The sequence below is a fragment of the Ctenocephalides felis genome, unplaced genomic scaffold, assembly GCF_003426905.1.
Source record: "Ctenocephalides felis isolate EL2017-DRISC unplaced genomic scaffold, ASM342690v1 CF-g0.4_SCAFFOLD_01604, whole genome shotgun sequence".
NCBI lineage: Eukaryota > Metazoa > Arthropoda > Insecta > Siphonaptera > Pulicidae > Ctenocephalides > Ctenocephalides felis.
In genome coordinates this window covers 32,806,093-32,878,181 of record NW_020537758.1, presented here as the reverse complement: position 1 = coordinate 32,878,181, position 72,089 = coordinate 32,806,093, and positions in this window count along the sequence as shown.

Here is a 72,089-nt window from a genome sequence, read left to right as displayed (position 1 = left end):
ATGGCCTTCGCACCACTCTTTAAGGGGTAGTAAATTAATTATTCCTTTTTTATTGGCGGTCTTCCTTTCCGCGATAAATTTAATGTCTTACCATCTTTCAACATAAACTACACCGCGATATATAGGGTAGGCCAGGGCACAAAGGTCCGCATCAATTATATTATCACAACAAATGAAGCAAAATAGTGGTACATGATAGTGGAAGGTTTTTGGTCCATCTCTAAGTCGTGGGCGGAAGAAAAAACAACCGTTTCGACAGAAATTAGACCATAAGTTTTGAGGCTAACATAAAGAAAAAACTTAAACACCATCATATATTGTGCAATTAATTTTATCACCAAAGTCATATTATTTAACCAAAAGTATTATTTTATATTACTTAATTATCATAGTTTCTTATAAAGTCTACGTGAATGTATGCGTACGTATTTATGTACTTATATGTAAATGTGCATATATGTGTATGTATGTATATGTATGAGTATTATATGAGTATATATGTATGTATATCTGTATGTAAGTAGATGTGTATGTATATATGTATGTATGTGTATATACATATAAATATACAAGTTATAAATTAGCATACTATATTATAAAACTGTATAAAGCCGATTGGCTTATAAATAAATAAATAAATAAATAAATAACGCAGCTTCTGAGGAACCCTCAGGAAAAAACAAACACCAATTAATTGTTAAGTCTGAGAAAAAACCTAAAGCAAAGAAAGAATAATGAAAAATATTTTTTCTGTCACTTAATTGCAATATGTACTAAAATTCAAAATTATGAGTGAATATAAAAACTAGTGGGGCGCATGGCATTGTGCCTTAAGGCAAATTGCTGGAACTTCCCGTACCAAACATTATTATTTTTGAAAAAAAATTACTTCGAAGAAATTAGATTTTTGAGAAACAATAAATTTGACAAAAAATTACATTTTTTTGAAAAAAAATGTTATCTTTATTTTGACATATTATGGAAATTCTGAACTTTTTCAAAGTAATCGTACTGCTTCAACCGCATAGAGACGATATGTCAAAGCGCGTAAGCGCCGCGTCGACGTCTAACGGATAAACATTGGTACGGAACCCATAGGAATGTAAACAAAATTTGTACTTATTGTTAAAATCTCTATAAAATATCTGAATTTGATGCGCATATGTTTAATGATCATTTTTGCCCGCCAAATGGCACTTTTTTTAACTTTTTTGAAAGTTTTATCAATTCTTCATCTTTCCAATACAAGTAAAATATTTATTGAATTATTAAAATCAGACGCTCTAGAGCGTCTAGAGAACAGCTGTTCTCTTAAAAACTGTGTTACCGTTTTTGGCACTTTTTGCCCCGTATCTTCAGAACAGCTAGGCTTGCCTACGCCAAAATCTAATCAGCACGTCTCCTTGTTAATACGAATCGAATGTTTTTCGAATTATTCAAATTGCTTCATGCATCTTCCCGAAATCGTCGACGAAAATTTATATCCGCACACACATACATACACGCACACGCACACATATATCCATTTGTTCTAAGGTATGTCAAAATGTTCAGAAGGTTTTGAAACGTAAAGATATATAAAATTTTTCGTTTTCGATTTTTTTGCGATTACTATAACTTGCCCTACGGGAAGTTGAAAATATCATACAAAAAACTATCTGACTATGTTCAGTAAAACTCCCAATTTTTATCATAAAAATGTGCTTTTGCAGTTTTTCAAAAAAAAATTTGTGATCTTTTTTACCCCATAAGTGGGTAAAAGGGACAGCCTGGCGGTAAAAAGATCTATCATTATATTTTTAATTTTAAAAACACTGGAATATAATATAGCATTCAAAGCCAATCTTGATTACAACTTACTCGTGCAAAAACATTTTGTAATCTATCTAAATTAGGGTAAACTAAATCCATCTAAATTATTGTATCAAAAACAAGTGAAGATACGAGTTTTTTCAAAACAATATTTGAAAGTAGAGGGAAAATGATGTATAACCAACCTTCACTTTGATTTTTACCACGTTGCTATCTGTAGATAAATGACAATGTTTGAAAATTCGTAACAAAAGTTTTTTCTTTTATTGTTAGTTTTTTTGGTTGTGAGCACAGTTGTTTAGTTTGCCAGACCTTAATGTAACTTTTAAGTATATGTTATTTAATGGTGTATTGTTACTTTTAAGTTAGATTCAATATTTCTTTTATATTATGGGGCGTGCATTATCCTCGAGAAGGTTTTTGGGGGTGGAGGGTGTCTTTGACAAAAAATCACAAACTATCTAGTGCGAGGCTGTGAGAGATCTGGTAAAATTTCATTTGTTTTTTATAAGAATTTAAATAAAAATCTAAACATTTTTAATAAAAATCCATACATTAATAAAAACAAATAATTGCAATATTTTCTCCTAACCAAAAATACTTGTGATGTTTGGTGAGAGAGGGAGGTTAATTTTAAATATCACCAGGAATCACCAAAGGGGAGGCAAGAATCTCTGAAAAAAATAAGTCGCGTGATTAATAGATGCCCCCCTAACCTGTAAAAAACTTACACGTGGGTGGGGTTAAAAAAAAAACGCCGAACGTTTGGCAAAGGTGTGAGCATTAAAAAAATACTAAAAAAACGTAACTTAATTAAAAAAAAACAATTCTAACTGCTGCTAACCAAATTCGGAAAGTCCATCTTCACCAAATAAACTCTGTAATGCTGATCAGTGATAGACAAAAAAAGATCTTTTATATGATTATATATTTCAATATTGCTTTTATATATTACAACTGACTGAAAACTGTACTATTACAAAAGTGAATTAAAACTAACTGACACACTCAACTGATTACATGATTAAACTTTACTAAAAACTCAAATACGACTAACTGTAACTGCAGGGCTTTATATATTATTTCCTAATTATTATGTTGACTTAAGTATTTTAGATAACTTATATTTAATTGTAAGTGCAAATACATTGTAAGAAATAAAAAATGAATAACATAATATATTGCATTGTTTCTTGTGAAAAAACTGAAGGCTATTGCCAAACGCGTGCGCGAGCAAGGATATATTACAATGTTGTAGGAATGAATAATCGAACATATTACATAGTTTATATATTAACCGTTGTGATTTATAATTATTATAACAAATACGAATGAGCTACATATGTCTGTCAAACAATACTTATTCAAAATCTGCTAATGATTATTTCGACGAAACCAGATAAAGATTATAGAGTGTTATTTTCGTAAAAAATGTGTTCATAAAAAATATATTTTGAATTTTGCAATAATGTAGCTATTATTTAGAAAAATCGCTTTAAAATTAAAAATAAGACATTAAAAATAGGGGAAAAAGTACCAAATGACAAATTTTAGATTTAAAAAACTTATTTCTATAATTAATAATTACCTGGAAAGTTTACTGAACATAGTACGATTACATAAATTCAAATTGGATCTCCGTGCTTTTATTCATTTACACTATTTAAAACATAAAAATTTTCTTTGCGAAAGACAAAAAATAGTATATAAATAGTAATGCCAAATTATGTGCCCACATCTACTAATGTAAAACACCACCATATCCCTATACTTGATGATGACAAAACCTTATGTCGAAACGTATGGTATCATGAAAGATTAATTTTCAAATCGATTTTCTTTGATTTCCAATCCCTACTAGATGAACTATAAATTCTACTTGTTTCTCGAACACGATTTCTTATATTATCTATTATGATGTAAATTAACATTTTCTCCACTTTATTTTTAGGAATTATTTTATTAATTTGTATAATTTGAGAATTTGTTGTTTTAAATTGAATTAAATTATTTCCAATTAATATACATTCATCAATTAGATGTTTTTTATTTATATCATCTCCAACATCGGAATATAGATATTCTAGATTTACCACTTTTTTCGTGAATACCTAAATAAATTTTAATTTACATTAATTTTTTTTTCTTTAATAGGACAATTAATATTTTTTTAGAATCAATTTTGCATTTTACATTAGTTATTTCAACTCTTAAATTGTAACACACTGAAATATAGATTATTAATTAAAATTAGATTGTGAAATTTATACAATGCTAAAATATCACATCATCAAAAAACAAAATACAAAATATGCAATATATAAAAAATGATATAAATAAAATTAAAATATAGAATACGCTTAGCTAGGGGAAAAACTGCATTTTCCACTTAATAAAGGTTAAGACAATTTAGGAATGTATGTATATCAAATAATTTTATATAAATTCATACAATCATATATATATATATATATATATATATATATATATATATATATATATATATATATAATATATGTACATATATCAGATAATATGTACATGTATGTCATGATAATATATCATTTATATATGATAATAAAAAATATGATAATTTTGAATGTGCGTTGATTGCGGTGTAGTTGTCTAGCTCAAAAGTGAGCAATAAATTATAAATACTAAAATATCTACATATTTGTTTAAAATAAATAATTTCGATTTAAAATAAATGAATCAATTTTTGGAAGACATTAAATCAAATTAAAAAAAATGCACAGTTAAATTAGTCTTAATCAGCAGATATGAGCAAAACAGAGCATAAGCATTTTAAAATATATCAGTAATTTAACTACGTATTCAAAAATAGTGGACTACTGAACTAGCAATTGTGTATTAAATAATGATTGGAGCTGTAATAAACTTGAAATTTTTGATGAAATACTGACTTGTGCAAAATCCGAGCGACAAAATAGTTATGAGCTGACTAATGTTTTATTACAGCACTATAAAAGACTGATTGTGATAAATCTGTGCTATATCCTTGGACATTTATTTTGTATAAAAAATAAATTTAAATAACACTTATGTTTACTAAACTTACCAAATTAGCTTAATATGAAAATTAACTAATAATATATAATAGAAGATCATAATCAAACAATATTGGTATATGACATTTAATTTGGAGGATATTCCAAAATTTTAAAACGTGGTCTTATTACATACCAATTGATCATTCTCAAAAAAGGCGACATCAACCCCCAAAAAGGGTCCATAAGGAAAATATATGATAGAAGACCAAAAAATCAAATGATCAGGAAATTATGACATTCAACTTGGAGATTTCCAAAATTGTATAACATGATATCAGTTCATACGAATCATTCCCAAGATTGTCAATATTTATATATATTATATATATATATATATATATATATATAATAATAATAACTTAATATAATAGACCATAATATAATCAATATGCCAATAGGCCAATATCGACGCCCAAGAGCCTATAAGAACACAATAATAATATCCTTTTTACATCAAGAAAAAAATTATGATACATAGATAATCGTTAATACCAAAACATCAGATTCATGCTTTTTATTAAAATTTTCATTCATTTAACTAATTTCTTATCTCAATGCACAGATAGATTTAAAAAAAAGGAAAATAGGAGATCTCAAAGGAAAAATCATTGCAAATGCTAATCACACAAAATATTGAAAGTATTCATTGATCTAACTTATCACAAATGGGATTTTTTTAATATAATGAAGTCATATAACGACATCAACAATTTCCAGTCAATTAGATGTAATTAAGAAGTACAGTGCTAACCAACATCATATGCATTAATAGACTTTTATTTAAACCCAAAAATTTGATTGATTTAAGAAATACTGGAATCCATAAGAAAATTTTAGTTCCGTTTTCTTTACTTTAATAATTTAAGTTACTATCTAATTTGATTTACTAATTTGATTGAAAGGCAGATTCTGAAAGAGTTTATTACAAGGTTTTATTAATATTTTTTAATATTTTAATTTCATTTTAATTATTTTTTAATATTCGAATTTAAGATTATTATCTGAATATTATATTATTTCTAATATGTTTACTATGTACGAATTAGAACCAGAAGAAATTATTGGTATGCTGAAACTTCAGTACTTAATTCCAAAAATAAGTAATTTGGTTTAATAGAAAGCTTTTGCATTTAATTTTGGAAAGAGGATATTTATAAAAAAATAGAAAAAAAATTAACTTTCAAACCCAAAAATTTGATTGATTTAAGAAATACTGGAATCCATAAGAAAATTTTAGTTCCGTTTTCTTTACTTTAATAATTTAAGTTACTATCTAATTTGATTTACTAATTTGATTGAAAGGCAGATTCTGAAAGAGTTTATTACAAGGTTTTATTAATATTTTTTAATATTTTAATTTCATTTTAATTATTTTTTAAAATTCGAATTTAAAATTATTATCTGAATATTATATTATTTCTAATATGTTTACTATGTACGAATTAGAACAAGAAGAAATTATTGGTGTGCTGAAACTTCAGTACTTAATTCCAAAAATAAGTAATTTGGTTTAATAGAAAGCTTTTGCATTTAACTTTGGGAAGATGCTATTCATGAAAAAATAGAAAAGAAATCAGAATTGAATATAAAATATTAATTATTATAAAATATTATAAAATTATAAAATATTATTAATTCCTTAATGATTTTTGTATGTAAAATATTAAATTATTAAGTGCATTTGATAATAGTAAGGAATTAAAAATTATATCTTGTGTTAGATGGTACAATCTATTAAAATTAATTATGTATTTATATATATATATATATATATATATATATATACAAATATACATATTTGTTTATAGAAATAATAAATGTTTATAGAAAAAATAAATAAATTAAGTGCATTTGATAATAGTAAGAGATTAAAAAATTATATCTAGTGTTATATGGTAGAATCCGTTAAAATTATATATATTTATATATATATATATATATATATATATATATATATATATATGTATATATATATACATATTTGTTTATAGATCTAATATATATATATTAAAAAAATACTAGGTCAAAATATTCTTATGGCCCAAATACAATTTAAAAGTACAGATTTTTTTTAAAAAAAATTTAATAAATTTTATATTATATCATTTCATATAAGCACCGAAAAATAATTATTTGTAAATAATAGTCATATTAATAAATTCAGATTAATGCATTCAAAAACAAGTTGCTGAAAATTAAAACATATTGTTTCAAATAATATTTTTAGACGTATCAAAACTAGATATGAAATTATTATTTACAGGTTTTCTTTTCATTCATAGTGAATTTTAAAAATTATAAATAGAATAAATTTAAACATGATGAAAATAGAATACAAAAAAATGTAAAAAATATGGAATATATACTTCTATATTAGTGTAAGAGATATCAATTTTAAAAAAAAATTCTTACTTTTTGTAATTATTGATGATTCAATAATTTTCTTACAAATATATTGTTTTTAAAAAAATTATTCTTGTATGGCACGTGCAGTTAGACTGAAGGGTGTAAGAACATTTTTTTATTTCTGATTTCCTAATATGAGAATAAATAGGAATAAAAATAATTTCTACTAATTTGATGCAAAAAACAGTATAAAAAGTAAAGACAGTAAAAGTATATTCAATAATATTTTTATCAAAAATTGATAGATTTTAATCAGGATTATGAAGATTGTAGCGGAATTCAGAATTTTGATAATTTTACAAATAACTACAATTTAAATAAAACATGTAAAAACAACATTTATTAAATTGTTTTTCAATATAAGTAATTTCAATTCTTTTCAAGAATAAATTCAATTTTTCAAGAAATTTCTTAAAGAATAAGAATTATGAAGCTTGTAGCAAAAATCAGACTCTTTAAAAAAAATTATTTGAAATTTTTTATTCGTATCTAACTTTTAAAAACATTTTATTATTATAGATTATATTATTGCAATGGTACAAGATAGATATGACATATATTATGCAACAATTATTTCTGAATAAAAGTGGGAAAACAAGTAAACAGTAAAAGTATATTAATTTTTTTTTATTAATAAATTTTATTATTGAGGATAGTCAGAACTATTATAGTAGTATCAGGCTTTTTGGAAATTTTATTTGAATTTTTCACAAAAGGTAGAGAAGAATAAATTTTAAAGAAGATTTTATTATGCATATAGATAGATTTCAAAACTATTATTTTCAATCAATTATATTTGTCAGAATATATTCAGTAATACGTATTCAAGAATCTTCAAAAAAGATTTAAAAAAAAAATCAAAGAAAATACAGTAAAAATATATTCCTTTTCTTATATTAATACGGATTGTGAAGATTGTAGTGATTTGAAATATTCATAAAAGTTAAACAAGAATAAAATATAAAAACACTAACATTTTAATATGGACAAAATGGATATTAAATATACTAAAACTATTATTGTCAATCAATTATATTGTCATAATATATTCAGTAATACATATTCAAGAATCTTTTTAATAAATTTTATAAATTCAAATATAGATTATGAAGGTTGTATTGATCTTCGGGGCTGTTTAAAGTGCCATTCGAAATGTTCATATAAGTTGAATAGAAATATTTGTTTTACAACAATTTTAAAAATAATAATATTCTATTATGAATATAGATATTAAAGCTATTATTATAACAAACTTTTATCAAAAAAGTAAGGAAAACACAGTAACAATATATCTCTTTTCTTATATTAATACGGATTGTGAAGATTGTTGTGATTTGAAATGTTCATAAAAGTTATAAAGGAATAAAATATTTTAAAAACACTATCATTTTAATATGGACAAAATAGATATTAGATAGACCATTATAATTCAATTATACCAAAAATAAATATAGAATAGAGTGACAACATCAATCAGTTTTTCAATAAATTTAATAATTTGAAAAAGAATAATAAAAATTCTAGTGGTAATAATTTACAGAAAAACATGAAGCAAAAAATATCAAAGATTTTCATATGCATATAGATAAATTTTATATCGATTATTATCATAAAAAAGTGAGGAAACAAATCAACAGAGTAAATTTATATTCAATCAATTGTGAACAAAAAATGTATTCAACAAATTTTGATGAAAGTGTTAGTAGTAATCACGATTCTTGCAAATTCTATTTGACAAAAGTAGGAAAAAGTTTTAAGAATACTATTTTAAAAATGGATACTAAAGGTTTTTGTAGTGATAATTAGAAATTTTCAAAATTCACAAGAGTAGGAGCAAATCTTTTAATGGATATACATAGATATTAAATCTTTATATCGGAAACAAGTGACAACAAACGAATTAACACATTAAAAACAACATTCAATTTAAAAAAAAATTAATGATTTTAAAATCAAGTTATAAGGAGACTGTAGTTGTGATCAGGTTTTTTGAACTTGGATTTGTTCAAAAATATTAGACAGGAATAAAAAGTCTTATAGCTACATGTCATATAGATTGGTATATATCACATATTAATATAAATATAGATAGAATTTATTTATAATTATATTAAATCAAAACATCGTTTTACATCTATCGTTTTTTTTTCGGCAAGGTTGAGAGAAAATCGTTTCCCCTGCAGTAAAAGTATATAACAACCTATTATTTTGTTCTTCTAATCTGCAATTTGTCTCTCCTAATTTCCAAAAGCTTAGTCCAACACCTGCTCTAATGACAACGGCGAATCCTTATTGCGTAACGTCGGCCCCAAGATATAATATCTTTTGAGAGTTAATCCTTAAGGCTGCGAATGATGAAATTCTGACGAGGAATTGAGATTGTTAAATGATTTAGATATTTGTGATACAGTGATAATTAAATAATTTAAAATAAATTATTATGCGGTACAAGTCTGCCTTGAATATGAGTTGAAAAGCATATACAAGAGTCATAGCACCTGGTGACTTATGGTTAGTCATTTTTTCATTATTGTGAAAAGCTTATTTTTAATTAATACATTTTAATTTTAAGTTAAAAAAATATGATAAAATTCGAACATGTGGTAACCAAAAGCTTAGCAATTTTCTCAATGTGCTAAGAAAAGTGTATCTTACCATATAAATCAAGTTGGCTTCATTGTAGTAGTTGTAGAAGTAGAATACTTTAAAACTATTAAAAAAAAAACAAAATTTAATATTGTTAAAATTGCACCATCTGCAATAGTAATTTGGTATTGAGCTAGTTGTCTGAACTTTCGTCAGGCTTGATATCAAGCAGTATAATATCAAATGTCGTTGGAGTGTAGAAGATGGGAAAATGGTTGGCAAGAACTATTGAGGGAAGTAATAAGACAAAAAGTCCATGATATTGTTGACTGGAAAAATAATATATGGTGGTGCCCTATATATCTATAAAATTTTAATAAAGTGAAAGTATTATTAGTGTAATTGTGATTAGACTTGAATATTCTGTCCATGACTAATAACTGAAAAACAACAAATAAAAAAAATCGTAAGTTATAGATTCAAATATATTCTCAACTAAAATTGTCTTTCGTAGACATTGCTGCATCAAATACAAGCCAAGACGACTATTAAAAACACATACAAAATTTTTATTACATAGTAAAATCAGAAAAAAATGTGTTATCATAAGGTTGTCTTCTCGAAAAAAAAAGCAGTTTAGGAAAAAAGTTAGAAAACACAAACTCGAAAATTAAAAAACTGCAAAGAAAACTATATGCCATGCGTTATAATGGGCATAAACAAAATAAAAATTGTCATTACGTCAATTTGATTTTAGGTTTCTCAACCTTGGTCAGACTTGATATCAAGCAGTATAAATATCTTCGTAAGTTGAAGTGTAAAAAATATGGGAAAAGGATAGGCAAGAACTATGAAAGGTGGCAATAAGGCAAAAAATCTCCCTTTCAACTAATTTGTTTATTTATTGAATTGTTTATATTAAATTATTTTCAATAATTTATTTATTTATTGTTTTATTGTCTAAAAAATAATATATGGTGCCCCTATATATAAAATTCCAACAATATAAAAGTATAAGTAGGGACGATTAATGATTGATGTACTCATATACAAAATCAATAAAGCAATGAATAATTAAAATCTTAAGTTATAGATTCAAATATATTCTCAACTAGAAAATTGTCTTTCGTAGGCATTGCTGCATCACATACAAACCAAGACGACTATTAAAAACACATACAAAATTTATATTACATAGTAAAAGCCGCAAAAAATATTTTACCATAAGGTTGCTCTTTCGAAAAAAGCAGTAGGAAAGTAAGTTAGGAAACACAAACTCGAAAATTTAAAAAAATGCAAAGAAAACTATATGCCATGTGTTATGTCATATTTGGTTGGAATGTTATAATGGACATAAACAAAATAAAAATTGTCATTACGTCATAAGTTATTTCTAATTTTAAATTATTCAAATGTTGGCATATCGAAATAGTAATTATGAGAAAAATTTAATATATCTATCGATTAAATTTCAATGCATTTTTTTGCAGATTTTGCATGAGCGACACTTGTATTTGCTGAGGAGTCGACTAAAGGTAATTTTTATTTATTTATTTATTTTTATACGTATATATTATTACGTATTTAATATGAAATATATATATATATATATATATATATATATATTTCGGTCTCTCAACCTTGGTCAGACTTTATATCAAGCAGTAATAAATATATTCTTAAGTTGAAGTGTGAAAAAGATGGGAAAAGGATAGGCAAGAACTACGAAAGATGGCAATAAGGCAAAAAATTTCCCTTTCAACTAGTTTGTTTATTTATTGAATTGTTTATATTAAATTATTTCCAATAATTTATTTATTTATTGTTTTATTGTCTAAAAAATAATACATGGTGCCCCTATATATAAAATTCCAACAAGATAAGTACAAGTAGAGACGATTAATGATTGATGTACTCATATACAACATCAATAAAATAATGAATAATCAATAAAATCTTAAGTTATAGATTCAAATATATGAACTAAAAATTATCTTTCGTGGGCATTGCTGCATCACATATAAGCCAATACTATTAAAAACAAATTCAAAATTCATATTACATAGTGAAAGCAAAAAAAAAGTTTTACCATAAGGTTGCCCTCTCGAAAAAAGCAGTTTAGGAAAGTAAGTTAGGAAACACAAACTCGAAAATTTAAAAAAATGTAAAGAAAACTATATGCCATATGTTATGTCATATTTGATTGCCAATTGGATATAAACCAAATAAAAATTGTCATTACGTCAATTTGATTTTAGGTTTAATTAATTCTCAAATCAATTTTATATTGAATTTTGTGATAAAGGTTTTACAGTTGGTTAATACAGCATTCATTAAGATTTGTCCTAAAAAATCGAAAATGAAAATTTTACTATATCTTTACGTTTAAAAGTTTTCTGAATATTTCGGAAGACCTTAGGAAAATTTGATATGTTTGATGTATTTGCCAAAAACACCGAAACAACTTTAGGCATTTCAGACTCGGTCTTTTGTCTGGTTATGCTAAAATCTTCTGAACATTTTTTTGGCATACCTTAGAGAAAATAGAAGTTTATTGTGTGTGTGTTTTTGTATAGCAAAAAAAATGCACTCAGGCCAGTCAAACTAGGTCTTTTGTCTGGGTATGTTCAGCTTATTATAAATATTACTAACAAACACCTTTGCTTAGCCTTTGCCTCTTATCACAACGTAAATTGTCATTAGGCATTACTTCATGGGGGGATACTCTAGAATTCTATAATGGATCGATGTGTGTATGTGCGGATACAATTTTTTGTCGAGACTTATTTATAGATGGATCGACAAATTTCAATGATTCAAAAAACAGTATTATATAGTGCAATCAGATGTTTTAAAAACGTTAAAGGAATCATTGTAAATTATCTGTGAACTGAATTAATTATCGCAGATAAATATAGAACCGTTTATCAAAAAATTGAAGCTATAGAATTGCAATGTAAATTAAAAGTGGTGTTTGGCTGCAGAAACCTATATAATTCTCGAAGGCACAAAGTACCCAGGTAGAACTTATGAAAAAACAACAAGCGCTTATTATAAAAGAACCAGAGCCAAATTTATGGCTACCATCTACCATTGTATATATGTGTACATCAAAATTTAATATCATCAAATAAATTAAAATATAGGAAAGTGCTACAAATCGTGGGCGATAACTTTATTGGATACAATACGGAAGAAAAAAGAAACTGTATTGGACTTATACTTCTTGCACTTGTGTTAGACCATGATGATTAAAAATCTGCTCTAAAGGATAAATAAGAAGGAACAGGCAAATGGGTCCCAAAAGTCATTGGAAACGAAATAAAATTTTGAAAACTAGACTATGTAAAATCATATGGCCAAACAAAATTTAGTAAAAACTTAGTGTTCTCTCACATACTAGGAAAATCAAATAATTTGCTTTAGACGTGTATATAAAAATTAATGGTAAAGATAGAAGTATCAAAAAATATCATGATAAATACAAGGTTAGCTATAAATATTAGAACAAAATCCGATTTGCTGAAAGATTTTAGTTAGAAATAATTGATTCTCTTATTTAAAAAAAGAGGGATAGAAAATTTTGCTTAAGATTTGGTATTCCATAATGAGTATATAATAAATATTGCATAAACAAATTACAATAAAAATGGCGCTAAATTAATATTTGATATACAGGGTAATATATATATATATATATATATATATATATATATATATATTACCGTCAACAAAATTAAAAACGATTAAATACAAGACAAAATAGTTTAGATTAATTGTTTATCTGAATAATTTCAACTTAGTTCATATATAAATTTAATCAGTGAAATTGTATTTTACTACATCAATCAATTTCGATGAACTTATGATTGATATAATAATAATTAAAATATTTTTTTATAAACCGTTTGGCGATGACACAGAAATTTGCAAATTTACTTATTTAATTTATCATATCTGAATAATATGGCTCCAGAAAATTAAATTACTTATATTTATTTATTTATTATTCCGACAAAAAATTGCGATCTATTATATATTAAGCAAGCTGGATAATTTACTAAATCTGTTTTAAAATATCAAGTAAAAAAATAAGATTAAATCTTCAGTACTTTACTGTTCAGAAATCAGGATTGTTCTTCATAGATATTCAATTGATTCAAAATATCAAATACAATAATAGTAAGTATTCAACATATCATCAAATGCATTTTCTTTCATTGTCGAGCTTTGAAAATTGAAATTGAAAATAAAATTTATTTTTACTGGAAGAAGTCATATGAAACATTAATAACAAATACTATCACGATTTTCATATTTGTATATTGCAACTAATTTTACGTATTTATATATTTTTTAAATTTAAATTACAATAAATATATCAATATACAGATCCTTGTGATTCTTCTATTTTGACACACTTGAAAAAGCACTGTATATGATGTTTTCAACATTAAAACACATTCAGTTTAAAAAACTGATTCTGATTGATTTTTTTTTTTAAATAATTGAGAAAATTAGTAGAATATATTTAGCATCAAAAGGGTGTTGTATAAGAGCACATAAAACCACCACAAAAATATCGTTCGATTTTATTAAATTAAATATCATATTATATGCAGATCTATTATAAATCTATTATAATATCTATCATTATATCACGATCATGAAGCGAATTAACTTAAAACAACATTTTGCTATGTTTTCAACATGAAAAATAATAGAAAGTTGAAACTGAAGCTTCTACATAGTTCTACATGCAATAACTGATTATTGTCGAAATAATTTTATTTGAGAAAACCTCTGTATAAATAAAGAAAAATTGTAAAAAATTATTTCACGCAAAGTTTAAAAGGGAACATTTAATTGCTATTGCTTTTGTTAAGAACTCATAAAAAACTATGATAAAAATCAATTTGTTTCAATATTTTTATATTATTTTATTTCCATATGGAAGTGCTTGACTGGAAACAAAATTGTGAACTGCAGATGCTGCAAGATACAGAAGAAAGCTTTGATCCATCTATAAATTTTTATTAAAATAACTTATCCAGAAAAATATTTGAAAATGATTGACAAAAATTGTAAAATATATATATTTAGCTCCAATAAAAAGCAGCTCAAAAAGTATAATAATTTCTATTGTCGCCAAAGAGCGGATAAAACTACCACAAAAACCTATACCGATTATTTTAATACAGTTAATGTAACTATATTTCAACGGGTTTACGGTAATAAAGCATTCAAAATCATTTTGGGAAAAGTCCATTATTGCGAATAAACCCACAGCCATTAAAAGAATGCACATTCAGGAGTCAACTTTTTTATCTAACTCTAACAATATTTAGCACAAAAGGTTACAAGATGATATATATATATTTTTCATTATCTTTATGGGATAAAATTATCATTAAAATTTGTTTATTTTGTTTTATATAATATATTTATATGCAAAATCTATATATGGGGGGTTACCATTACAAAAGACCTTAGACACCATTTTATGTGACTTTTCAAAATGGAAGGGCTTTACAGCAAATAAACTCACAAACAGCAGAAACAGCGAAATTCAGGAGTAAATTTAACCATCGAACTTTTAATTGTTGAATTATTCTTATTAAAAAAAAATTAAAATAATGAAGGAAAATGGTAAAATATATTTATCACAAAATGTCAAAAGGTGGCATATTTTCTATTGTTTCGATCAAGAGCTGATCATAGTGACACAGAAAATCTATATCATTTTGTTAAGTTAAATTTATATGAATATTTCCATTTGCAGTATCTATATAAAAATACATTAAACTTAAATTTATATGATGATTTATTACGAAAGTGTATGAAGCTTGTAAACTGCAGATACTGCAAAATTCTGGAATCAACTTCTCCGTCTAATAACTAATCTTTGTTAAAATAATTTTAAATGAGAAAAAATTCTTAAATTGGTATTAATATATTCATATGCAGCATCTATATGGGCTTTACTATAATAAAACACCTAATCATTAACCACTATCACTATTAAGTGATAATTTCAATATGGAAGTGCACCACGAAAAAAGCCCTTAGGCAACAGACAATTAATTATAGGAGTCAAAATCGAACTCATAATTGTTTATTATTGCAATTGAGGAAAAATACATGGAAGTAATTAAGAAAAATAGTAAAATATGTTTAGCGCAGAAGGTCAAAAGATGACATATTTTTATTGTCTCGATCAAGAGCTGATAAAACTAACACAAAAAACTATATCATTTTGTTAAATTAAATTCATATAAATATATACATATGTAAGGTCGATACAGAAGCACATTAAACATCAATATATATGATTATTCCGTCCCGCATTAATTTATACGAAGCATACATAAGCTGCAAAATTCTGGAATCAACTTCTTCGACAGCAACTAATTTTTGTCAAAATAATTCTAAGTGAGAAAAAATAGTTGAATTTATATAAATATATTTATGTGCAATATCAATATGGGCTCATTATTATGAAACACCTAAAACACTACCTTAGTAGTTTTTTCGATATGAAAGTTAACCATGAAAAAAGCTCTCGGGCAATAGAGAGAAATGACAAAATTCAGGAGTCAACTTTTCCATCGAACTGATCATTGTCGAATTATTCTATTTAAGAAACAATACATGAAAATAATGAAGGCAAATAGTAAAATATGCTTAGCACATTTTAAAATGTTTGTCAAAAGATTCGTATATTTTTTTTGTCTATCAAGAGACGATAGAACTAGCACAAAAAAAGTTTGTATCGTTTTTTTTTTCAAAAAAATTAATATAAATATATTCATATGCAGTATTTATATAGACTGACAATAATGAAGCACAAGAAACACCATCTTATGTGACAACCTCAATATGGTTGAGGTTGTCACATAACCACCACCTCTTCCAGTAGACTAGCAAACTGCAGATGCAGAAAAATTCAGGAATCAACTTTTTCGTCAGCAACTAATTTTTGTCAAAATAATTCTAAGTGAGAAAAAATCGATTGATATAAATATATTCATATGCAAGCATATATATGGCCTTCACTATTATGAAGCATCTAATCATTAAAAGTTATTACAAGTGATTATTTCAATATGGAAGTGCACCACGAAAAAACATAACCATCGAACTCATAATTTTTGAATTATTCAAATTGAGAAAAATACATGAAAATAACTAAGGATAATAGAAAAATATATTTATTTAATACAATAGGTCAAAAAATTATATTTATTTGAATTGATTTTATCAAGAGCAGATAAAACTAACATAAAACTATTACAAAACACCTTAAACACCTTTTTATTTGATTTTTCAATATGGAAGTGCATCTACTGGAAACAAACTTCGGGATACAACTTCTTCATCTATAAGAACTTATTCTTGTCAGATGTCAGGCTAACTTTAATTGGAAAAAAATACTTGAAAATAATTGGAATTTGATATAGTAAAATATATTTGGCGGAAAACGTCAAAATAGCACACATATTTTCTATTGCTGGCAAGAGCGGTAAAAGATACAGCAAAAAACTTATTTATATAATTGTATTTTAATTAAATTCATTTCAAAATATACTTTAAGGCTTTACCATAATGAAAAATGAAACATATCAAAAACACTTCTTTATATTTATATTGCAATGATTATTCATTTGTACAACCGTCTGATATTATCATTATGTTTAAGACATGTAAAACAAATTATGAGAGTCACTTTATAAAAATAAAAATATATACTAAAATATGTTCAAGGAAACTGAAAAAGAATATATTTTTTTAATAATAAAATTAGATCGATACGATTAAATGATGATAATCACTGGAACATCCAAAAGTTGTATTCCAGATAGATTTCAAGTAAGCTGGATAGTGCATTTATTAACAATGGATGTCAACGTGGACTTCGAAAAAAATATTTTAATCAAATCACATCTATAGTTATCAATCAATTAAATATTAATTAACTTATATCTCGAACCCATAAACTGTGGATAATGCACAGATTAAAAACTTCGAGTGCAAAAGCTAATGTGTTTGCAATTTTGTTTGCTTGTGAAATTATGTATTTCAATTTCTGAAAAATAAATGCTTATTGGGTTTGATTGATTTTTCAAAGGCCCAATAATTTGTAAAACACTTTAATTGTGATATGAGTTTATTTTAAATTAACTACAAATATTATTTGTGTTTACAATATATTCATAGTTCAATTGTATTGTATTGATTAATTGATTTTTATGTATGATTTTTGATTAGATATCTTTTGTTTTTATATCAATATAGGGCATATGCTTGGATTTTGGTGTGAACAATAAAATATAAAGAATATGTTCAGCAAACTGAAAGAAAATATAAAAAAATTAAAATAAAATTAGATCTACAGGAATTAAATATGGCATTTTCTGCACTTGCACAAGTTGTAGTATTCCAGACAGTTTTCAAGTAAGTTGGAAGTGTATTTATTAACAATGGAAGGTACATCTGAGACAAGGTAGACTTTAAAAAAAATATTTCAAACACTTCACATCTATAGTTCGTAATTAAAAAAAAAACAATTAATTAAATATTAATTAAACTGTGGAAATTGAGCAGCATAAAAACTTTTAGGCTTCGAACTAATGTTACTGAAAACACAATTTATTTTTATATAAGAAATAATATTAATAATTACTTTGATCGCATTTTTATAGGCAATGATAAAATTAAAACTGAATTTGACAGTGGAGTTGAAGAAATCTTAATTAGAAAAATGGAGAGATTAGTTTGATAGATAAAAATTGATTCTTGTAATAAATACTTGTGCGTTTGATAATTTCTTTCAATAATTTTTGCAGCACTTTTTGAACATTAGAAATTGCCAAATTATGTAAAAAATCACTATGATAATTCATTTTTCAAAAAGATAAGTTCAAATATAAATTTCTAACTAAGATGTAATAATATACTCGTACATATCATAATATCTTACATACAACAGAGTAAAAATTTAGCTATGTAAAACAATTTTTGTATTTCACTTCATAAGGAATAAAATATAAATAAATATGTTCAGCAAACTGAAACAGAATATAAAAAAATTTGAAGTAAAATAAGCTTTAACCTTGTTTATTACATGCACTTGGAAAAATTGTATTTCATATAGTTTTCAAGTTGGAACTTGGAAACTTATTAAACTTGGAACTTATCAAACGTGGAAGGTGCACATGAGTCAAGGTAGACCCAAGAAAAATGATTTTTAACACATCAAATCAGTAGTTCGAAATTTAAAAAAACAATTAATAAAATATTAATTAATGTAAATGGAAACGAAACATTTTCATAGCCAAAAATCAAACAAAAAATTAATCTAATAGTTCTAACAATAAAGAATTTGAATGACGTAAAAATTAAAATTGCAACGTGTTTAGATAAAGGAGATGTTACGATAAAAGTGCTTTTAATATATCAGAACTTTCTAATTAGAAAATCGAGATCCGTTTAGTATAAAAAAAAGTTCATCAGAAGCAAAATTAGTTTTTGTAATAATTACTTGCGAGATTGAAATATAAGATGTAAAAACAACATTTACAATTCAGCGAATTTAAATGCACATACGTAATTTTTAAAAGCTTTCATATCTTGCTATTTCCATGTTTTGTTGTTCTATATAAATAAAAATTATGTATTTCAAATATTAGGTTGTCAAATATCTGCCTTCCGCTTTTTTGTTCTTGGTTTATAATACAAAAAGGCGGAAGGGAGATATTTGACAACCTTATATTAATAGCATGATTATAACCGCCAAAGTAAGAGTCTTGTGCTCATGATTGTAAAAAAAAATATTGATATTGGTATTTGTTTAATTTGTGCATCTGCATAAGTTCGTCCAAAATTACAGAGAAAAAATATTATATAGACATAATATTGTATTTATTTTGGTCTTATTACTATAGTAACAAACACGTAATTCTGATTCTTAACAATTATTACTTGTCTTAAAAAAAATATTTGTCCGGAATTTCAGAAAGAAATGTCTTCCTCAACTGCATAAAATTACTATTATACAATTTTTAAAAGCTGTTATGTATCTAATTTCAATGTTGTTTTCCCCGAAATTGAAAATTTTTTAGTTCAATTATTAATAAGTTCGTTCAAATTAAAAAATTAAAATATCATTTGGATAAAATATTTATATTAAATTTGGTCAACCATGGCAACAACCATGTAATTATGACTCTAAACAATTATAGGATACTTTTCTTAAAAAAAAATGTTCGAAATTCTCAGAATAAAAGTGTGTCTACAACCGCAAAAAATTACTACAATTTTTAAAGGCTGTAATATGTGTAATTTCAATGCTTTGTTTTCACAAAATTCAAAATGATCTAGTTTAATTATTAAAAAGTTCGTTCGAATCAGAAAAATAGAATATCATATGGTTAAAATATTTATATTTAACTTGGTCTTTATATTTATTATAAGAACAAATACCCAATTTGATGTCTAAACAACTATTATGTGTCATAAAAATATCAATTGTCCGGAATTCTCAGAAAGAAGTATCTTCTTCCTCAACTGGATAAAATTACTATTATACAATTTTTAAAAGCTGTTATATATGTAATTTCAATTCGTTTTTTCACGAAATTCAAAATTCTCGGCGGCATCCGATTCGAAAGGGTTAATTTCTAAACAATTGCGATTCAATTGTTTGCTATTTTCAGAAAAGTGTCTTAAACTGCATAAAAATACTATAATTTTTAAAAGCTGTAATATGTGTAATTTCAATGTTTTTTTCACAAAATTCAAAATTTTCTAGTTTAATTCTGGATTAATTCGTTCCAATTCCAATAAACTCGGTCAAATTGAAAAAATAAAATATATAGATAAAATATTAATATTTAAATTGGTCTTATTACAATAGTAACAACTAGGTAATTTTGATTCTAAACCACTATTACTTTAGTTAAAAAAAATCAATTGTGTAGATTTTTCAAAAAAAAGTGTCTTGAACCGAATAAAATTACTGCAATTTTCAAACGATGTAATAATATATGTAAATTTTACAGTTTAATTATTAAAAATTTCATTCGAATTAAAAAAATGAAATATCGAATGGATAAAATATTTATATTTAATTTGGTGTTATCATAGTAATAATTATGTAGTTGATAATTTTAAACATTTATTACTTTTATTTTAAAAAAATCTATTTTCTGCATTTTTCAGAAAAAGTGTCTTGGACCGCTTGAAGTTACTGCAAATTGCAAGTATCAAAGTACAAACTTTTTAAATTCAAAAAAATTCGAAACACGTATTTTAATTTCAAAGTCTGTGGTGGTAATTATGTTCCATCAAAGATTATTTTTAATTGAAAATTCTGTAGTTTGACAACAATGATTATAACCGACAAAACGCCTTGTACTCATTTTTGTACTAAAATTCAATAAATGAATAAATTTGCCATAGCAACAAACCGCGTAGTTATTATTCTGAACAATATATATTATTATTGCAATTTTTTCCTAAATAATCCAGTTTTCCGCGTTTTCCAAATAATCTTTAACTGTTGTACATACATGTGGTATATTATCCGAATTTTCGGCACCATATGTGCTAATAGAGATTATTTTCCGGTTTTTGGTTTTTCGCGCCTACACGATACCTATTTTATTTTACCCCTAACATGATTTTTCATAAGGGTTATTATTTTTATTTTTATACCCTTACGATGTAAGTACACTTCTCATTGATATTAGTGTCTACAGATAATAAGATATAAGGCAAAATTATATTATCACGATTATATTTGTATAATGCCTTTAAAGATTCAAAATTAATTTAGTTTTGTTAATGTGCCTCATTGAAAATAAGGATAATATAATTTTAAAGTGGTTTCACTTATTTGCAATATTTAGTTAAAAATAATTTGATCAACTTTTAAAATTTTCTTATAAAATAGAACTAATTTAGATATAGAACACTCAAATTAATATTGCTTTGACAAAGTTCATAAAAGCTCTTTACTAGAAGCTGAGGAGATGTATTTAAATAAATTGTATTATTTTTGATCATTTTTACCACTAAAATTATTCATTATATAAAAGTATTAAGTGTACATAAATTTATACCAGATACAATAAGTTTCATTGGGCATTTTATAGAACCTAAACGTTATATAGTTATAAATTCGATGGCAATTTGAAATATCACGTGCAATTTTTGACAACATTAAGACTTCTTAAATATTTCTTATTGAAAACGTATTTTAGTTGGTTATTTTTAGTATAAGAATATAGCATATATATTAAAATACTTAATTTATTGCACAAATAAAATATATTTTCTTGCAAACATTTTAAAGGCTATATTGATTAGTTCCTTATTTATGTCCAATAATAATTCAGTTAAAATGTCTTAATATTTTTCAATCTAGTATATAATATTTAAATTATAAAAATCAGTAATTATATAATTATGAAGTTACTCGTTTTATTTGCTAAGTACTGTCCGAAATGAAAACTAAAAATGCACATCAAATGAATTTTATAATAGTATTTTATTGTCTAAGATATTCAATATCTATATCGATAAATTTTGGAAAAAAAGTTTTAAGTTCATTAAAAAATCTCAAAATTCTAGTAAAAATCTCAAAATTTTCAAAAAAACTTAATTCTTATTTATACAAATAGTCAACAAATAGTCAAATTGCCAAAAAAATAAATTCATTTTAAACATTCTCAATTTTTTTCTAAAAATGGATGCTTACTGGATCTTCGAAAACAAATTTTTCAAAAAAATATAATTTTTCAAGAAATCAAACTTTTTTGTCAAAACTGTTACTTCTACAAAAAAATTTATACTGTTTTGGAAGTTATTCTTATTTGTAAAATACTCAAATTTGTTTGAAAATGTTATATTACCGGATAAAACTAAATTGCTCAAACACATAATTTTTTTAAAAGAGCATTGAAATATTTTCCCAACAATCTAAAAAATTTTTGAAAAACTTATTATATATAAAATATTATATATATATATATTTTTTTTTCAATATTCTGAAATATTCAATAATTGAAAACACTTTTGTTCAAAAAAAACACATACCCCATAGAAAAATGAATTTTTTAAAAGCAGTTTAAAAAAACTCAAAATAGTTATAGTATCAAATATTTCTTCAAAAAACTCATTCTGGATTATTTATTAAGTAAATTAATTGATTGAATTGGTAGTAGATATGTTCACAGGATCAAAATATCGTACTCTGTAGTTTTTCATATATTTCTATATAAATTTCTGGTAATTTTTTTTACTGTGCTCCAATTTGTATGAAATTTTGAAATTAGGTTTGTCTCAAATTCAAAAGTGAAAAATAATTTAAACTCCTTTGCCATTTCCCGGGGGGATGACTCTCAGTGGTGTAATTTCATTTTTTTTCAAAATAACGTCGGATATTGATAAAAGAACTAATTATAAGAAACAAATGTTTTACAATGATTTTCAAAAAGCAGTTGTACATTTAAGATCCATATGGGTGGATGTATATACATTTCGGTATAAGCTGTAGTGTAAATAAATATAATTATTTTCAACTGATTGGTAAATATCAGTATAGGTTATTAGAAAAATTGGAACATAGGTACAGGACAACGATGAAGGGCGATCTAAAATAGATTTTCATATTTTCTTAAGAGCGTGATAAAGTTCAGCAGGATTCACCATTTTCAGAAACTTTGCTAATACCATAGTCAATCTGGTTCTTGACTAACCAGTTTCTAGAATGTCGAATGAGAAAATATTAAAATATAATATTCATGCTATCTAATTTTACAATAACATCAGACATTACTACGTGTATTGTTGAAACACTCATGAAAGTAATAAAACTAATTGTTTTACAAAAATTATATTAAAAATAGCTTGTATATTGTTCTTTATTACTACAACTGAAAAACCTGAAAATAATGTTCCATAAAAAATATAATTGATGCATTGAGAATGTGCGGATTCTTATCCACATAACATGGTGTTTTGTTTTTTGATAATATATATATAACGATTTAATGGTATTTCAATCAATCTCAATCGTTTTGATTGATCTTAGATTCATTGACTACTAGCAACATAGTCTTTTATTTACGTTGGAGCTATAATAACATATTTATTGAGAAAAAATGCATCGAGTAACAAAAATAAAAATGGTTCATTTAGTACGAACAAAATAATATATAAGGTAAGGAAATCATTCTGAGATATTAATTTTTAGGACAGTTAATAAATAATTTTTTGCTCTTTTTTGGGACATCAGCATGAGCCCAGAAGGAACAAATTATATATCGTGAGCAATCTTTACCTGGCTGACAAGAGAAAAGTATTTTTCAACAAAAAATTAAACGATTTGCCGTAGGTACGGAATATTTCAGTATGACCCAGAAGACCATGATATATATCGCAAAAAAAATCATAAAAATTGTCGAATAATTTTTTTTTAACACTTTATTTCAAGAAAACGGCCTGGTCGATCTGTACCAAAAATAATCGGCACGATTGCCAACAAATATCTTTCGAAAGGTTTTTGAATTTTTAAAATCGATTCAGAATTGTGTGCTAAACGTAGACAAAAAGTTTTACAATTTTATGCAACTTACAAAGAAACTGGACGGACGATCGTCGCACAAAACTGAGAAACGACAATCCTCATCGAGATACATCAAATGTAATTAAATTTTTGATGATAGGGCTTAATTTTGCTAAATGCCAGAAAAAAGGAGTTATTTTTTTTAAACTTTGAGGAATTTTGAAAATTAAACGACTTGCCGTAGGGCCGTAATGTTTTAGTATGATCTATAAGACTATGGTATCTATCGTCAAAAAATCATGAAAATTGTCGAAAAAAAATTTTTTTCACACTTATTTACAAGGAAACAAATTCAGATTTGTGGGCTAAAACGTGGACAAAAAATTTTTCACTTTTCTGAAAAACTTATCAAGATACATTGAATGACTTTTAAAATTTTGAAATCGGTCTAGTCATTTTTGAGAAAAAGTCGATTTACAGTACAAAATCTGTTTAAGCACTCACACACACACAGACATACTTTTTCCAAAATTGGTCTCATTTGATTCTGAATGGCTTGAAACGTCGAGAAAACATAAAATTAGCAAACTAGATTTTTTGATGAAAACATAAACTTTTCTTTCGCGAAGTTAAAAAAACAAAACAAATTATAGTAATTATTCCAATAGGCAATTGACTACGGCAAACATTATTGAATATGCATGTCATTTTGCCCATTGTATAAGCATGATATTTTGTCTCAAACTTTCGATCATAAAATTAATCGAAAGCACTAGTATTGTGGCACAAGTTTGTTGATTTTAACAGAAATTTCAAATAACAATATATGACAACAAGTCTTTATGACTATCCTCAGAATAAAATTTTAAAGGCGCGATACACGTTTCAACTGCGACAAGATTATGACAATGACGCTCAACATCTGACATGATTGTGATTATAGCTATCTTCATGATATGCAGTCACAGATGCGTTAATAGAACTAGCCGATTTTTAAATAAGGCCACTGTGTGTCATCAAGTTCATCAGTCATCTAAATTCACTAGCAAATTTCTTATTAACAGAAAACTATCGTCATAGATTGAAGAAAAAATCGCGACTCGATTTGAATTATCTATATTCCTGATAAAGATTGAAATAACTTTATTATTTGTAAGAACTTATTTATAAAAAAATAGTTAGGTTTATATTATTATCATGAACTATTGTTAATATTATTTATAACAATTGGAAAAACAACTATTGAGTTGTTTTTCCAACATAACACTATAATATACAATGTCCCTATTACGGCTGACAATTGTAAATTCTATAGATTTACTAAACGGCCTTAACTGGACAGTTGTAAATATAGTAGTGAATAAAAAAAAAAAAATATCATAAGTATTAATTAATAATTAGCCTCAAGGTGGCAGATGTTTCATGAGTTTTTTCCCTGGTACAGTTGTGGAACCGCTGCCATTTTCCTCCGGCTTTCCGATAATCCGCCCTGGAAGCAAGCCCTAAGCGCGCGTAATATTAAATTTTCCGCCTGGTCACCTAACACCCCGCCGAGCGATCTTTAATATACTCTCCAGAACATGGCCATATTGGGTTTTCCGCGGGCGATCATCCGTACCTAAGACCTGACTGACTGGATATTAAGGGCAGGAGAAGGAAAGTAGTGTGGATATCTATGTTATTCTATTTTTTTGCACCTACATGAAGCTTAATATCGTCATTAGAGATATCACACACCCCCTGTGGCGACGTATGTTAAGGGAGATTTATTTAATAACGGAGATGACCCGGCATAATTTGTAATTCGTGCCATCATGCATGATCTTTGTTAAACTGGTATGGTGAAGAATCGAGGAGTAAGTAATATTTGATGAGATCCAATGCAAAAAATGGAATTTTATTACTATAAAATTTATTACTATAAAAGTAGTTATGATTGTAATTAGGGCTTATACAAAAACCGACATTTCAGAAAACCGGTTTTCGAATTTCAATTTTACTAAAAAACCGGTTCTAACCGGTTTTCGAATTTTATATAGAAAATAAATTTTTGCTCGAATATTCTGTAATTTATGTGCAAATTTAGTATAATTTAGAGCAGTATTTGACTGAATTTATTTATTGTTTAATTTTATAGATAGGAAACAAAATCATTTTAATTTTAATTAGTAGAACTAAAAAATAACAGCTTATCTTATAAATAACTTTGAAAATAATTATTCGTTATTCATACATCATTGTGCACATATAAGACTGAAAATATTTTATGATAGTGAAAGGAAAGTTTTCGAATAAATAAAAATAATGCATTTTTAAATAAAAAAATGCATTAATTAAAAAAAAAACAGATAAAAAATATTAGATACATGTTGATACTTACTTGTTAATATCAATTTTAGCATTAAAATAAATTAAGCTATACTCGGGTATTGTCTGCTTCGAACAATATTAAATAATTAATTTTGAACATTCTAAATGTTTTTTGTTTAAAAAAATATGATTTCAAAAAACTGAGAACGTCTATCGAATTGCGAGACGTGTCCTTCGTTTACTCACAAAATTTTCTGAAATAGAAAATATCATCATACTTGCGACCAAATTATGCTTAATTGTTTTTAAAGCCTGATATAATAATTCTTGTTTTTTGATCTTTAATTTGTGGCTTCTAGGATTTAAAACTCTTTTTTTTTTAAGTTTGAGTAGAGAAAGTTACTTCCTCAAGAAGAAGTCACACTGATTTAAATTAATATATACACTGGTATAAAAATCTAAAATAATATATACAAAACCTTTCTGGGAACCATTGCAGACTGATAAGATATGAAATGCTATTGAATCGATATGATTTCAAGAATCAAAACGCTTTCATCTATCTTTTATAGTTGGCTATATTTGTCATTTTCCATTTTTACAGTGAAAACCGACATTTTTCAATAAAAAACCGGTTTTCGAATTCCATAATTTTTGCCATAAAAACGGTTTTTAAAACAGGTTTTTAAAAAACGACAAACCCTAATTGTAACTAATATACGCCATCATCATCAACTACAAGTTAGGTAGAATTAGGCGCTTGGTAATAAAAACTTACAAGGCTTGAGCTAAGATTTCACAAATTTTTCAATAATCCTATGCCTAAATCTAATTCTCTATTAAATTCAATACAACACCACACTAAATCTAAATATCACCATTTGCTTTATTCAACCTTTATAGTTCTTAGTTTTAATTTATATCTTATGCTATGTATTTTCATGAAATTGTTATACGTTATCTGCATTATATGTATGATAATTGTATTTTTAAGTCATTCTGGAACTATTCTATGGGTCATGTGTTTAATTTTTTTTTTGTTCGTTAAATTTTACTTTTGTTAAGACTTTAATGTCTTATTTACAAAATTGATTGGTGCAAAAAAAGTAATACAAAAAATACAATAAATTGAATATAAAATGAAGTAATATAAAAATAATAACAAAAATGAACTATAACGTGTAATGATATGCCGTGTACTAAAAAAATAAATAAAAATGAAAATTAAATAATATTCAGACCATAATATTTACATCAGACTCAACACTAATTTATAAACATTTTTCAAGCTTGTTTTTCTAATATGAAAATTGTTTCGATTTTTTTTTTCTAGCAAAAATTCTTTCTACAAATGATTTATAAACTAGTGCTTTACGGCAAAATGCTGGAACTTTCCGTACCGTAATGAAGAATTCGAGGAATAAAAAATGTTTTCAAATCGATTATTATAAATACTGCAGTTTTTTATATGCTAATAGAAATGTAATTAAAACTCAAAAATAATGTAACACTTAATCATTTGAATAATAACATAAAAGAAATTATTTAATATTTATAAGAATTATATAAACTGAATTGAAAACAATAATGGATAGAAAATTTATTTTAAGTATATAAGTAAGCCGTAACTTTAGCTAAAAAAACTAAAATTAGCTAGCAAAATATATAACAAATTGCCAAACGATATTAAGATGACCAATGATGAGATAGAAAGAAGACTGAAATGATATATAAAGATATTTTAATTACAATATATATTATATTGATAAAATAGTCAAATGAAATGTATATATAAAATATAAAAACTGTTTTTTATAATCTCCCATACCAGGCACCTCTGTCTGACTGAGATATGAAAATAATGTATATATATACATTAAAAAATAAATTAATAATTTAATTGAAAATATTCATGTTTGTCAAATTTTACATAAAATAATTTTGGTATGTTTAATAATTTGCAAAACTGGTTTGCTGAATGATGAGCTAGCAGAATAGCTCGAAACGTATTAAAAAGATTTATATTTACGTTCTGGTTTTATTTTTTCGACTTGTGGCTGAAAAACCTTATCATATATATATATATATATATATATATATATATATATATATATATCGATATTCAAAAAAATATTTTTGAACACATATATTTTTTCTGAGGCATGCCAAAATGTTCAGAAACCTTCAAAACGTGAAGGAATGTAAAATATTTTAATTTCGATTTTTTAAACTCTTCTATAGCATTTTATACCATACCTACAAACCATGAATATAAGTGAAAAGTTTATTGAAAAAATATCAAAATTTTTGGAAAAAATCTGAAAATTTGTGCATAATCTTAATCCTTGATTTAATTATTTGATTAATGGATTAAAACAAAATTATCAATACACAGTAGTTTACCAAATGTTAAAAAAATATTTACTTTACAATACTTAAGTTCCTCCTTTATATGAGTATTACTCGATAATATTAAATTCTTAGAAAATAATTTATTGAACATTTTTTTTTTCCAAAAAATCTAAAACCCAAACTGATTTTTTACCAAACTATTGAGTTGACAAATATATTATAATATTGCGGCAGGTTCATAATGAAAAAATACTCAAATTTATTTAAAAAAATGTTATATTGATGACAAAACTGAAAATTCTGAAATTAACTTCAGAAGCACTATATAGATTCTAATTATTATTCGTAAATGTGATAAAATATAAGCTAGGAAAGTATTTGAAGCTTGCCTTTGAAATTAATCATAACACAGTTTATGACTTCAAATTATAGGAAAAAGCAACAGGGCGTTATTAAAAAAGTATGATATAAGACAGTAGAAGCTCTTATTTGAACCAAAATAGTAAAATAACAGGGACACAAAACAGACAAATTATAACACTACAGAATACTAAAATTTTTTAATATCCTTATTTGTATGATAACTCAATTTCATTAGCTTAAATTATAACAAAATTAGCTTTTTCTTCTTTAAACTAAATTATGAACATCTTTAATCTTATTTTTTTCTAACTATGAATTTGTATTGGTTCGTTTGCTAGGAAAAATTCTTCATAAATAATATATAAAAGACACGGATAAATTGTATATGAAATAGTATTTCATATATATATTGCAATAATTTACGTAAAAGTTTTAAAGTTTATTAAAAAATCTTAGAATACTTGAAAAGATCTCAAAATTTGCGAAGGACCTTGAACCTTGATTTAATTACATGATTAATGGATTAAGATAAAATTGTCAATATACAGTAGTTAATAATTGTACAAAAAATGAATTAATAAACTCTTCAAACAGCTTTGAAATATGATTATTACTCGATAAAACTCAATTGATCGAAAGCAAATTTTTCAAAAAGAATTAAATTTTTCAAATAATCTAAAAAAAAATTTCTACAAAAGTGTTGTAATATTTCGGAAGATGCAATAATTCTAAAATACTCAAATTTGTTTAAAAATTGATATATTACTGGAGAAAATCCATTAATCTTTTTATTCTAATAATAAAATTTACAATCGATTATCATAAATATTGTATACCATATTAAATTTTAGATTTTAATATTAGAGCAACTGGTATTAAAATAATTGAATCTATTTTATTTGGCTTTGAAGAAGTAATCTTTATCGTTTGTTCAATTTTAATAAAATGCTTTATTTTTGCAGATTTTCTAAAAGTTTGAAATCATTCGATTTATATATAGTACAAATATCCGTATTATTCTCTGTTCGATTTATATAGGGTACAAATATTGGTATAATATGCAATATCTAATAATTATAAAAATTAATTCAGATATAAAAATATCGATAAATATTACGATCGCCAATTAAATTCGAAAAACGGCAAAAAACAATTATTATTCAAAAAGTATTATCAGTTTTAGTATAAATGTATTTATTATATAATTAAAATTATTTATAAAATATACTATACGTTATTTGAACACATATTATAATTAATATTGATATTTATATGATATAAATATCACTGCACTCTTTACATGGTTAAAAATTTGTATAAAAAATTAAAAAAATATCGGAACCGTATGAATATTTTGAACCAAAACGTGAATACCTTAAAATAAATCGTTTCTTAAATTAAAAAGTAATGACAAAATAATAAATATTATTATTTTATTGGTGTTTTGATTACGTTGTTATTTATGATAATTTTTGAGTAATGTAATTGAACTTGATAATGTAAAATTTATATAGAACAAAATTGTTAATTTAATTAATTATATATAGACAAATATTAAATTAACTTTTAGTTAATTAAAATTAATTAAAGCTATTAAAAAACATCAGATATTAAAAAGATCATAATATAACCCTAAATATTATCAATAAAAATTGTATTATCGGTTTAAAAATGTATTATATATCTATACGTCTTGGCTATCAGAGCTTAGCTTTCATTTAATGAAAAATTATTATAATAATGAAAACGAAATAAATAATATGCAAGAATTGAAAAAATGGATAAAATAATAAGTCCGAACCTCGTGTGGCATTTAACAGAGTTTGGCATGAAAGTCCATCATAGAATTCATACCTACGCATTTAAATACAAACTAGCTGTAAGTGGAATTCTGTCTTAAGGCAATTAAGGCATCGTGCCTTAAGGCAAATTGCTGGAACTTCCCGTACCAAAAATTATTATTTTTTTAAAAACGATTGACATTAAAAAAAATACTTCGAAAAAATAAGATTTTTGAAAAACTATAAATTGGACAAAAAAATTACTTTTTTTTGAAAAAGAAAATGTTTTTTTTATTTTGGCATGGCTCAGTACTAACAGGCATTAATTTAATAAGATCTTCAACAATATTAAGTTTTTTATTTTTTTTTATTTAAATGAAAAATTTCATGTGATTAAAATTAACATACATTTATTGACAGCTTGTATTTTTTTTACTTTTTTGCTGGCTATATAATCTTATCCTTTGAACAGCTGTAATATCTGTCTTGTCTAAAAAATATTTTCTATTTTAATAACATCAAAGATTTACGAATAATATAGAAATAACTTCTAATCAATAAACTTACGTTTATCATTTTACGTTTCATTATTTTCAAGGAAAAGAATAAAATATTCTTTTGATTCCGGCATTTTTCATTAAATCAAGATATTTGTACTACGATGTAACTTTGAAATTCCGTTGCATTTGTACGGATTTACACCCTAGTCATACCTACAAGTTTTACTTCAAAAATAATAATTTGAGCGGGAATCGAACCTCCGACAACAGACGCAAAAATTAGAATCGTATCTTCTTATAGTGTCTATACCCATGATTCATAAAATTTCAAAATGTTCGACAGACTTGAATATTTACACAGCTAACTTTACAGCATTTTTACACAAAAAGACATGCACAGCCACATAAAGAGCGCTTTTACTACTGTATGTTGATACTTATACATGAAACACCGAAAAATTAATAATATGCTTCACGCTTTCGGTGACGTGCGCACGTATAATCGCATAAATACGACGACCAATCAGAATCGATCTGTATAGAAATCATATCATCGAGAGCGAATGACGAATCATTGGCACTCGACCTTGCCGTAACGGACTTCCGTTGCATTTGTACGGATTTAAACCCTAGTCGCGCATAAAGAAGTTTTACTTCAAAAAATTTCTAGAAAATCAATTGTGAAATAATGAATAATAGTTTTAGAATAATTCCGTATTAGTGGATATCTCAATATATATTAATTAAAATAAAATGTTGCAACAACAAGTCCCAAAATTGGCTTGCCTTTGATGAAGATTGGCATGAAGGTTTATTATACAAATTCAGACCTACGCTTTTAAATACATTAATGTAAAATACACATATAAATGATAAATTAATTTATATATGATATTGCTTATTAAAAAATTGAAAAATAGTTTTGGAATTATCAGTGTACCTCAAGACATATTAATTTAAAAAAAATGTTGCAAAAAGCTACAAGTTTGGCTTGCATTTGATAAAGTTTGGCATGCAGGTCTATCACAAACAAATTCAGACCTACGCATTTAAATTATTTTTTTAAATGTTTCTTTTGTTGCACATATAAATTATAAATTAATCTATATATGATTTTTCTCATTAAAAAATCTATAAAACGTCAAAGCAGATTACAAACCGTTCGTATTTTTTTCTAGTTAATACACTTTTGATTACTTTCCGTTCAGGATCCAGATTAACCGTACTTCATTACCAATAAACACAACCAGCTCATGTTTAAGCTTTCGGTGGAGCTTTTAAATAAAATCCAATATGGTATTAGGGATATAACATTTTAATTAAATTCCTACGTTTAATCCTACGGTCTAGGCCGATGAGTGTTCCGGTGACATGTTTCATCTTTGCGACCGCCTATTGTGAACGGTTCACGGTTCAAGGATTTCGCCTGTTTAGGATGCACTTCACAGGGATGCCGGGAATAAGTTTTTTTAGGACTAAATCTGATTTTTTTCTTAAAAAGTAGTGCATTAAAAATAATAACAGGGCGTAAGTAAAAATATAAAATTCGTAAACAAATTTTCACTTCGCTTTTGCAAAGTAGTGGATCGATGATCAATGATAACATACATCATCAATAATTTCATAAAAAGTTCTTGTTTTCACCAAAAGATTCGATTTGGTAATTTTATTTTTTTCTAAGTTTGTAAAAAGTATGTATGTGTGTATGTATGAGTCGATTGTTTAATATTTCGTCGACGTTTTACCAAAAACTGTTGAACCAATTTTAATTTCATATTTAAAAGCCAATCAATGTATCTCGATAAGGACTAGCGTTTATCAGTTTTGTGCGACGATCAGCCAAATTGTTTCTTTGATAGTAGAAAAGTGAAACATTTTTCGTCCACATTTATAGTCAAAATTCAAATCAATTTTACAAATTCAACAACTTTTCAAAAGATGTTATTTGAAAATCGTGCTGATTAGTTTTGGGCAAAGATCGGCCAAGCCGTTCCTGAGTAATTTTTATTAAAAAGAGTGCATTAAAAATAATAAAACAGCGTAAGTAAAAATATAAAATACTTAAAACAATTATCACTTCACTTTTGCAAATGGATTAAGGCTTAATGGCGACAGGCTAATGGGAACATACGATACTCAATAATTTCATAAAAAATTCTTGTTTTCGCTAAAAAATCTAATTTGCTAATTTTATGCTTTCTCGACGTCTTAAGTCATTCTGAATCGAATGAGACAATTTTAGTGAAAGTATGTATTTAGCGAAAGTGCGAATCAATTTTACAAATTCAAAAACTTTTCAAAAGATGTTATTTGGTAATAGTGCTGATTAGTTTTGGGCAAAGATCGGCCAAGCCGTTCCTGTGTAATTTTTATTAAAAAGAGTGCAATAAAAATAATAAAAGAGAATAAGTAAAAATATAAAATTATTAAACAAATTTTTACTTCACTTTTGCAAAGTAATGGATTAAGGATTAATGGCGGCAGGCTAATGGGAACATACGATACTAAATAATTTCATAAAAAGTTCATATTATCGACAAAAAAATCGATTTGCTAATTTTATGGTTTATTGATGTTACAAGCTATTCTGAATCGAATGAGACAATTTTTAGTGAAAGTATGTATTTAGCGAAAATTCGAATCAATTTTACAAATTCAAAAACTTTTCAAAAGATGTTATTTGGAAATCGTGCTGATTAGTTTTGGGCAAAGCCGTTCTTGAGTAATTTTTATTAAAAAGAGTGCATTAAAAATAAAAGAGCGTAAGTAAAAATATAAAATACTTAAACAATTTTTCACTTTACTTTTGCAAAGTAATGGATTAAGGATTAATGGCGGCAGGCTAATGGGAACATACGATACTTAATAATTTCATAAAAAGAGTGCATTAAAAATAAAAGAGCGTAAGTAAAAATATAAAATACTTAAACAATTTTTCACTTTACTTTTGCAAAGTAATGGATTAAGGATTAATGGCGGCAGGCTAATGGGAACATACGATACTTAATAATTTCATAAAAAGTTCATATTATCGACAAAAAATCCAATTTTTTAATTTTATTAACTTCCGGAAGGAGAAGTTTATGTTTCTTAAAAATATCACTAATTTTATTTTTCGCCAAATTAGGAAAAGTAGTATGTTGTTGAAATTTTGCCGTTATCGACGTTTTTCAAAAGCTTCGTTGTGAAATTTCAAAAATTTAAAAGCCTTTCGATGTAACTCGATAAAGACTAGCGTTTATCAGTTTTGTGCGACAATCGGCCAAATTGTTTCTTTGATAATAGTAGAAAAGTGTAACATTTTTCGTCCATGTTTAGCCAAAATTCAAATCAATTTAACAAATTCAAAAACTTTTTAAAAGATGTTATTTGAAAATTTTTCGAATAATTAATTATCTGTGAGAAAAATTTTTTCGATGAAACTTTTTATGTTGATAGATATCATGATCCAAAAAGAATATACAAAAATATTATTTCCTTTCGACAAGTCGTTTAATTTTAAAATCCATCAAAGTTTGAAAAAATGTAATAGTCATTTTTTTATCAAAAGTCGCTTTGTGATGTTTGATGTCAACATTTGAATTTCACAAATTTAAAAGCCATTGATGAATTCAATTTTATAAGAAAGAACCGCGAATAGATTTGTGAGATCGGTGAATGCAATATATGCGGCTTTGGAATTAGCAAAAAAGTAAATGAGCAGTCTACAAAACTTCTCCAGTTTTGTGAAAAATGTTACATTAATTCAAATAATATATATAATTTCTAAACAAATTTCACTTGTGAAAAGTAATGGTAAAAAAATTATCAGGAGCAACACGTTAATGAGAACATACAATTTCACGTTGCCTGTTTAATCGTGAGGTTAAGTTATCTTATAGAAGACAAATTTATAAGTCGATATTTTATACTCTAGTATTTAAGTTAATACGCTAATATAAACGTACAACTTTAACCAGTATTTTCTTCACTTCACTTTCACTTAAAAAATAATTGATCGGCTTCTTGCCTCAAAATCAATCAGGTGTTTGATAAGATTTGGCAAGAAGGTTGGCATGTCTCTGAATTAAAAAAAAAACATGATTCCAGCTGATGATACAGGAATTATAGCTCAACATAATAATCAAATTCTTACTTCCAAAGCGGCAAGGTTTATACTCTCCTGTTAAATTAAATGGTAAAGTGGTTTATATACCAAATGTAGTTGGTTTACATTTGGGAACAAGATTTACTTGGCTTGAACTGCCACGTAGGAAAATTTATTGGATAATTAGCGAGAAGTCACAAGTTTCCTCAAAAAATAAACTCGTAATATACAAAACAATCATTAAACCAATATGGTCCTACGGTTTACTACTTTGCCCTGCGGCTGGTAAGGCAAAAATAACAATTCTACAGAGGTTCCATAACAAAATCTTAAGACATATTATAAACGCTCCAAACTATATACTTACTTGGGGATATTACATCAAAACCGGAATATACTTATTATCAAAAAAGGGATTCACCAGTTCTGCACCTGATATTAGACTTGGCTAAGCCAACGTCCAATTCCACCTACTTTGCAGGTGACTCAAAAAAAGTCCAGTAACAAAATACTAAATTGAATCGAGTAACAAATATTAAATTAAATAAATAATTATTCTAATAGTTATATAATAAAATGAGATATCAGTAGATAGTTATCCTTCACACACTATCTTTGCTGCTTTAATTGTCAAAAATTTTAGCTTAATGTACTCTTTGCATAGATTGCTCTAATAGATAAAAAAAATATTTAGTATTGAAAAATATATACTAATCAAAAATTACATTTCGAGTTTTTGCGGCCCATTTAGAAATACGCTTCAAGTATTTATTCATTATTTATATGATAAATTCATTTTACATACTCAAGCTAATTTAGTAATAAAAATATTTGGATTTTTTACTTGGAAAAGGTTATACATGTGCTGGTTAGTTTTTTTTTTTTTTAATTTATTTTATAAAAAACACACGAATCAAATATTGTATATTTGATCGTATTTACGTGCATCATAAAGTTTAAACATGTAGATGCATAAAAAATATTATTTTATTTTTTAATTTACTAACAAAATATCTGATTGAAAACTTCCAGGTATAAAAAGTAAACAAATAGTGCATTAAAAATTTTATGTAGTGCCATAGGAATAATAAAATTCTTAAAAATATCTTTCAATTAACTTTTGAATAGTTACACAGAGTGAAAATACTACGAAAGTGTGTACATACATTAATCAATTTAATTAGGCAATAAAAATATTTGGATTAGTCACATGGTAATGATCATCTGAATTATTGTTTTATAAAAAAATTGAATATGTTTCAATGCATAATGCACGAATCATATATTAAATATAATTGTGTGTATACATACACAAATTGTGTACACATGCATACATAATATTAAAAAATTAAATATGTTCAAATTCATAAAAAAACATCATCGTATGCTACTTATAATTAGACATGTATATCCATCTATACATATTTTTAAAAACAATGTTTTATTAGATATAAAAGCTGAAACATGTTTAAATACTAGCCAATTTTATCTCATATATGATATTCTAGGACAAGGTGTTTGCAAAGGTAAATTATGCTTTACAATTTTGTGCTTGATCAGAATAATTCTTAAACAAAATTTCACTTTTCATTTGAAGGTTAGTTTAATTTTAAGAATATAATAATAAAAATAATTACTTTATTTACATGCAAAAATTATAAATTATTGAGTCATAATTTTGATCTAAAAAATACCCGAAACATGTTCAAATACAGAAGAAAAGTCAATTTTTAATTGTTAATATGATTGAAAATTTGTAAAAATATAGACAACACAAGGTGTAAAAAGTAAAAATTAAAAGAAAGCCTTTTTTGTATTTTAAAAAATAGTAAAATCGATCCTTGATCAATATAATTCTTAAACAAATTTTCACTTTTCTTTCACAGAATAATGGATTGAATTTAAATGATGACATGTTAAAGAGAGAACATACAAGATTTTAAGAATATAGTAATAAAAATAATCACTTTATTTGCATGTAAACGATTTTAAATTGTTGAGTCATAATTTTTATTTAAAAAACGAACTGTAACCTTTTCAAATACATAAAGAAACACGCCAACTTTATTTTATAAATTGTTGCAAATATATAAGGTATGAAAGGTATCATTTAAAAAAAAGCATAAAGTATTACTCTAATGTAAAATTAATAATTCTTATATATATATATATATATATATATAAATATTTATATATATACATATATATATATATATATATTTATATGTATAAATATAAATATTTGGAATGTTTTCGTAGCTCAATCATCGAATTAAAATTAGATTAAATAAAAAAATTATTTATTCCATTAAACGTCTCGACACTTGATATGTGTCATCATTCAGTAATCAAACCAGGAAAAACAACAGAAAAAAATTAATGATGTAAAATTTATTGAACTCTGAATTTCTGCAAAAGAATAATATACTAAAGAATAATATTAATAACGAGGAATAAAGGAGCACACATTGCCCTCCTATATTGTATGTTTTGAATAGCGGTGCATTATGAACACTGATCAAGGTTACGCAGCAAGTGTCTAATATAAATATGTATGTATATATATATATATATATATATATATATATATATATATATATATATAAAGTTATAAATACTCACTTCACTTTTGAAAAAACTTCATTTGACTTTTGAAGAGTTATGGATTCAAATTTAACGATAATTCTATAAAAAAAACCGAAACATATTTCAAATATATAAAAAACAAGTAAATTTTATTCTGTATTTGATTATAAATATATACGCACAAGGTGTCAAAGGTAACGTTAAAAAAACATATAATGTTTTATTCTTAAAAGTAGTGTAACAAATTTTACTTTTGAAAGGTAACAGTTTAATGATTAATGGTGGCACATGAATGACAACATATACTTAAAAAATTTAGCAATAAAATTAATTAATTAATTTATTCAGCAAAGGTTCAAAATTCAATGGCCATAATTTTATAAAAAAAACATAACATCAAAATATAACGGGCTTGCATATTTTATTTTATTTCACAATTTCTAAACAAATTTTTATTGTTTTTGTTAATTTGTATAATCGAACACAATATTTGCTAATATTGGGTAGATTAGATTTTAACTTTTCTATAATTTTTTTTTTAATTTTATAACTATTTTTCTTAATATATAACTATTTAGTACTAAAAATATTAAATAATTTGATAATGTAAAAGATTATAAACTATTTGGTTAAAACTTTCTAAGATAATAATTATATAAAATGTTTTAAATGATCAATGTTATATGTTCATTTGCAAAAAAACAACGTTTTGTGTATTATATATAATTGCATATATATATATATATATATATATATATATATATATATATCTACTTGTGATATCGTTCTTCAATTTGGTTGTGCTTTAAAATACAATTGAATTCGTATATAATATATTTTATATACATAAATATAATATAAAAAATATGTTGAATATATATTATATATAAATATGTGCTCATTTAGTTAAAAATTTGAATTAATATTTTTTTTTAAATTAGTAACAGTTTCTTTAAAAAATAATTAAATATTTGGTTGTCGAACGAATTCAAATTTCAACCTGGTGGATTTAAAGAAAATCCGCAGCTATTCGTGGCCGGGTATGCTAGTATGTATATATATATATATATATATATATATATATATATATATATACTATCTACGCAAGACAATGTCTGAAAATTTTATTTCAATTTATATTTATTTATGCAGCCCAAAAATAACTATATTCAAAATACTGGAACGAAGAAAAAAATACAAGGAGTATATACAATATAAATTTAAAATATGAGACAATGAATAAATTACAACAATACAGAAAATAATACAAAATACAATCCAAAAGATATAATTTTCTATAATATCCAAAATAATAGACTTAATTTGTTTTATTATATATGTACATATGAAGAGAGTCATCTACAAAATTATTCATTATAGTTATATATAATTTAATTAAATAGCAATCTATGAAAAATCTATCTATAATAATATTGATTTTTTTAAAAACAAAAATGCAAAATTTAAAAGAACACATCTAAGTGCTGCTAAAAAAAGAAAAGGCTCACAATTTTCTTCTAAAAGTATTCTTATGATAAATATAATTGACATTCTTTTATATATTAAATAATATTATTATATTTTATATAAAAATATATATCATTTAAACATTGAATCAAAGCATTTTATTTTTAATAATTTATACGGACATCATATATAAATAAATATATATTTTTTACAAATAGATAAGAACATATTAAACCAAAAAAAATATAAGAAGTTCAAAAGAAAAGTGTAGATATTGAAAACACTAAAAAATATTTAAATAATTAGTTTTTATAAATACAAAAATTCATCCATCTAATTGTTTTTAAATTTCATAAAAATCAATATAAATATGTGTGGTTAAATATAAGAAAAAAAATATAAGTTTTTGCACAATTATTTTATACTGCTATAGCACTTATGTGTGTATTAATTAAATAATATTTCAGTTACATGATAATCTAATTTTACTAAAAAAAAATTTTCTAATTTATGAATTTTTAGTTTTAGTAGACCTTCGAATTCAAAAAGCTAATAGCTAAGATCTATATTTAGAATATCAACATATTAAAAATTAATATTTACTACTTACATTTATAGTTTTGCATTTTCTATTTTTTTTATTTAATGAGTGTGATAGTTCATAGTTCGATCTTATTTTTTGTATTTAAATTATTTTTATATAACTGCGAGTTAAATAAAACTCGAAACGTTTGGTAGAAAATATTTTCATATTACCTAGGGTTGTTTTTATTTAATAATATTTAAAAGATGTTCATCCATCTTTATTATATAGTTTGCAATCCGAAACTATTATAACTCTATTACATTATATAGGAATATAATTTCATATTTGTTTATTTATAAAATTTTATATATGCAAATATAATATATTAAGAAAATCTGTACTTAAAATTGACATTTTTACGTCTATATTCAGAGTTTTACATTTTTTTTCACTGCGACTATGATAAGTAAACTGATTTGTTGTTAATAAATATTTTATTACATTAAAGTTTTTTAAAAAAAATGTAATGTATACAAGACAAAACAAGACTCACAACTTATTATTAGAATAATAAAGTAACTTCTGAATTTATTTAAAAATAAGATAAGGCTAAATTCGAATACGAGCTTATTTTTAATATGCCATAATAATTAAAAAAAAATTACTATAACTTGCCCTACGGGAAGTTAAAAATTCAATAACTCAAAATACTATATATTAATATACGAATTTATTTGCATATATGTAGAAATATTTGAAATATATAAATATATTTAATATAATATTTGAAAATTTTATAATATTTAAAATAATATTTAAAATATTTTTAATATTTAAAAATGAGATTAGGTAAAATTCGAATATGAACTTATTTTTAAACATTAAAATATTTTATGGAAATTGTAATGTAAACAAGACAAATTCAGACTCAAAACTTAAATGAATAAAGTCACTTCTGAATTTATCTAAAAATAAGATAAAGCGCGATTCGAATACGATCTTATTTTTAAAATACCATAATAATTAAAAAAATCTAAATTCAATAACTCATAATAATTGCCTATATGTAGAAATATTTAAAATATGTAAATATTTTTAATATAATATTTAAAAATTTTGTAATATTCAAAATACTATATAGAATATTTTTAATATTTCAAAATGAGATGATGTAAAATACGAATACGAACTTATTTTTGAAAATACCATAATAAATAAGAAAAATCAAAATACTATATATTATATATACGAATTTAATTGCATATATGTATATCTGAAAAAAATAGTTAATATAAAAAATACGTTCGTATAATGAAAAATATATGTATTCTGATTATTTTTAATACAAAAGTGATTGTTTGAAAAAATATACTTGAAAAATTTAAATAATACATGTATTGGATTACACAACATTATTATTAATTCTAATTAAAAATAATAACTGTATGTCAATAGACTTTCGAACCATCCCAACAGAGAATCATAATATAAATTCAAAAAATGTATAGTTAAAATTATATCTATTTAGTTAAAATCATATTTTTTATGTATATATTTAAAATCTTAAATTTTATATAAATTATTTCATTGTGATGGGTAAAATTATTTCTTTATTATATAAATTGAGATATTTATTATCCGTCAAACATGTCGAAGAGTATTAGATAATATATTCGTCAGTAGATTAAATAATATGCTGAACATCTTTATAAAATCAAAATTTTTACGTATTCAATGTTTTTCATTTTATATATTTTATTTTACTATGACTAATACGTTAACATATTTTTCGTTTTTAGATTATAATTTTTTTATTATAAATGCATTATTTATTGCAATGAATTCGAGACTTAAAGCTTTATGTTAGATAAATTCATGTAACTTTAAAAGTATCAATCGATATTTTCTTTAAAAAATGAAATAAATGACTGAAATCTATTTATTTCATAATTTCTAATTCAAAATACTATAAATCAATGTACGAATATAATTTTATATGTACAAATGACAAAAAAGTAGACAATATGAAAAAAATGGGTTGAACAAATAAAAAATAATTGTATTCTGATTTGTTTCAACATAAAAATTGGCGGTTCGAAAGAGTATACTTGATAAATTTCAAAACTACAAGTTTTGCATTAATTTATTTATAAATAACAGTAATTCCAATATTAATTCTACGTTTCAATAGACCTTAGAACCACCCAGAAAGCTATTAGATCAAATTGAATATCTTTAATTATAATTTACATTTTTATAACTATATTCAAAGTTTTTATTTTATATTTTTGATACATATTTTCTCATTTTACTAAAACTGTGATATGTAAACTTATTACTAGTTTTTGGACATTATATTATATTCAAATTAATAATAAATATTGCAATGAATACTAGACATATCAAGTAATAATTTCCAAGTACCTACCAATATTTTTTTATTTTTGAGATATTTGATCGAATACTATTAGATATGTATTTTGTCATTTAAAATAAAAGGTTAAAATAATATTTTTTCAAAGATTATAACTCGTGTGAATTTAATCTTAAGTTTTTGCACATAAACAATGTTTGTAATTATGTAGATAAACGATTGAAAACAACAGCAAATTGAGTTTCACTCCTAATACCAAATATCCACATATCTATATATTATGTATACATTATGTATATATATATAAATATATATTATATATATACACACACATATATATATATATATATATATATATATCTTATGTATATAAAATTTTACTGTAATGATGTATGTAAATATACTCCTCCTAAACGAAATTTGTTAAGGAAAATTTTTAGGATGTATGTTATTATAAAAGTATAGTAATATTGTAGAAATAAATAAAAAATATTGTAAAAAACAACATATCATTGTTTGACATTGAAAACCGTCAATCTGTCAAAAATATCGATTCACTTGAAATTTGAATATAGTTTAAGCGAGTTTAGGCAATATTAGTATATAATAATAATTTAATGATTTTGAATAAGAAAAATGTAATATCTACAATATCATTGACGAAAAACAGCTGAGATGTGCTAGAAATTAAAACAATATCAGATAAAATATATATTACGGCAGATATATTATATAATTTAGATTAATACGTAACACAATTCGTCCAAAATTACTAAACATTATTTTTTTAAACTTACGCTTGTTGTATTTTGCTTTACTTTACTAAATTATTTAAATACAAAAAAATATTTTTATTTGTTGAAAAAATTATTTAGAATTTTGTTTTATGTGCCAAAAACTCATTTGTTTCATCATGATCATAGTGCCATATTAACTAGATTTCACAAATTAATACACCTAAGATTTTAGTTATAATGTTTATTAAATTATTAGTAGGAAGAATGTAATTCAACAATTGTAATTGCCAAAAAGCAACTAATATTGGCTGGTACCCGATTATAAAAAAAATGTACTAATACATATTTTATTAATTATTGAAGCAATTATATTGGTTGGAACTAACAAAGGTGATATTGTTGTTTTACCGTAGATTCTATATTTATTTTTTCTGAATTTCTTATACTGATCAAAAAATCGCATTATATATTAATAAAATGTTAAGAAGTATAGGATAAGATGTTAAAAAATTTGGAACTTAAATTGTAGACATGGGTACAGGACAACGTCTGTCTGGTCATCTAGTATAATATATATATATATATATATATATATATATATATATATATATATATCCTAAATGTCATTTTATGATACATCATTTTACTAAGCTGTCTTCTATACATCACATTAGCATTATGGAATATTTAGCACCCCAAAAATGAAATTCATACGTATCAATCATAATTCAATTCAATTCGTCTTCATCTTTTGCGAATAAATAAAATCTAAGGTTCACAATATTTTTGGGAATATTGTGTAAAAAATTATTTAAACTGCATATTTTATTTTGTATCATTTGGTAAACACATTTTTAGATTGCTACATGCAAGGAAGATATAATTAAAATAGTTCATGGACGGCAGAGATACATCTTAGTTGTAAAAGACAATTTAGTATACGTAAAAAAATGTTTTTTGAAAATATGATATTAGGAAATATTAAAAATATTGCAAATTTTACAGTATAAAGCATCTTATATATCGTATATAAAAAAACGAAAAATGTATTATTCTTAATCTAATGTATCATTATTTTTTATCTTATTGAGATTATATAACGAGTGATATAAAGTATTATCTAGTTTTCAAAATATGTAGTTTAATTTAATTAACAAATGCCTGATGATTTATTAAATTTTTTAAAAATAAGTTTTTATTAGACGAATCAATTATAAAGCTGCAATTTTATTTAAAATAATTCACGATGCAAAATTTGAGTAATTTAATTTAGATATATTTGAGTAGATTCAATACTATAGTTTGATATAAGATTTTTAGAAATAATTTTAATGATATGTCTTTTCAATTAAAATCGGCCGTTTTAATTTGTGGATTAGTATAATAAAATGTGTGGAGAAAATTCTAAATAAATTTTTTTTAACATTTTTATTGAATTAAAAACTATATATAAATAGTTACCTATATAATATATATATTCCCTCAAGTTCATAAATAGAATACACTGATCGCGACTTTAAAATTATTAAACAATAAAATTATACTTACATGCTTTCCAAAATTAATTCGTAAAATAAAATTTAAGATTAATTTTAGAGAAAAAAAAATATTTACGAGTATATTGCAAAGAGTTTTAGTTGTATAAATTCAATGTTAAAATTTGTCAACGTTTGAAGTTATTGATAATATTTTCAAAACAAGTTTATTTTTTCAATAATTCAGTCAGTTACAGGTTCATCAAAAATATATTACACAATTATTTTAATTTTTATTCATTAGCAGTCATATTGTGTAAATTGCAAAATAAGTACTTTTTGAAACATTATTCATGGGTTCACAAATGAGACTATTATAATACTAGTTTTTTAGTAACAAAATTTTTTGATATCAATCAAATATTTCTGAATTCAATAATACTTTAAACTTAATGTTAAATTTAAAATTGACAAAGAAATAAATTAAAGTTATTGATGACCAAAAATGGTTTGAGTTGATCATCGTTCATGTCAGGTTCCCAAATCAAAATCGAAATTTACAGTATTTGGAAACTCATAAAACAAGATAAAATTATTAATAAGAGATTAACACAATACTGGTTTGTTATGCAAAAATGTTTTGTCATAAAATAAATTAAATTTATAATAAATGCTCTCGATCAATATAGAAATTAAACGAATTTTAACTCGCTGTTGATTCAGAATATTTACATTAATCAATGTTTGAAAATTTATAAAATAAAATTAGGATTTTAAAATATTATAAAGATAACAGGTTAACATGAACTAAAAATTCCAACTCTTTCAGCTATTTTTCAAAATCGAAATCAAAATTCACACTATTTGAAAAATTACGGAAGTGGTTAGAAAATCGAAATGTTTATTTACTAGACAAAGATTTTCAAATGTAATACTTCAATGTTAAAATTAAATTTAATAGTGATAATGAACAAATTTAAAATTGCTGTTGATCCAAAATGTTTACGTAAGATCAGCTGCATTATTAGAATCAAAATCCAATTCAAGTTCACAATAAAGGATATAATCACGATTGGGATTTGTTAGAATAGCATTTTTAAATATCAAGCAGAGATTTTTAGATGTAATATAATTATGTGTAAAACAACAATTTTAAAGTTGTTGATTCAACATGCTCACGTTTCTCAAATCGATTCTTGGCAATGACATGGAATTTGAAATGTGAAGTTAAAATTAAATAGAATACAAATTGTTGATTTGAATAGGCATAAAAATAGAAGTGTGGGAGTCAAAGAGGCCATGAGTATTGGTAAAACAAATATTTGTATAGTTTTGATAATCATAATTTTTAATACATTTTATAAAACATAAAAATATCTTTCTATTAATTTATTTATTTCTGTACTGGTGATCTCGAACAAAAATTAAAAAAAAAAATATAGATTTTTGTGCAAAGACCTAATGACTGATTTACTCTTGGCATGACACCGGACTTCTGTTGGCATACTCATTCTATATGTCCATACCTCGGGTTATCGCTGACACCAAAAAGTTCATAAGTAGAATTAAGATATAATAAATTAGAAATTAAATAGAATTTGAATTGTTAAGTAGAATTTGAATAAAATTAGAAGTAAGAATAAAACCAAGAAGAAAATTGAAAAAGATCAGATTTAGAAAAAAAAAGAAGAAGCAATATATGTGTTGTTATCTTTGAACAAGTTGCAGAGATAATAGAGAAAAAACTTTCTAAAAAGATTTTTACTAAGATTGTTACATGTGTGAAACTAATTGTGGCTTTCTTTGCACATTTTTTCGTGTTTCGTTAGAATCTTAAAAATTTTATCAAGACAGTTGATTTGATAGACAAGATTTCTAAGTCGTTCTAGCTTAAAAAGATTTGATCATGAAGGAAAAAGAATTTGATACTGGTAAAAATAGTAAATAGATCTCCAAGTCAGGTATATATATATATATATATATATATATATATATATATAAAATATAGCGCAAATAAAATTTTGCACATGCATAAATGCTGGAAAGTAAGCTAGGTCAATGAAAAACTTTTATTTTGTCATATTTTCAGGTGTAAATCAAAATTAACAATATTGGATTTTTTTTATATAAGATTATTTTTTCGAAGTCAGATTGTCACAGTTCATCACATGTTTTATTATGATAATTATTAACTTCCCGAAAATAAAATTTTATATATATCTTTACGTTTCGTAGGTTTATGAACATTTAGGCATAATTTAAAAAAAAATTGATGCATATGTGTGTGTGTGTTTGAATACGAATTTTTAACCGATTTCAATGATCCAAAAAACAGTCGATTCCTATTGATAAGGAGTAATGTTAATTTCAGTTTCTAAAAAAACGAGGTCGTCGGATTTCAATAAATCGAAATACATTTTACTATTATTGACAATAGGTCTATAATCATCAATTATTATTAGATATATGCATATCAAATTATCAGATATTTTATGGGTTTTAATAACAAGAACTAATTTTGTTTACATTTCTATGGGTTCTGCACCAACTTGCACCAACCGAGACGTGGCGCTTACGCGCTTCGATACGTCGTTTTTCTTCCAGAATAATCCAAGAGTAAAATTTTTTGATTCAATTTTCTAATAAAAAAGTAATTTTATTCAAAAATTTAAAATGTCTCAAAAATCAAATTTTCTCAAAGTTTAAAAAAAAAATAATCTTCTAAATTAGAATATGTGGTTTCTGCAATTTGCCAAGGCACGATGCCATGCATCACTAGTTAATTATATATTTATATCCACGTTGCTGTAAATTAGTGGAATGTATAATATAATATTCAGGCAGTTTAAATATAGATTTTGAACAAGAATAAATTAAAATAATAATATATTTTCTACAAAAGCTATCGCGTTAGCTTACTATCTCTTTGAACACACACGGCGAGCATATTTATGAAAGAGCCGAATGCGATCCTAATCCCTGTCAGTGCGCTACAGATATTAAAATTGTTCGCGCGAATGTCAAATATTCGTCAGAGGGTATATTATGAAGTAAATATATATATATATATATATATATATATATATATATATATATACTAACATAGAGGAGATCAGGATAAAACTTCCATTGCTTTTATTATATTCCGTGTTCTTTGCCAACAGCATCCAAAATCACAAATCCATTTTCATATTTTTTTAACATTAATTTTCAATAGATATTACTAACTGGTAATCTATTTATATGCATTTGTAAGAATTAACAATAACAAGAAAATTATGGAAAATTGCATAAACTCTATGACAATCACAGTAATCAAAATAGAAAGTAGTATGTTCATTAATTAGAGACGCATGTGATGATATAGTAAGGAATAAAATACTTTTGTCTTTGGGTATATATATATACTACCTGGCCCGGCAAGCGTTGTTTTGCCATAAAAAACATTTTTAATATAAAATTTATTTTTTTAGGAACTGTCAAAATTTTGTTTATGATTAATGTTAAATTCAATATATCGCTTTTTCATTGTGATCTATAATGGGTATTCGGACTAATTTGGTAAGCAAATCAAATTAATATAAATTATGAATCTATTTATCTAATAATTTTCATAAATATTGACAAATGTCATTTCACATTTTTTTAATGTCAACATTTATTTAAATTCATAAACATGGATTTTTAAATAGGTTTAAAACTATAAACAGTGATTTTGAATATAGCATTATATCTAATTTGGATATAAATGTTGGATATATCTATATATGTATATGTTTTTGAATTATATTTTTTGAACTGTCATTTTTTTTTTCAATAATAATAAATCTTTTTTTTCTCGAATTTTCCATAAATATTGACATTTATCATTCTAGTGTTTTGTTTTTTTTAGTAAATATCTGTCAAAATTTATTGAAATTTATAAAAATTATATATTTATATTTTAAATTCACTTTTCAAAATTTCCTATAACCTAAGTTGGATATATATGCACGCGATGTGACAATAAAATTTAAAATCGGTTCAGTAGTTTGGGCGTACATCGCGACCCAACTTTGTGACACGAGGTTTATATATATATATATATATATATATATATATATATATATATATATATATATATATATATATTGCTCTTGGTTTATAATACAAAAAGGCGGAAGGGAGATATTTGACAACCTATTATATAGTCTGCGGTAAAATAAAAATATCACACTTGATTTTACCGCACAAAATAATTTCTTTAACTGGTTGTTACTAATTATTATTTCTAAAGTTCATTTTTCTAAATATCTTGCTAAATATTCCATATCTCTAATGCCAAACAAATGAATGTTTTACACTTGAAACAAAATTCTAAATCAGTAGAAATATTTTTTGTATTGTTAAAAATTTAGTAAAGCAAACCAAAATGCGACAGGCATTTATTAAACTGAATTATATAATTTCATTTGCTGTTGACTGTATATTATATTATTTTAGTATTTGGCAGATCTTTTCATCGTAAATGTTATAAACTATTTAAAAATTTATAAAGCATAGTATTACACACATTGATGATAATATAACATAGAAAACAATATTTATTTACTCATATATATACAATGTATATATGTATATTATACATATATAATATTTTAATTTATTGTTTTTATATTTTTTGTGTTTTACTATGAATTAGGTTTCATTGGGCTTTCTTGATATTCTATTTCTTCGCTTTTGTTGGTCAAAAACAAGAAGTTGCAATAATTTCAGATTCAAGGCAAAAAAATAGTTTTATTAACTCCTAATAATTATAGATGTATAAAAAATATAGAAAAATATAAAATATAAAAATGTTTTAATAAAGTCATTAAAATACTCATTGAATGCCACCAGTTCAATTAAACATTCCAAAATAAAAATTTCAGTCGTATTTTGAAATCAAAAATACGAATTTAAATTAATTTATTAAGGAGCCTAAAAACAATGTCTAAGTTTAAAAAAACAAAACTTACATTTACTGTATTACAAAATTATCTATTTTATTTAGTATTCTATACTCATACAAAATTAATAAAATTACAATTATATTACAAAATTATCACTTAGCTTTTAGTTAACTTAACTTAACATAGTAAATGGTATTTAAATATCATGTGAAGTTTATTTTTTTAAGGCAATCAATATTTTTACAAATGGAAGTAACAGTCTTCCAAATGCAAAAATTAATGAAGGCAAGTTCTGGGTTTAGTCAAAATCTGCGTAATATAAATCAAATCCACTTTCAAATATTAATATATTTTAATTTTGTTTAATGCAATTAGAAAATTAATCTATAAATCAGATATTTGAAAATATTTTTGCAGCTTGGATCCATTTTACCTGGAAAGTTTGATGGATAAGTCCAACTATGTCATACAAAATCTTAGTTTGTTTTGATTTTTCCAAAACTAAATTTCCTAAACTAAATAAAGTTCAAAGGCCAAAAAATATCATTTTGTGCATTAGTTTTGAAAATTAAACTGCACATTTTTCTCACGAGGTATCAGCAGTATAAAAGACGGATTAACCAAAAATATTCTACACTAACATCAGTGCTAAAAAATTATAAATTTAAAAATATTCAATTCAAAATATGACAAAAAATAGTATATAAACTTCTGCTATTTCATATCTTATTTATATCCAATCAATATATATGAAATTTTTCAATATTACTTGGATGAGTGTATAATTAGTATGTAATGTTTTTCAATTGTGCAAACGGATATGCAATAATTCAAATAAACTTATGATAACCTTCAATTGTGAAAAAATTGAGTAAAAACATAATAAATTTTTAAAATTGATAGATACTTCTAGTAGTTCCAGTTGTCACTTATTCCAATATTACTATCAAAGAAATTATAAAAAGTCAAAATAAGAAATTATTACAATATAAAAATGTAATTATAATAATAATACAATTAGTCTAAACAAATTTCATTCAAAATATTTTTATTATTCATATAAATGATAGAAATATTTAAAAAATAAAATAGTTGTACCAAAAATAATATTTAAATCCATCGTGCACATCGTTTCGAATACGATTTTTTTGATAATAACAAAGTAAGAATACATATAAATATTTGTCATTCAAAATTGTATGATATTCAGAAAAATGATGCATTTAAAAGCAAATTTCGGGAATATTAAAACAATTGATAATGTCAATAAGAAATATTTGAAGGAAACTGTACAATATACAATAAAATATACACAGAAGATAAAAACAAAATTCATACAAAATATTTTTTAATACTAACATTTATAAAAGTTTTGAAACTTTAATATTAGGAACGAAGTTATTTTGAACATTTTTTTTTTTAAAACAACTAAGTGAAAATATATATAATATATATTATTTAAAATTCCTTCATTATTGGTAATCAAAAAACACATTCAAAAGCAGGAAAGTTGGAGTTTATTGAAGTAAAAATAGTTGATATTGTTAACAAGAAATATTTTAAGAAAACTGTACAATATACAATAAAATATATACAACTAAACAAAACTCTTAACAATCGTAATTTAGAATGTGTATTGAATAAAATAATGAAATTATTTTACAACGCAATATAATAAAAAGTATGTTTTTAGAAAACTAAGGTAGATGGTATAATTGAGTTATTGCATAAAAATTTTGTGCTTGAATTGGCTTACATTTTCTTTTTTTATCTCTGTAATTATTATGTAAAATTTTATTAAAATCCTGTACAATACACTAAAATGATCAGATTCTTCATTATGAGAAGATAATTCGTATCAAATACATTAGCCATAAAAAATTAGTTAATTGAAAATCTTTTGATTCAATTTAAAACGAATTGTTCATTGCTCATATTACAAACAAATAGGATTTATGATCTGATATTGTAATAATAAATTACAAATTGAAAATTCGACTACTGGCAGCATCTAAATTTAAAGTGCAAATAATGTAGACTTTGTGTTAGAAACCAGAAGTTTCTGATATTCCTTTTTAAAATCAATTAAAATAGATATATATATATATATATATATATATATATATTAAAATCATCCATATATTTACTCCTAAAGCTTATTAAAAAAAACCTAATATCTCCTACAGATCAAATGCAAATTGTACAAGAAAAATATCAAAAAATTAAATTCGATTTGATTGAATAATAATTATACTGCCTGTTTAAGTAGCACTTGCTTATTTATTATTAGATTAAAATATTCAAATATATTTTTATAATCATAAATTTACCAAATCTTTGAAACTGGATATAAAGTCATTAAAATGTGCAGTTATTTATATTCAAATACCAAATGTTCAATTTACACAAATTTGGTTGAAAGAAAACAAATTCTATAGAAAATCATGGAAAACAAAAATGTAAAACAAGTTATAATATATGTTGTGAACTACTGTTATTTTTTAGTAAAAAGTCAACTGTTTATCAAAACCAGTCATTAGTTTGTTATTGAAGAAAAATTTTTAAAAAATCTAACCAAATCCAGACGTCGAATTATAATTTTTTCAAACTATTATTATCCATAATTATAAACATATTTTATCTATTTTAATTTGTAACTAAAGTAACTATTTACAATTAAAAATTATATAAATAAATTTATTATAATCAGCTGTATCTAGTGAAAATTATCGAGATACAAAATGCTTATGGTATTTTAAAAAATTCAAAAACAGTAACCCGAATTGCCAACTTACTTTTGATTAAAAACCATCTCCGAATAGTTTTGCCTTATTTTAAAACCACGTGTTTGAAATATCATCGATTACAAATAGAAAAACACACAAATCAAAATTTGTTATAATTAACTTATTACATTTTCTTTGAAATCAAAAACATTTGGAAAGCTAAAAAGATTCAAAATATAAATACAAATTTATTCAGTTATATTCAAAGTCACTACTATATATGACTATTATGTTATGTCCTAAGTAAAAATTAAGTTAAATCAATAACCACTGTAATTACCATAGAAAAAAAAGTTGAAAAAAACATTTTTATGAATTTGTGACTTTTACCAAGAAAAAAAATAAACTGGAGAAAAAAATTTAAGATTATAAATTTCAGTAGCTAAAAATAAATAATATAAGATAATAATATTAGAAGCCAATTTTAATAAAATTACCAGTGCCAAAGCTGCGCTTTTGAGAAAAAGAACACAAACCATACTATTTCGACATGGAAAACAAATTGAATCTGGAAATCTGACTTCTACAATCAACAGAATATGTGATATATAATATTTTAGATTGATTTCATAAAGTGAACTGACAAAGCAACAAAGGAGGAACTAATTCCAGGAGAAAGTGGAGCAAAAATTCTAGTGCATAAATTATTACCAAATAGTATTTTCATGTAAAATGGTGAAAAATACTGAATTATGTAAAAACTAGCACGAGTAAAAATACATATTGTCGTCTTCATAGAATCAAAAACCAAGATCCTATGTCGTACTTGTGAAAATGAAATCAGAAATTTTAGCAGGAACATCAATTAAAAATTAGAGAGAACACTTTGGCAAATGATGAAAACTTTGATAAATGGTAAATGGTGAGCATGTTATCAAGACCAATGAAATTTATGTCATATTACGAAAAATGGTTTCAGTTGTTTGAATAATCACCACATCCACTAAATTTAATGCCAATAGTTCTTGGATTTATACAATCAATAAAAATAAAATTATATTTAGTTCTAAATATTAATTAAAAGTCACGGAGAACATTTTGGCAAATGATGAGAAATCTTTGATAAAATGGTAAATGGTGTGCTTTTATACCAAACACCTGGAAAAAAAAATTATTTTAGGCACATCGTCGAGACCGACTCAATTTAATTCATATTAAAAAAATGTGAACGTTTGAATAGTAACTTTTACTAACGTAGAGAAAATTGCAATCTGATGAAAAAGGCACTTTATATTATTATCATGCAACGTATGCCAATTATTTTTGGATTTATGCAATTAATCAAAATATAACTTCATATAGTTCTGAATATATTTTAAAAACCATGGAGAATACTTTGGCAAATGCTGCAAACTTTGATCATATATAAATGGTATCATAATAAAGCCAATATGTTTGTACTCAAGGACATGAATACATGCTCGCATGTATTTGTCAGGGCAGATAATATTCGAAAACCACTTGAGCCTCCATATAGTGGACCATATAAAATCATAGTAAAAAATTTCAGACAAAGTGTACAAAATTTTTATGGATGGTACTAATAAGAACATATCGGTTGACAGATTAAAACCAGCATATACAGTTAAAACAGATAACAGTCAACCAAGCACATCACAAGAATTCAAACCACATCACTTGGAGTTAACTATGGTTCCTCCAAGAAAAACCAATTCGAAAAAAGTCTCCTTCAAATTATAATAATTAAATTCATTTATTTCTAACGGATACTTCTTTTTCTTTTGAAGGGGAGTGATATAGCGGAATCAACACGCAGTGATATATATATAGCATTTTCTCGGAATCAAAATTGATATTAGATTTAATGTAATATCAACACCTTTATTAATTGAGATATCAATAAACACTCATTGTCGAGTCTACATCAAGTAATTGCGATTTCATTTAAAAATTTAATTAATAAATAATATATGGCTCACACTAGCGCCATAATGGTGAGCATAAAATCAAGACCAATAAAATTTATGTCATATTACAAAAAATGGTTTCAGTTATTTGAATAATCACCACATTCACTAAATTTTATGCCAATAGTTCCTACTCCTGGTTTTATACAATTCAAAAATAAAATTTTAAATGATAAAAAATTGGATAAAATGGTAAATGGTATGCTTTTATACCAAACACCTGAAAACAGTTGCGAATATTGACATTCACTAAAAGTAAGGAAAATTCCCATCTGACGAAAAAACGCATATTTTAATAATATCAATGCAATGTTAATATTTTAGGATTTATATAATTATTAAAACAAAAATCAGTTAGTTCAAAATATTTTATAATGGCGGTCTTGTTATGACGGCTGACATAAAAAGCATCTAATACTAGTTGCATGCAATGTAATGTCAATAATTTATGGATTTACACTATGAATAAAAATGTACTGCGTTTGGCTGTAAATTTTATGTCATAAATCGACGAACTGGAATTTTCTGATTGCTCCCAGAAAAAAAGGAAAAATTACTACCTTTTCGAAAAAAACAAATTTATTATTAATAACATGATATGTTGTAGTGATGTCAATAATTTATGAATTTATACAATTATTAAAAAGGAAACTTTATTTAGTTCTAAATATCATGTTACATTATTTATTTAGCCCTAAACACTATGCTATAATTGGAGGTCTTGTTATGTCGGCTGACATCCACTAAAGAAGGAAAAATTTCCATATGATTAAATAAAAAGCATCTAATACTAATTGCATGCAATGTAATGTCAATAGTTTATGGATTTGCACTATTTTTAAAAATAAGCTACGCCTGACTGTAAATTTTATATTATAAATCGAGGATCTGGAATTTTCTGATGGCTTCCAGAAAAAAAGGAAAAATTACTATCTTTTCGAGAAAAATGAATTTTATTTTAATAACATGATATGTAGTAATATCAATAATTTATAAATTTATACAATTATTAAAAAGAAAACACTTTATTTAGTTCTATAAATTTCATATTATATATGATACGGTCTGATTGTATCGGCTGACATCCACTAAAGAAGGAAAAATTGCCATATGCTTAAATAAAAAAACATCTAATACTAATTGCATGCAATTTAATGTCAATAGTTCAAGAAATTTCACAATGATTAAAAATAAAATGCATTTGGCTATAAGTTTTATATTATAAATCGAGTATCTGGCCTTACCTGATGACATTCAGAATGAAAGAAAAATTACCATCTGACGAAAAAACGTATCTTATATTAATAACATAGTGTGTGACGATGACAATAATTTATGTATTTACACAATTATTAAAAAAACAACTTTATTCAGTTCTGAATATTGTATTAAAAATCGATGACCTACCTTGATTTTTCTGATAACATCCATTAAAGAAAAAATTATTACCACAAGAATAAACATAAAAAGCATCTTATACTAATTGCAAGATAAATAATGTCATTGGTTTCTAAATACATATTGAATAAAAAGTTAACTTCAATCATTCCAAAATATTATAAATAATTTTTTATCTTATTTTATTCGATGGCAGTTAAGATATATTCTTAGGAAGAAACCGAAAACTGTTAGATACTTTTTTTATTTTATATTATTAACAATGAAAATAAGTCTCAACTAATTCTTTGAAACAAATAAATTATTGATACATGGGCAAATAAATAAAAATAATTAAAATAACCATGTGATTTTTATTTAGGATTTGGCACACATTGTACTGATGACACTTTTTAAAGGATGACAGCTGAATACCTAATAAAGAGCATCTTAATTAGTATGTAACCACAATTTATAAACCAGTTTAAAAAAATATTTGGAACAAACAACTTTTTGGTAGTTGAAAAAAATAAAAACACTGGAATACTGCAGATGTTTTTTAAAAAATATAGCTAAATATCAGATTATTTGGTATTTAGTGAAGATCAGAAAAGTCGTATTAAAGTACTCGAAACAAAAAATTCATCGATATATCAGAGAAAAATTAAATAAACTGGAAAATAACCATAAGATTTTTGTTTATGAGGACACTTATGGCACTTTTATAGAACGAAAGCTAAATACCAAATAAAGAACACTTCAATTAGCAATTTGCAAAAATTTTAAAACAAAATCATGAAAACGTCCTTAGAATGAATATTTTAAGAATAAATAATCAAAAAACACATTATATCATATTTAGCAACAATTAAAAATCTCTTAACAAAAACCTTAGAATACAGAATTCACTGATGTATCAGAGAAAAATTGAATAAACTGGAAAATAAACATTGTTTAAGATTTTACACTTATTGTACTGATGACACCTTATGACTCTGAATGAAAACTCAAATTCCAAATAAAGAAAACTTTATTTAATACTTAGCAACAATTTAAAAAGTAAGGTCATGAAAACGTCTTTAGAATAAATAATTTATTGATAGCTCAGAAAAAATTCAAAAAACAAAAAATAATCACCAGAATTTGTTTGCTATTTGGTACTTAGTAGTATTGGTAATACTTTTTGAAGATATGGATTTGCATATCAAATAAAGTACACATTATTTGATATTCAACAACGAATGAGAAAATTTACATGGAGTTTTTGAAATGAAAAATTCATCGATATGTCAGAGAAAAATTAAATAAACTGGAAAATAACCATCACAGAAACGTTAAAAAACTTCTACAGATCACACAATTTGGTATTTATCAACAATAAAGAGAGCCATTGAAACAACTGAAGATATTTATTAAATTTAATTTAAGGTTTAAATACTTAATAATATTCAAAACTTTTTAGAGAATTAAAGTTAAATATCCAATAAAAATTCATTATTTTGATATAAGTATTACTAAATAAATTATTTCCGGAAAAAAATTGAAATTCTTTAAAATAATTATCAGATTTTTGTTTAAATTTTAGCACTTAATGACATTTTAGAATGAAAGTGCACATCCAATAAATAGCACATTATTTTGTATTCAGCAACAATTCAAATCGTCAATCAAAGACTTTGAGAAAGAAATTTATCGATATATCAAATTAAAACTTGAAATAAACTTGTAGAAAACAAGCATCAGATTTTGGTTTAGGATTTGACACTTACTAGGATTAGTACTACTCCTTAAGTTTGTAAAAAAAAAAAAATCAGCTGATTTTTATCGGTAGTTTTATTTTCAAGCTACTTTGGCCAAAACGAAAATCATCTTAGGGAACAATTCTCATTAAAATAAATATCGTTGAAGACGCCCGGCAAAATGTTTATTAAAAAAGTCAATTAAAATATCACTACACATGGACACTTTATTAGCTCGAAGGGACCAGATATAATTAATTATCAAAAAGGCTATATCAGACCTGAAATAACATAGAACTGAATGGAAAATAGTAACTAGTTCAGAAATTGTTTGTGGAAATATATTTAATTTCAGTAAATTGTATTAGTTGTTATTGGGTCAAAGTACAGAATGAATAATTTCTTATAACTAGCTTAGTACTTATACTAGTGGAGGAAATTATTTTATTATGTCAGGTAGAGGAAGATGGATTAATAAAATTTGTGAGGCTCGAACATGCCGCCACGTTTAAAAAAACAATCTAACACTAAGGTACCCCATTGGCAACACGGTGGCAGTCCATGTGAAGTACGGTCTTTGATGGCATTAGTTTAATTATTTTGGCGACTTGAAGAAACTCAGAAAGCTAGAAATATGAAAGGTAACAACTTTTATTATAAGAATTATAATTACCAGCACGTTCTATAGAAGTATTATTGATTGTTTATCCAGGACTCCCCTAAATATTATTTCCACCAAGGATTTCCTTCGGTTGTGTCATGGTCTGTCATATAAGCCAGACGATGCGTTTGGATGGAAAATATTTCTGGCGAAAATATTCCGAGGGATGATGATATTTTGACGTCGGAAAAAAATATATACACACCGAAGGGAAAAATGATCGGGCTTTGATCTTGCGAATTAATTTAAGCCGATTTTCATGAACGCTAAGGAACGAGAGATTTAATATTATTTACCTGGACGAAGTAATGGTAATATGGTTTTTGCTGCGTAAATAAGCCTATCAGAGAAATTTTTGGCGTTGAAAAGAATAATTTCTTAAAAACAACAATATTCAGCAATGTAAATTTTAGTGTAAATTAGTAGCTGTTTGCGTTTGTTTCATAGTCTTGAATCAAATTTCTTAAGCAAATCGATAAAAAAAAATTATATCAGTTTTGAAGTATGTTCATCATTCATTAAAATAGATATACATTATTAATCATATTTAGCGTCAAATACAATACAAGTCTATATAATATAATTAAATTAAATTAAGTCACAGTTAAAATATGAAACATATATATATATATATTTTTGAATAGTCTTGAATTTGATGTTGATATATATGTTTAATTTGAGTTTAATAATCGGGCGTAACATCAATAAAAATATTATTTTTATTGATGTTACGCCCGATTATTAAACTCAAATTAAACATATATATATATATATATATATATATATATAGCAAAATTGTTTTTATCAAAGCAAAATATAAATATAAAATGTATAAATATCTACCTAAAAAACAACGACAAATCAAAGTAAGCATTGATTTGTAAAATTAAAAAAATATCTTTACAAAAATCTTATCAGAAATTACTTGATTTTGATATTTTAAATACATAATATTTATGTATCACAAATGTATTTAATCGAAACACCTGCGTCCAGTTTAAAGTTTATTTTCGAATATAATATTATTCATAAATTATATTACATTATTCAGAATCATTTATTAGTTATAATAATTTAAAAAAGTATCATTATTTTAAAATTTTGTTTGTCGTGATACATGTAATGTTAAAACAAATATATATATATATATATATATATATATATATATAATAAATATTAATTATATGTATATGCCCCTATCGTAGGAGATTTAAAATCATTTATTTATAAACATACTAAATATTTTATGAAAAAATGTACTAACTTTTAAATCTAAAATTTCAAAAAATTATTTTTTACTAATAGTTTTTTATCAAATTTTTATATCTGAAGTATACAGTAATTTTCTAAAATGGGCTCAAACAAAAATTTACAAATTAGAAAAATACATGACAATCGGTCTATTCTTCAAAATCACAAATTTTTCCTAAACTTCTTTATTTTTTCCTTGAAAATGGTTTTTATTACTTTTTATTTTATGCTGATAAATGTGTCATTTTATTTATCATAATTCAGTATGTGATTGTATAAAATTACAAATAAAAATTTATACCAAAATATTATTTAAAAATCGTTACAAATATTTCTAACCAAACCTAGTTTCTAACCACGAAAAATCAATAACTGAGTAAATAGTTTCACTAAATAACATAAATTTTTCTAGTTGAATTTTTATTCTTCCTGGATTTATTTTCAAATAATGCATTTTCATTAAGCTATTATTATGTTGGATTTTAATTATTAAAATATTCAATATATTTTTTTTATTTGGAAAAGACATATTTTATATTAAGGGCAGCTCCTTCCCTCTGATTTCAAAGGCTGTCAAAATTACATATTGCACGTGACTTGCGGTTATATCTAAATTGATCTAAAACTAACCACGTGACTTTGATTGACAGCTATTTTGGGAAATTTTGGCACCACAATATTGCCAAAATATTGCATAGGCAAAAAATACTAAATTAAAATTGCTCAGAGTTTTTATTAAACTTGGGCTTCGATTTTCTAGTGGTCACGAGAACTTAAATCTTTACGTTTTACAGATTTTTTAAAATCGTATTGTTAAAATAATTTTGAATTATATATTTTAATTAAATTACTTATATTTATCTACTTTAATATAATTTATAAAAAGCTGGATAATCGAATCTAATAAAAAAAAATCTGAATTAAACATTCATTGTCTACATATTCTAAAATAGAAATACTCCTTTCATAATATATTCATCTTGTATTTATTCACTAACTTTATTAAGTATAAAATTTTATATAAAAGAAAATGAACTTAATTTATACATACTTTTATTACTTAATATATTTTCTATATTTGTTAAGTATTTAATTCTTTTAATACTTTAATCAAAATAACAGCAAAATGAATTATGCTACAGTAGCAATAAGAATTTGTTTACTGCAAATATATGAAAAACAGCAATAAGTAACTTTGAAAAATTATGATCTGTATTTTGATCTAAATCATCTTACATGATTTATTTAAAAATATTACTAGCGAATGATTATTTGATATATAATTTATTTAAAAAAAATGTTAAAATACGATATGAATAAAAAATAAAGTACAAAATAAATTTATACGTACCGTTGTTACTTAATTTTTATATATTTTTAAATATTCAAAGCTTTATAATACTATTAAGAAAATAACTTCTGAATAAATTAAATTTCTGCTGCAAAACAAAATATATATTATTTGTTGCTTGCTGTTTTATTTTTTTTATATACTTTCAGTATTAGTAATTACTAAAAAAAATAAATATCGATAAAAAACGATTTATTTTAACAAAACTATCATTTCAAAACAATCAATTTGTTATAGAAATTATTTGCAAATGACTAAGTATAAAATTTTATTTCAATTAAAATGTCATATTAAATTGTGTATAGATATAAAGAACGAAATCAAAATTTATACATACCTCTATTACTTAATGTATATTGAAATTTGTTAAATATTTAATGCTTAACAATACTTTTATCACAACAAAGGCAAAATAAATTACGTTACAGCTACAAAATAAAATATAAAATATAATTAAATATATAATAATAATACTGGTAATTTTGTAAAATTTTGCTCTTTCTGACTTCTTATAAAAATACTATCTAGATTGAAAAAAAATAACTAAGATTATACACATGCAAATGCCATACTATAATTCATATGCGAAATTCATTTATTTTTGCTTTATTATTAGGAACGCATTTAATAAAATTAATATAATCTTTAAAGGGTTCATGGCTCATTTGTTTCTAAAATTTATATGCCCAGATACAAACAAAAATGCGAATATTTTATGCCAAAAAATATCGGAATACAAAAGAATTAGGAATTCATTTTGACAGAAACCTCAATTTGAAGAAAGCAAAAAGCAAACAGCTTGATAAATTCGAAAAGCTATAATAGTTATTTTAAAGAATTCCGAATCTCACAAATAATTTGGCTCACAAATAATATTGAAAATCAATAGAATAGGGCAAAAATAAATGATTTAAATAAAATAAAATGTACAATCTAAATCTTTCTTTCTTTCGACTATTATCTAGTTCCCTAAATATTTTCATAATTTTTTTTATGAAAATGTAAAAACCTATTTTATATTCGAATTTACTATATTATCTCATATACCTTCAACAACTGAGAATAATTTTTGAAAGATCAAATTTTTTTTTAATTTCGAGAAAATCATATACAGAATTTAACTCACAGTATTCAATGTAAAAATACCATTAGTTTTAAATAGAAATATCTAGTAAAAATTTCACATAGTATATCGGAAATAAAATATTTTATTATATTGTTTTATAACATTCAAATTAATTTTTATTTGCAACCAGTGGGCATACGATGTTGCTGTTTGGGAACACTTAACTTTGATATTTCAAAAATGCAAAAAATTGATAAATTTTGAATTTTTTGGGGCTAAAAAATTACAATCTCGAAAAGGCCAGTGTGTAAGATGTAAACCGTATTGATAAATTTTTGTGTCTTGAATGTAATTTTCTGATAGATCAAAATTTTATTTATAATATATCATAGATTATTAAAAAAAAACTTGAAATATTGATGCCAAAAACTAATTTCAGCTCATACTTTGTCTCATTTTACCTGCTACGTAAATTGTAAAAGTCAGAAATATATTTTTGATAAATGTGATTATTAAAAATAATTTAAATTTTAACATTTAGATTTTGCATAGTATAATGTAATAAAATAAACAATACTATTTTAACGGTATTTGTGAATTTCCAGGTTTTAAACAACATTTTCTGTCAGCTCCAAATTTGTATCTGCATTTATGAATTTCCAGGTATTAAACAAAATTTTCTGCCAGATCCAAATTTTTTTTATAATATATCATAAGTTCTTTAAAAAAATAATTTTGACACAAATTAAGTTTTGTTTTCTTGTTCACGAATTTATCCATAAGTATTAACATAAAAAATTTAGACAATTGATAAAAAACAATTTCATATATATTAATTCATACTTTGTTTTATTTTTTACATTTTTTAATATATATATAAAAAATTTTTTTAATATATTTTTATTTTCGACATATTTTAGATGATAAAGTGTGATTATTGAAATAGATTTTAAAATTTAAAATTTATACTTTGCATAGTATAATGTAATAAAACCCAATCATTTTATTTTGACAACATTTATGAATTTCTAGGTTTTAAACATAATTTCCTGATAGAAGAAAACTTGGTTTATAATGTATCATAAAACAATATCTTTAAAGAAATAATTTGGACACAAATAAAGTTTTGTTTTCTTGTTCACGAATTTATTCATAACATAAAAAATTTAGACAATTGATAAAAAATAATTTCATATATTATTAATTCATACTTTGATTCATTTTTCATATATTTTAATATATATAATTTTTTTTTTAATATATTTTTGTCTTGGACATCTTTTATATGATATAATAATAATAATAATAATCACATTATTGGAATGTAATTTAAAATTTTAAAATTTTATTTTGCATTGTAGGATGTAATAAAAACCAATACTGCAATTTTAACGACATTTATGAATTTCCAGGATTTAAATATAATTTCCTTATAGAAGATAACTTGTTTTATAATATTTCTTAAATTAATATCATTAATAAAACAATTTGGATCCAGATTAAGTGTTGTTTTCTGGTTCACGAATTTATTTATAACATAAAAAATCTAAACAATCGATAAAAAATAATTTGAGATATATAATTATTCATACTTTTTATATTTTTGTTGCATCATTAACTGTATTTTAATTTTGGTCATCTTTTAGATCATAACAAAGTGTGATTATTGAAATATAATTTAAAATATTCACAATACAATGTAATAGAATAAAAAATGCAACACTTAAATACTGAAGTTATATATTTCCATTCCAGGTTTTAAACATAATTTCCTGACAGATCCAAATTTGTTTTGTAATAATTCATAAATTTATAATTGAAAAAAAATATCTTAGACACAATATTAAATTTTGTTTTTTTTTTGTTAACGAATTTCTTCAAAAGCCTTCAAAAATTTTAATTTTGATATCAAAAAATAATTTAAGAAATATTAGTTGACACTCTCATTTCTCTTGTATCATATATTGTAGAAGTCAGAAATATAATTAAATTCTGGACATCTTTCAGATAAAGTGTTATTATTGAAAAATAATTTGAAATTAATATTTTGCACAGTATAATTAAATAAAATAAAAAATAATATTTCAATGGCAGTTATGAATTTCCAGGTTTAAACATAATTTCCTGTAGATCCAAATTTGATTTATAATGTATCATAAATTAATGTCTATAAAAAAATAATTTAGACACAAATTAGGTTTTGTTTTCTTGTTCACAAATTTCCACAAAAGTCTTCAAAAATTTTAATTTTTATATCTAAAAATTATTTAAGAAATATTAGTTCACACTCTTATTTTTCTTGCATCATATATTGTAGAAGCCAGAAATATACTTTAATTTTGGACATCTTTTAGATAAAGTGTAATTATTGAAAAATAATTTAAAATTTATATTTTGCATAGTATAAAGAAATAAAATAAAAAATATTTCATCAATGGCAGTTATGAATTTCCATGTTTAAACATAATTTCCTGCAGAACCAAATTTGATTTATAATGTATCATAAATTAATGTCTATAAAAAAATAATTTAGACACAAATTAGGTTCTGTTTCCTTGTTAACAAGTTTCCTAAAAAGTCTAGAAAAAATTGCAAATAAAATGTTAGAAAAAATAACCAAAATATAATATAGTCAAGCATTGCCTGGGAAACTTTCTGATCATATTTCGATAGCTGCTCGAATGGTACTTATTAGGGGGAAAATGTAATCAAGAGACCAAATCATAGCATTCTAGATCCTCCCCCCTTGAAGTAATGTCTAACGGCGGATTCCGTGGGGACAAGAGACAAGAATAAGATAAGCGAAGGATATTGTCGGTATTATACCCAGGCGGTATTGAGCCGGACATACACAGACCAAAAACCTAGCCTAGGATGGCTAAATGCATTTCCTTAGATGCAAAAATAACTAGTAAAAATTTTGAAATTGAAAATTTTTTGATGAATTTTTGTGAAAATTAGGATAGGCTTCCACCCAAACGATTTAGCTAGTCAAGTATACCTAGAAAGCCAAGTTCATAAGACTTGGAAGCACACAGATGCCTCATATGCACCGTTTATTCTAGTTATACTTAATTTCAATATTATTTTCTCATATTTATGTTAGCATTGTCTTCTTAGTGTTTTGTAATAAACAGATCACAGAAAAAAGTTATTAGAAAAAAATTGTTGAAAAATATAAAAATAAAATTGTTATCTATAGTTAACTTCAATTCTTAAGGTAAAATGCATGATTGAGAATGTATTCAACATAGGTAATTCACTTATTGTTAGAACTTACTTCGAAAATACCCTTATAGGTAAAAATCAGATATTGAATGTTTTTGCCTTGCCCTCTATGGGATAAAAGCAAACAGATGAAAATTACTAGAAAAAATTGCAAATAGAATGTTAGAAAAAAAATAACCAAAATATAATATAGTCAAGTATTGCCTGGGAAACTTTCTGATCATATTTCCATAGTTGCTCGTATGCTGAATGGGATCTTTTACTCGTTGATGCATCTAATACAACTCAATATTCAATCGCAAAATATACATGCGCAATTTTCCATATTGATAATTAAATGTAAAAAAAATCGCATTTTAGTTGGGCCTAAGTACCCCTGATCGGGTACAGTTCGTATTTTCTATATTTTTATTTAAAAATTGCAATATAAATGGTCAATTGATCGTTGTAAAACTACTACCATAGGAAGAACACTAGTCAAACTACAAAATTTTGTCACTGCTCCACGACGAGGATACTCGTCAACTACAGGTAACTGGTTTAAATTATTTAATTATTTATAAATAACGACTAAAATCTATAATTTCATCATTTTGAGATTTTTTTTACTTTCTTCCCACACAATTTTTTCTCAGCTTGTTGTTCTGCATTTCAATTTTGCTAATCTATGTCATCCCTAATCAAACCGGATGAAATTTGGATCAAAAGCGGGTTCTGCAAAAAAGGGATGATCCAGATTTAGCGAGATAAAGAAATTTAACACTCATTCAGTGGTTGTCAATCTTTGGAAGCAGGAAGGAATCGATTCATCAATAGGTTTCGGTTTTGCAACTTCTTGTTTAGCAAGTATAAATTTAAATAGCATAAATTAAATTTACCAAAAGATATAAATATATTTTTTCTAGGGATTATTAGGGAAATAATTATAAATGCCATAACTTTAATAATCAGAGTATAGCAAAAATGCTAAAACGTTAAGTATAGCGTTTTACAAAAATGATTTTGTCAAGAGGATATTAAAATAAACTAGAAACGCAGTGCAACAAAATATTCAATATTTTTTAAACAATTCACTTGAAAAAGATAAAACTTAAATTAAATTTTAAAATATGTTTATTTCTTACCATGGATTAGTGGTTAGAGCTGAGAGATTTGAACCAGAGGTGCCAGGTTTGCTACTTCGTCTTTTCATCCCTCGAACAGTCTGATTTCAAGCTGTAGTTGCATCAGTTTCAAACTATTAGATACGTCTCAAAAAAGCTCTTGAGTTAGTTCTGTTTCTGCTACAAATAATAAAAAAACAAATATATTTGCAGGTACAAAAAATGGAACCCTGTTATATATTATATTTGAAGAAGTTTCAGGAAAATGATTGGTTCTAGAGAGTGTTAGCAAAAAAAATCAATAAGCACAGTGCAAACTTCTTATTAGCACTTTACTTCTGCACCAAGTTTCAGATTATTACTATTAAAAAAATCTTCATGGAGAACTATTTAGTATTTGTGGAAGAAAATTCATTAAAAATATGTTTTATGTATTTACTATATGTAATATTATTAAACCAGATATTTGCACATGAACTGGTGCTAAATGTATGCGAAAAAAATAATGCGTTTAGAAAGAATTTTGAAAATATATAAATTTTGAGTTCCAGTACAGTTCCATTACAATTTCAAGATAATTTTGCTAGTAAGAATTATTTGTGAGGATTTTTTCTTAAAGTATTATAAAACAGTAAAATAAAAATCTCAAAAAGTAAGTGGATTTATAAAAACATTTTTAAAGAAATAATTTGTTTATAAATTTAAAATTCATAAGGAAATTTTGACGCATGGAGTTGGTACCTGAACTTACTTTACACCTGTACTATAAATATTCTAATTTTTTTATGATCGCATAAGTTTGAGAGCCTTTGATATATTATGCTGAAACACTTTTAGCCAGAAAGACGCCACAAAATGCTATTTTTTCGAATGAAAACCGAAACCAGTTTCAAGTCCCCATACAACAAGCAAAATTCTGCTACCTGTCTGATAGGTACTTGAATCTATTTGTATGGGAATTTGCAATCAGACACCTTGGAGCCAATCAGGGTCGAACTGGGTAATATTTTTGTTCTGTTTCATATTTATATGCAATCATATTCATATGTTTCTAACCGAAGATAGATTGGCAGAAAGTTTGCATCATTGACAATAATATTCGCATGCTTCATAAAAACCATATAAATATACTATACTAATTTAGTATGTAAAATTATCATTATTTTTATGATTTGTTATAGAAATATCACACAAAAAATAATAAATATTTGTAACTAAAACAAGATTTTTAATTATTTAAAAAAAAGTTAATAAAATTTCCACTAATTTAGCAGATATTATGCGGAGGTCCATGTTCCAAAAAGCAAAATTGCATTTGCAGGTCATTAAAAAAAGTGATCGGTTAATCGATAGATTTTTTCAATGATTATTAATGATTATTAAAAATATTTTATACCATAAAATGAGAAAATCAAACTACATAATTATAATTATAATTGTAATTGAGCATTTATTATATTATTAATATGTATAGTTAATAAAATAGTAATTAAATATATTTTTATTAAGTTACGTAATATGTTGAAAATATTCATGTCTATATTTTATTAATTTATTTACTACATTAAGAAAGTTTGCTATCAAACATCATTTGTTAGGAAAAAACTGCTAACAATTTATCAAAAATATCTTAATTTTTATTAATATTATATTATTACTAATTCAGCATTTGAAGAGAAACTTTTATTTACTTATAAAAATGTTTATAGTAAAAAAATCTGATAGTGTGGGTGAATGCTGATTTTAGCAATTGCAAAGAACTTTATAAATTTAAAAAGATTTTTATAGTTATTTGGTTATAAAATCTGATTTTGTTGGGAGAAAGTTTCAAAATATTCTTGGAATTCGTCGTTGAAAATAATTAAAGAAAATAATAATGGCGGAATGAACCCAAAACAGTTTTTGTCGACTCTTAATCTGAACGTTGTATATAAATATGTAAATATTATTCATCATGAATGCAAATAAAGTTATTATATTTAGCATATAAACAAGAATAATATGCAAGTTCAGCTCTGCTTGCAAAATATTTAAAAAAATACGAGAATAATTTGGCTCTGATATATTTTCTGATGAATACCCCGTAGCGTGACATTTTTAGAAGGTGAAAAAATACAAAGAAATTGTTGGTACATATTTTTGCAAACAAAAATTTCATACAGGTCTTGAAATTTACTATTAATCTGTTATGGGTTTTGCCAAATATTCTTTCTAATATTAGTTGATAGATGGAATCGCTAAGTTAAGATAAAATGTTATTGTGTAAACGATGATTCAAATGAATTTTTGAATGATTGTCTACAATTTTTTAGTTGCCCCAAATTAAATTTTAATTTTTGGATAAACCATAAACTAGGATATTGGAGCAGAAGATTTGTAACTACTATATTTTAGCAATTTATTAGCATTTAACTATGGACATTTTGTTTTTATTGTCAGAACTATAACCTAAAAAATGATTAATATTGAAGGTCAAAATCTTTATGGATTTATGATTTATTATGTAAATGAGAAAGGTTCATAAAAATTTATATATTCAATTTACGAGAGAGACATAAGATTCAGCTGCGTACATTACTTTAAAAAGCTTGAAAATCCTTTAAAGATATTATAGTTGCACAATTGTTGGAGAAACCTGATTCTAGATTATTAGAAAAGAATAACCGTAACTAATTTATTCTAGCCATTTATTAAAATTTAACTATGAATATTTTGTTTTGTTGTCAAAACTATAACTTAAAATCAAATTTTTATTATGTAAGGTAAGAAAGGTCAAAACAATTACTGAATGTCTTAAGTGTGACAGAGTGTAATTAAAATAAAAAACAATAAAAAACAATGATTATTATGTAAGGTAGTGACAAATTTTTTATGGATTTATGATATCTAATTGTGGAGTTGTGCCAGCAAAATTCTGAGAATGATCACTGATATGCTCCTTGGTTCAAAAAAAAAAAACGTTTCACGAAAAAATCAATATACATTTTGTAATAAAAGTTACAAGAATCTGAAGTATCATATTAAAATTTTATACAATAAATTTAAACCATTTTATACCAAAATTTAAGTAAGATATAATTCAGTACATTAATAAAAGGTGAACCACTAGGTTTTTCTTTTAAAATTTTATGTTATTTGTCAAACTAATTACTCAATGTCTTTCTATTAAGACAGATTGTAATTTATAAGATGACAAAAATAATAATAATAATAATAAAAAATTTAAAAAATTAAACCATTTAATGCTATGGTTTGTTCATTAACAATCGAGAAATGAACTCAAAATATTGATTTACAAAAATATTTTATGAATGTAAAAACTTAAAATAATGCGCTGATAATTACCTAAAATATGTTATCAAACATATAATTTTTACTAAAACGGTGGGATTCACAAGAGATATCTGAAAATTTGATATTTAGCGAAATTAAATGGAAGGTTCCAAGTTGTCGAACATGATTTTCAGATAATTGGTGGTAAAATTAGAAAATCATATAGCAAATAATAATTTTACGAAAATATGATATTTCTAATTGATAACAGATATAATTCCTAATAAAAATGTGAAGATGATCAAAGTGTTATTTTATTAAAACAGTTGCAAACTAATTAAATTATATATCAATTTGTATGAGAACATATTAGTACTCATCATAAAAAAATATATATTCAATATATGTATTAGTAATAATGTTATTACTGTAAAAGTAAAAAATGAATTTGAAATAATTGTGTTGCAAATAATGAATATAGATTAATAGAATTGTTTGTAATAAAACAACAGTTTTTAATATATTTTCATTAAATATTCTTACAAAATTAAAGAATATATGTGTACAAAAATATTTGATTAAATAATTAGTTATAAACTAACTTAATTATATAGACATTTTGTATAATAATATATAAAACCAAATATAATAAAATAAATACACGTTTCTTTGTAAGATAATATTAACACACAATTTGAATTTCGCACCATCAAGAATTCGGCAAAGTTACGCTTACTAACAATTGAAGGGCGTCACACCTGTTTTGCATTATTCATACCGACGCGACATCTGGATTTAATATTTTGTGATTAATATATGACATCTAATCTAATATTTAATATTCAGGAATACTTGATTTATCAGTATCCGATCATAAATTCACCGAAAATATTCTTTTGTGCTAAGCCGGCAAATAGGAAACATCGCGCGTGGTTTCCTACAAATTCGGCCTCGTGATTTGGCTAATTTGGTGGTAATCCATGAACATCCTTTTAATAAAATGTGGTAAAGTGAAAGTGACAGTGTGAATAGTTTTTATAAAGTCTGTTTTTAGTGATGTGCATTAGTTTTTCAAAAAAATAGTTTTCCAAAAATTTCAGAAGTCATGCTTGCTTTATGGTATATTAAATTTGTATGCAGTATATTTTTATGTACATATTTAAGTATTATTTTATACTAAATAATTTCAATTTGTTTCAGAATCAAATGCGTCAGAGGTTTATTTGATGCAGGCGTGTGGCTCGAGAGTTTACTTCAAAAGGTAGGAAAAAAGCATGTAATTTTTTCAATTGTTTTGTTATTAAAATTTATTAAGGTTTCATACAGATTAAGTTATGATATGCATTAAGTTTAAATATTTTTATCTGATTCATATTTTAACTATATTATTACGTATATAAGTACATGAAATTTTTTTCTGAGTTGCGCAATAGTTCGCCTGTAAATCAATTTCCAACGAGTACGAATTTGTTTACGTTTTTGTCTGCTCAGGTGTGAATCTTGAGCATTGCAAATATAAAAAAAATATAGATAATTGTGAATTTTGCTTTTGAAATCTAAGGTAAATGATCAGTATAAAAATTTAAAAAAAATCTCAGTTCTACTAATAAAATCTAATAATAAGGGCAGACCAAGTGTTGACTTCCAAAAAGTTGATGTCCTCACAAGAGCTCAATAGCAGCTGAATACCGATTACTATTTTAAAATGAGAATAGTTGAAAAAATAGTACAAAGTTGACATGCAGTTTATAAAACTTTGTATGTGTATGATTTCGAATAATCTTAGAAAATGTTTTGTTTTGATTGCTTATAAAATGTTTAATTTTATTTTTACCATATAATTTACAACTGTCATTAGTGGGCATATAATAAATGACAATTTCTAAAGAGCGTTGTTTATTTTCACTAGTGGAAAAAGATCTAGAGCTAATATCTAAGAGATTTCACATAAAAATAGTAAATTGTGGATAAAATATTCTAAGCAAATGTGCCTCACATGCACATCAAGTAAATCTAAAAAAATGAGGAACCCAGTAATAAATAATTTCTGTAATTTAATTATAATCGTGAATTTTAATTACAATTTCCATTTTAATAATAAACAATAACATTGTGTTTGTATAAATATAAAAGCTTATAAATTTTTCAAAGATGTAAAAATATTGTTTTTATAAGATGTAATTTACAACTGTTCTTAGTGGACAATGATATAAATCCAAAGAAAATATGAGCTTAATGATAATAGAAAAGACGTAGCTAGTGTTGCTTTTTTTTCAAAAACAAATTTAAATTAATAAAAATTTCTACAAAAAGGAAAAAACAATATAAGTTGATATGAATTTAAATTTCTTTTATTTAAGCAAGTACCGACACGTGTCATCAGTCAAAAAGTT